Raw genomic sequence first — 72,089 nt, forward strand, 5'->3', positions numbered from 1 at the left:
TAATTGCCCCTCATGTCTCTTTTAAAATGTTTGATCCTCAAAATTTGAAACATCCCCACAGCCTTGAAATCCTCCATCCCCAAGAAAAGATAACCGACATTCACCTTATGTGGGCACCTCATGATTTATAAGCCTCAATCAGGTCACCCCTTCTCCTCCCTGTGCATAAGTCAGTAAAGTCCCAGCCTATCCAGCCTCTGAAAACACTCTGAAGGGGTGATGTATCCGGATTGAATCAGGCGACAGTGTTGGGCCCATGCAGTGTTTCGGTGTAAGGGAGTATGTCGACATGTCAGCATTCTGAAACTTGCGAACACATCCTTCCATGACACTGTCTGTCTGTCTCCCCCTCGCTGTCTACATATCCAACCCATCCCATTTGTTCATATTTAAACCAATTCCAGACCATCTCTCTCTGGCAGTGACACCCATGGCACCCCTTGTCCTGGCACAGGCAGCACAGTGGCTCAGTGGTTAGCACTGCAGCCTCACAGCACCAGGGACCTGGGTTCAATTCCAGCCTCGGGCAACTGTCTGTGCGGAGTTTGTACGTTCTCCCCGTGTCTGCGTGGGTTTCCTCCGGGTGCTTCGGTTTTCTCCCACTGTCCAACGATGTGCAGGCTTGGTGGATTGGCCATGCTAAATTGCCCGTAGTGTTCAGGAGTGTGTGGGTTATAGGGGGATGGGTCTGGGTGGGATGCTTCAAGGGGTGGTGTGGACTTGTTGTGCCAAAGGGCCTGTTTCCACACCAGAGGGAATCAAATCTAATCCTTATATCTCAAACCATCCACTCCCACCGACATCCCGGTAAATCTCTGCTGATCCCGCTCCAGATTAATATTATCCTTCCTATAACAGTGCGACCAGAACTGGACACAGTACTTCAGAAGATGCCTCACCTACATCCTGCACAACATGAAAATGACATCCCAACTCCCGAACTCAAAGGTCTGAGCAAAGAAGGTAACGAACTAAATACCTTCTTAACCAGCCTGTCTGTATGTGACACAGACTTCGAAGAATTATATCTGATGGCCTCGTCTCTGTTCTGCAACACGACCAAAGGTCCTAATTTAAATTGTATAAACCCTGCCCTTGTTTGTTTTACCAAAAGCAATGTCTCACATTTATGCAAATTAAACACAATCTGCCACACCACAGCCCAGTGAGAGATATTCCCACCCCCCGACACAACCCTGACATGTTTTGAAAGACCCTCCCATCTCCAGAAGGCCTACAAACTCCTGCCTTTATTTTCGCAAAGACCCTGAGCTTGGTTTGCCTTGTGCGGGCAGCAGGAGGCGTGGGGTGGTGGTGGTGGGAGTGTGGATTGCAGACCACCCTGTGATGGGGAGATTCATTTTCTTCAGGGTAGAGAGTTTGCCAATGGGCACCCAGATGGGCCCTAGTTATGCCTGTCTCTTCATTGGGTACGTGGAACATTCCTTTTCCCAGTCCTATTCTGCTACCCTCCTCCACCCACAGCTCTTTCTCCACTGTATCAATGATATCATCGGAGATAGTAGGAACTGCAGATACTGGAGAATCTGAGATATCATCAGGACTGCTTCTCTCTCTCGTCTGGAATTGGAAAGCTTCACATATTTTGCTTCCAACTTACACCCTGCCCTCACATTCACCTGGTCTATCTCTGACCCCTCCCTTCCCTTCTTCAACATTTCTGTTTCCATTTCTGGGATAGACTGGCCACTGATATTCATTACAAATCCACTGTCTCGCACAGCTACCTGGGCTATATGTCCTCACACCCTCCTTCCTGTAAAATCCTGTAAATGTCTTGCATTTATGCAAATTAAACATAATCTGCCACACCACAGCCCAGTGAGTGATATTCCCACTGCACCCCCACACAACCCTGACATGTTTTGAAAGACCCTCTCAGCTCCAGAAGGCCTACAAACTCCGGTCTTTATTTTCGCAAAGACTCCCTCCATCCCATTCTCTCAGTTCCTCTGTTTCCAGCACATATGTCCAGATGAGGCTAACTTCAACAAGAGAGCCTCCGACATGTCCACCTTCCTCCTCAACCAAGGATTCCCCAGCTCCTTTGTTGACAGGGCCCTCAACCAGGTCTGATCCAATCTCGCACACTTCTGCCCTCACTCCTTCTCCTTCCTCCTGCAACAGCAAGAGGGTTCCCCGTAGCCTCACTAACCATCCCAACAGCATCCACATCCAGAAGATCATCAGACGCCATTTCTGCCACGTTCAGTGAGATGCCACCACCAGACCACCTCTCCCTTGATAACAAAGTGTGAAGCTGGATGAACACAGCAGGCCAAGCAGCATCACAGGCCTGCCTTCCGCAGGGACCGTTCTCTCTGGGACCCCCTGGTACACACTTCCTTCACCCCCAACAATTCCCCACAGCCCTATGGCCCTTCCCCTGTAACCGGTGAAGGTGCAACACCTGCCCATTTACCCCCTCACTCCCCAGTATCGCCAAATATACCTTCCAGGTGAAGCAACACTTCACTTGCACTTCCCAGAATCTGGGCGACTGCATTCGCTGCTCACAATGTGGTCTCCTCTACATTGGGAAATGAAGTGAAGACTTGGTGACCGCGAGGTAGAACATCGATGCTCAGCTTGTAAAAAAAGTCTCTGAACTGCCTGTTGCCTGCCACTTTAATGCACCACCCTGCTCCCTGGCCAACATCTCTGTCTCTGGCTTGCTGCAGTGTTACAGTGGTGCCCAAAGCAAGCTGGAGGAACAACACCTCATTTTCCACTTGGGGACCCTGCAACCCTCCGGACTCAGTATTGAGTTCAATAATTTTAGGGCCTAAGCTCTCCCATGTCCCACACCCCACTGCACACACCAGACCTTGTTACCACACAACCTGCCATTACACACTCCCTGTTGTTAGTCACTAACAGTCCCTATTAACAAGTACTCACCCTCCCAGCCTGATCGTTATTAACTCCTTTGTCTGTCCAACTTCTTTCTCTCTCTTTGGGCCCGAGCGTCTCGTTTACTCTCTACCCCACCCACCTCCCTATTTTCAGCATATAAACTGACATTTTCTCAGCCACCAACAATTCTGAGGAAGGGTCACTGAACCCCAAACATTGACCCTGTTTTTTTTCCTGCAAAGATGCTGCCAGATCTGCTGAGCTTTTCCAGCAACTTTGTTTTTGATCCTAGAATATAATTTGTTGCTTTGTAACATTTAATGCTTTTAGGAGGAGGGCAGGCACACCTCAGAGGTGGGAAATAGTGATCTGCAATATGATCTGTTGGGGTTGGAAATTATGCTCTTTTGTCGTGTCTGGTGTTCAGTAATGGCTGATCGAAATTCTTCAGAGTGCAGAACACGTCTGCAGAATTTCTTTCCCTAACATTGCAGTCTCCAGATATAGTAGGAACTGCTGCTGCTGGAGAATCTGAGATAACAAAGTATCGAGCTGGATGAACACAGCAGGCCAAGCAGCATCAGAGGAGCAGGAAAGCTGACATTTCGGGTCTGGACCCTTCTTCAGAAATAGGGGAGTGGAAGGGGATTCTGGAATAAATAAAGAGAGAGAGAGGGGCAGGTGGATGGAAGATGGATAAATGAACAGATAGGTGGAGAGGAGACAGACAGGTCAAGGAGGCTGGGATGGAGCCAGTAAAGGTGAGTATAGGTGGGGAGTTAGGGTGGAGGTTGGTCAGTCAAGGGAAGAGGGACAGGCCATCGAGACAGGGATGACACTGGCTGGTAGGAGGTAGGGGTGGGGGTTGAGGTGGGAGGAGTGGATCACTGGGAGAAAGGATGGACAGGTCAGGGAGGCAGGGACGAGCTGGGCTGGTTTTGAGATGCAGTGGGGGGTTGGGAGATTTTGAAGCTTGTGAAGTCCTCATTGATACCATTAGGCTGCAGGGTTCCCAAGCGGAATATGAGGTCCTGTTCCTGCAGCCTTCGGGTGGTATCATTGTGGCATTGGATGAGGCCCAGGATGGACATGTCATCCAGGGTGTGGAGCGTAGATGTTCCACAAAGCGGTTTTGAAGGCTTCGCTTGTTTTCCCCAATGAAGAGGAGGCCACATCAGGAAGAGGGGATACAATATACATCAGCAGATGTGCAGGCGAACATCTGTTTGATGTGGAAGGTTTTCCTGTGGCCTGGGATGGATGGTTCAGGGTGGTGGGGTAGGGGCACGTTCCGCACTTCTCGCAGTTGCAGGGAAAAGAACCGGGTGACATGGAGCTGGAGGGGAGTGTGGAGCGGACAAGAGATTCGTGGAGAAAGTGGTCCCTCCGGAAAGCAGGGAAGAGTGGTGAGGGAAAAATGTCGTTGGTGGTGGGGTCAGATTGCAGATGGCTCAGGTGCTGGAGGATGATGTGTTGGATCTGGAGGTTGGTGGGGGTGGTCGGGGCGGGTGGGGTATCAAAGGACAAGAAGATTCTGTTTTGGTTTTATTGAGGGGAGGGGGTGTGAGGGATGAGTTGTGGAAAACATGAGAGATGCGTTCGAGGGTATTTTCAACCACTGTGGAGGGGGAGTTGCAGCCCTTGAAAAACGAAGACATTTGGGACGTCTGAGAGTAGAATGCCTCATCTCAGGAACAGATGAAGAGGAGGTGAAGGAATTGGGAATACAGGATGACATTTTTGCAGGAAGGTGGGTGGGAAGAAGTGTATTCTAGGTAGCTGTGGGAGTTGGTAGGCTTGAAATGGATATTGTTTTCCAGGTGTTTTCCAGAGATAGAAACACAGAGGCCCAGGAAGGAGAGAGATGTATCACAAATGGTCCAGCGAAACTCAAGGTTGGGGTGGAAGGTGTTGGTGATGTGGATGAACTGTTTGAGCTCCTTGTGGGATCACGAGGCGGCATCGATGCAGTTATCAATATAACGGAGGAAGAGGTGGGGTTTAGGGCCAGTGCGGCTTCGGAAAAGGGATTGTTCTATGTAACCTACAAAGAGGCAGGCATAGCTTGGGCCCATGTGGGTCCTACGGCCAACCCCTTTGTCTGTAGGAAGTGGAAGGACTTGAAGGAGAAGTTATTAATGGTGAGGACGAGTTCAGCTAAGCTGAAGGGTGTCAGTGAAGGGAGACTGGTCGGGCCTGGGGGACAGGAAGAAGCAGAGACCCGTTAGGTCATCTGTATGGGGATTACAAGTATACAGGGATTGGAGGTCCATGGTGAAGATGAGGTGTTGGGGACCAGGGAATTGGAAGTTCTGGAGGAGATGGAGGGCGTGGGTGGTATCATGGACATTGGTGGGGAGTTGCTGGACCAAGGGGGAGAAAATGGAGTCCTGATAGGTGGAGATAAGTTCCGTGGGACAGGAGCAGGCAGACACAATGGGTTGACTAGGGCAGGCAGGTTTGTGGATTTTGGGAAGGAGATAGAAGCGGGCGGTGCAGGATTATGGAACGATGAGGTTGGAGGCTGTGAGTGGGAGGCCACCTGAGGTGATGAGGTTGAGGATGGTCTGGGAGATGATGTATTGGTGGTCAGGGGTGGGGTCATGATCAAGGAGGCAGTAGAGGGAGGTGTCAGAGAGCTGGCATCTGGTCTCAGCAATGTCGAAGTCAGTGCGCCATTCTTCAACTGTGCTTCCCTTGTCCTCGGGTTTCATAGTGAGGTGAGGGTTGGAGACAAGGGAGCGGAGGGCTGTATGATCAGCGGGGCGAGGTTGGAGTGGGTGAGAGGGGTGGAGAGGTTGAGGCAATTGATGTCTCCATGGCAGTTGGAGATGAAGAAGTCGAGGGAGGGTAGGAGGCTTGGGGATGGTGTCCATGAGGAGGAGGTGTGTTGGCGGTGGGAGAAGGGGTCAGTAGAGGGAGGATTTCAGATAATAACCATTTGAGCTGGAAATCATAGCCAAGCAATTAAAGATGTTAATAGTTTATCTCAATGGCACAGCACATTCCCTCAACATCCTGTAGTTGAGGCAAGTACCTTGTATTTGTTCAACACTGAAAAATCTTCCCTGTGTACTTCAGTAAATTTAACCAGAATTTGATGAATTCAAATTCAGCTGAAAGTTGGCACGTAAAATGCGACTCAAAATCTGGGCATGACTTTGGTCTTGTGTAATGGGTAGCGCCAATGCCTCTGTGCCTGTGCTCTGATTCAATTCCAATCTCTGAATCTATGATAATGTCACTAGCTCTGGACCAGAAGTTCTGGATACAACTCCTGCCAGTTGCAGAGGTGTGTCACAGCCTGTCAGAACAGATTGATGAGCAAATATACGGGACAGTCATATTGTAGATTCAGGGGCCATCCCAGTGTGGTGGCCTTCACCTTTGGACCAGAGGTCTCGATTTAAATCCCACAGCAGTGTTTCATAAAATGTCTAAACAAGTTGGTGAAATATTTTCCAGAATTGTGACTTGATTGAGAAGGACCAGTGTTGAATTTCAGAATTCAGGCCCGGGATAACAGAAAGCACAGCCGTTCATGTTGATTGGAGTAAAATGTGCACCTTATATATGTTTATAAAATCATGAAGGGCATGGTTAGGGTGAATAGTCAGGGTCTTTTTCCCAGAGTATGGGGAGTCAAACATTAGAAGGCACAGGTTTATGGAACAACAGGAAAGATTTAAAAACCATACGAATGAACTGCCAGATAAAGTGCTGGAGGCTTGTGAAAACACCATTTCAAAGGATGGGTATATGAATTGGAAGGGTCCAGAGGAATGTAGGCCAAATGCTGGCAAATGGGATGAGATTAATTTCGGATACCTGGGCAGCATGGATATGTGGACCAAAGGATTTGTTCCCATACTGTGCATCTTTATGATTCATTCATTTGCTCAGGATCTCTTTGTAATCTTGGATAACCTTGTCTGTCCATGGTTCAAATAATCTCAGTGTCATCCGTAAACTTGCTAACCTTGCCTTCTATAATTTTCATCTAAATCATTCATTTAAATGACAACCAAAAGTAAATGTAGCACCGATCCCTGTGGATCACCGCTAACCACAGGCTTCCAGTCTGAAGGACAATCCTCCATGACCACCCTGTCTCCTTCCATAAAGCAGAAACACACACACACACACACACACACACACACACACACACACACACACACACACACACACACACATACACACACACATGCACGCACGCACATGCACACAGCCATGGAGATCGATACATTCTGATGAATAAGCAGTTCAAGGGTTATGGTGAGAAGGCGAGAGAATTGTTTTGAGAAATATGTCAAGCTTAATCGAACAGCAGAGCAGACTCGATGGGCCAGATGGCAAATTCTGCTCCAATTTCTTATCCTGTCTGGTCTGAAGGTATTGGGAATATTTAGAGAAGGTAATTTGCTGTGTGGCTGACGCACTTTAAGGAGTCTCCCAATTAAGACTGAGGTACGAATATATCTTTCTCTTTAACATTGTGCTGTCTGTGGTGTTCTCATCCCCAGGGAATAGTGAACACTGGGTTAGTGAAGATATTCAAGGCGGAGCTCAACTGACATTTAACGGACAAGAGAGTCCATTATTGGGAATAAACAGGAAAAGTGTGTTCAGCCACAAACAGATCAGCCACGATCTTTCTAAATTAAGCAGCAGGCTCGAGGGGCCAATTGGCCGACTGCAGCTCGTATCCTGTTTGTTGTTGTCTCACTCCTCCCTTCAAAGCTGTTGCAGAGGAAAAGGATGTCCCCATTCAAACAGTCATGGTTGCTATCATAGAGACACAGAGATATACAGCATGAAAACAGAGCTTTCACTCCAACTCATCCACGCCATCCAGATATCCTAAATAAATCTGGGCCCATTTGCCAGCATTTGGTCCATTCCTCTCTAAACCATTCAGAAACATATACCCATCCTGATGCCATTTAAATGTTGTAACTGTACCAGCCTCCACCACTTCCTCTGGCAGCTCATTCCATAAACACTTCACCCTCTGCATGAAAATGTTGCCCCTTAAGTCCCTTTTAAACCTTTCCCCTCTCTCCTTAAAGCTGTGCTCTCTCGTTTTGGACTCTCCCACCCCGGGGAAAAGACCTTGGCTGTTTACACTCCTGTGTCCCTTATGACTTTGCAAACGTCTGGAAGGTCACTCATCAAAGACTTTTTATTTTATTGTGTACCAATTGTGGCAATTTTTCCACACAGCACCCACAGCCAAAAATGAAATTAACCAGAAGCTTATCTATATTTGTGATGTTCTTAAAGGGACAGATGCTAACCAGACTGATAGGAAACCTCCCCTTCTCCTCGATACATGTCCGGGGAAAATTGAGCACCTGATTGAGAGGGCAGACTAGATTTATTGCTGCATCTAAAAGACAGCATTTTTGACCTTACAGCATTTTACTCAAGTGTCAGTCTATATTCTGTGCTTGTTTTTTAAACACTCAAGGATCAGAATCATCGACAGTACAACCTCTACCTGATGATCTGAAAACAAATGCCCCTAATGGTGTGTTGCTGAGCTCAGATACTTCTCGACAACCAGCTACACACCACAGGAGAGGCCCTGCAACCTTTTCCAGCTGCTACACAGCGAGTCCTGGTTAGCTAACAAGAAATGCAGAATATAGATAATTATTTAGTTTCAGGTTGGAAAGCTGAGACTAACGGAATTCCTCAAGGAATGTTGTGAGTTCATCAACAGTTTACAATCCAGACTAAAGATTTCGATGAAGGGCTGATCGGATTGGAGCTCAATGTGCGAGTACAGCATTATAGTCACCAAATAAGATGACAAGTGGAGGGAGGCGATCTACACTGGTGTGTAGACAGGGGTTGTTTGGGAGCAAACTTCGGCAACGCAAATAAAACAGTACAGTGTGGGTTGTGGGACATTTGTGTTTTGGGGAAAGGATAAAACAGCAGTAAATTATATGACTGGAGAAGTAACGCAGAGATCGGTGCTACTGAGTGATTTGTGTGTCCTGGTACAGAAATCATATAAAGTTAGTGTGAAGATGTCGCAAGTGACTTGGAAAGTAAATGGAATAGTGCTGTTTCTTGAAAAGGGTGCTGGGTATGATGTTAGGCATGTTTCCCTGCTTCTGTACAGGGCATTGCTGAGAATCCATCTCATCCTCTGTCTGTAGGTATGATGCCCAAAACTAAAAAAAATCACAATGGCCTTTGAAACTTTTCAAAGATGGTTCTCTATACACTGTCCTGTGATGAAGGCATTATGTTATGGAGGATTAACAGTTTAGTTCTGAGAATCAGAAATATTCTTGACTATATTAGAACTTAAGGAGAGTGTAAATGGTGAATACGTGACAGATAATTTGTCTTGATTGGAAGAATACAACTGGGGAAATAATTTGAAAAATAAAACAGATTCTGAGGAAGGTTCACTTGACCTGAAACATTAATTCTAATTTCTCTTCATAGATGCTGCCAGGCTGCTGACCTTTTCCACTAATTTCTGTATTTCTTTAGGAGTAAGACACATTCATTTTAATATAGATGTTGTGAAAACCACAAGACTTGTTATTTTTAAATTATGCAGGCACATATAAACATGTCTTTAAATCAAGTCGGCCCTTTTGTTGCTCAGGAAATGACTCTATGTATGACAGCAGCAATGATGCGCCAACATGGAGCAGGGAATGTGATGGAAACTAATAGCTCGGACAATGTTCAAGAGGACCTCACATGTTCATGTTTGGGGGTTGGATAGCATTATTGCGCGATTCAACTCAGAGAGGGGAAAAGAAACACAACCCACCTGAAAAGCAACAGCCTATCGCTCCCTCTCTATTTCCCTGTTCCTCATCGCATCAATGTATGAGAGCTGAAAACGCACCAATCATCTTTACCACTCATAGAGGATTCATGATGAGGATTAATTGGAATCTCCCACTGCCTGTAGCAAAGAGAATTCAGCCAAATCTATCAGTTCCAGGAAATAATCCCATTGTCAACAACTTGTCCAAGCAGAATAAATTTGGAAGCAGAATAACCTTTGGGACAATCTCTCACATTTTTCCTTTTATCATGAGTTCAACTGTTGCGTGGACAAAGTTCTTTCAAATTAATATTTCAGCTTGTCATCAAATATACGTGTGTGTGTGTGTGTGTGTGTGTGTGTGTGTGTGTGTGTGTGTGTGTCTGTGTGTCTGTGTGTGTGTGTGTGTGTGTGTGTGTGTGTTTCTTCTTTGCATCATAGTTTGAGTAAAATTGGTTTGGTCATAAATGTGTCATTTTAGCAGATTCAAGAAAACTGTCTGACTCTTTCCTTACACTGACCCTGACCCAGTCTGAGACCTATATTATCAGCCACATCACCAACCTGGCTGCATTTAAAATTTGTAGTGATCAGGGGAGAGGTGGGACTAGAAAAGGAAACAGTGACCCGGCAAGCCAGTGTGCCAGAGACCAGTGAGCCTGACATGAGAGCTGGATAAGTTGTGGGAGGGGATTCTGAGGGATAGGATTTACATACATTTGGAAAGGCAAGAAGTGAATAGGGATAGTAAACATTGCTTTGTGCAGTGTAAATCACGTCTCACTAACTTGATTATTTTGAAGAGGTGATAAAGAAGGTTGATGAAGGCAGTGTGGCAGACACTTTCCAAATCGGCTTCAGGAAGGTGTTACATAACATTCCGAATGGTAGACAGATTAGTCATGGGTAATCACATGGGATCCAGGGGGAGCAAGCCAATTGAATTCAAAATTGGCTTGAAGGCAGGGGATTGTTTTACAGACTGGAGACCAGTGACCAGCCGTGTGCTGCAAGTATCAGTGCTGAGTTCCCTGCTTTCCATCATTAATATAAAGGGTTTGGATGTGAATATCAGAGACATGGTTAGTAAGTTTACAGATGACATCAAAAAGTGGTGCCGTGGACAGTGGTGAAGTTTATCTCAGAGTGCAAAGGGACATTGATCAGATGGGCCAATGGGCCAAGGAGTGGCTGATGGAGTTTAATTTAGGTAAATGAGAGGTTTTGCGTTTGGTAGAGTAAAGCAGGGCAAGACTTTGTGCCCCACACCTCAGGAAGGACATACTAGCCCTGGAGCATGTCCAGCGGAGATTCACATGGATGATCCCTGGAATGGTAGGTTTAACGTATGATGGACGGCTAAGGATCCTGGGATTGTACTCATTAGAGTTTAGAAGGCTGATGGAAGACCCAATAGAAACTTACAAAATAATGGATGGCTTAGAAGGGGTGGACGCTCAGAAGTTGTTTCTGTTCTGGGGGAGACTAGGGGAGACTAAGTTGTTTCTGTTAGGCGGGAGGAGAGCGAGGGCCAGACAGAGAGAGCGCCAGGAGGCTGTCGGGAAGGTAATGTTTTTTGTTCCCACTTTAAAAAGCTTACCTCGAGCGGGGGCCGCCTTCATGTACTTGGGCAGGAAAAGGAGTGGAAGGGTGATAGTCATTGGGGATTCAATTGTAAGGGGAATAGATAGGCGGTTCTGCGGTCGAAAACGGGACTCCCGAATGGTATGTTGCCGCCCAGGTGCACGGGCCAGGGATGTCTCCGGTCGGCTGCAGAATATTCTGAAGGGGGAGGGTGAACAGCCAGTTGTCGTGGCGCATATAGGCACCAACGATATAGGCAGAAAACGGGATGAGGTCCTACAAGCAGAATTTAGCGAGTTAAGAGCCAAGTTAAAAAGTAGGACCTCAAAGGTAGTAATCTCAGGATTGCTACCAGTGCCACGTGCTAGTCAGTGCAGAAATGAAAGAATAGCTAGGATGGATGTGTGGCTTGAGAGATGCTGTAGGAGGGAGGGGTTCAGATTTTTGGGACATTGGAACCGATTCTGGGGAAGGTGGGACTATTACAAATTGGATGGTCTACACCTGAGCCGGACTGGAACCAATGACTTTGGGGGTACTTTTGCTAATGCTGTGGGGGAGGGTTCAAACTCATGTGGCAGGGGGATGGGAACCAAATATTGGACAGAAAAGAGACAGTAACGAAAGCCTGTAGGGAACTAGTTAATGGAGTCAGTGTAACTAAAGGGAATAGTAGTCGGGAAGCAGATGATGAACACAAAGGGACAGATGGTCTGAGGTGCATTTGTTTTAATGCGAGAAGTGCAGTTGATAAGGCAGATGAGCTTAGGGCTTGGATCAGTACCTGGAAGTATGATGTTATTGCTATTACCGAGGCTTGGTTGAGGGAAGAGTATGATTGGCAATTAGTTGTCCCAGGATATCGATGCTTCAGTGGGGTGAGAGAGGGAGGTAAAAGGGGTGGAGGAGTTGCAGTACTTGTCAAGGACGATAACACAGCCGTACTGAAGGAGGGCCCCATGGAGGACGTAAGCAATGAAGCAATATGGGTAGAACTCAGAAATAGGAAGGATGCAGTAACAATGTTGGGGCTGTACTACACATCTCCCAACAGCGAGCGTGAGATAGAGGTACAAATATGTAAACAGATAATGGAAAGGTGTAGGAGAAACAGGCTGGTGGTGATGGGAGATTTTAATTTTCCCAACATTGACTGGGATTCACTCAGTGTTTGGGGTCAAGACGGAGCATAATTTGTCAGGTGTGTCCAGGAGGGTTTTCGAGAGCAGTTCGTATGTAGTCCAACTCGGGAAGGTGCCATACTGGACCTGGTGCTATGGAATGATAATGGTGGTTGATATTACAGCAGGGGACTACCTTGGAAATAGCGACCACAATTCCATACGTTTTACAATACTCATGGACAAGGATGGGAGTGGTCCTAAAGGAAGAGTACTAAACTGGGGGAAGGCTGACTATACCAAGATTCGGCAGGATCTGAGGAATGTAGATTGGGAGAAGCTGTTTGAAGGTAAATCCCCATTTGCTATTTTGGAGGCTTTTAAGGAGAGGTTGATTAGTGTGCAGGAGAGACATGTTCCTGTGAAAATGAGGAATAGAAATGGCAAGATGAAGGAACCATGGATGACAGTTGAAATTGTGAGACTAGCCAAGAGCAAAAAGGAAGCATACATGAGGTCTAGGCGGCTGAAGACAGACGAAGCTTTGCAAGAATATTGGGAATGTAGATCGAATCTGAAACGAAGGATTAAGAGGGCTAAGAGAGGACATGAGATATTGCTGGCAAACATGGTTAAGGAAAATCCCAAAGCCTTTTATTCATATATAAAGAGCAAGAGTGTAACTAGAGAAAGGATTGGCCCACTTCAGGACAAAGAAGGAAAGTTATGTGCTGATTCAGAGAAAATGGGTGACATTCTTACCGAGTATTTTGCATCGGTATTCTCCAAGGAGAGGGACATGACAGATGTTGAGGTTAGGGATAGATTTTTGCTAACTCTAGGTCAAGTTGACATAAGGAAAGAAGAAGTGTTGGGTATCCTAAAAGTCATTAAGATGGACAAGTCCCCTGGTCTGGATGGTATCTATCCCAGGTTACTGAGGGAAGTGAGAGAGGGCATAGCCGGGGCCTTAACAGATATCTTTGCAGCATCCTTCGACATGGGTGAGGTCCCAGAGGTCTGGAGACTTGCTAATGTTTTACCCTTGTTTAAGAAGGGCAGCAAGGATAATCCAGGTAATTATCGACCGGTGAGCCTGACTTCAGTGCTAGGGAAGCTACTGGAGAAGATACTGAGGGATAGGATCTATTCCCATTTGGAAGAAAATGGGCATATCAGTGATAGGCAACATGGTTTTGTGCAGTGAAGGCCATGTCTTACCAACTGAATAGTATTCTTTGAGGACGTGACAAAGTTGATTGATGAGGGAAAGGCTGTAGATATCATATACGTGGACTTCTTTGAGACGTTTGATAAGCTTTCCCATGGCAGGCTGATGGAGAACGTGAAGTCACATGGGGTCCAGGGTGTGCTAGCAAGGTGGATAAAAAACTGGCTAGGCAACAGGAGACAGAGAGTTGTAGTGGAAGGGAGTTTCTCAAATTGGAGACCTGTGACCAGTGGTGTTCCACAGGGATCTGTGCTGGGACCATTGTTGTTTGTGACATATGTAAATGATTTGGAGGATGGTGTAGGTGGTCTGATCAGCAAGTTTTCAGATGACACTAAGATTGGTGGAGTAGCAGATAGTGAAGGGAACTGTCAGAGATTACAGCAGAATATAGATAGACTGGAGAGTTGGGCAGATAAATGGCAGATGGAGTTCAATCCGGGCAAATGCAAGGTGATGCATTTTCGAAGATCAAATTCATCGGCGAACTATACAGTAAATGGAAAAGTCCGAGGGAAAATTGATGAACAGAGAGATCTGGGTGTTTCGGTCCATTGCTCCCTGAAGGTGACAACACAGGTCAATAGGGTGGTCAGGAAGGCATATGGCATGCTTTCCTTCATTGGGCAGGGTATTGAGTACAAGAGTTGGCAGGTCATGTTGCAGTTGTATAGGACTTTGGTTCGGCCACATTTGGAGTACTGTGTATAGCTCTGTTCGCCAGATTACCAAAAGGATATAAATGCTTTGGAGAGGGTGCAGAGGAGGTTCACCAGGATGTTGCCTGGTATGGAAGGTGCTAGCTACGAAGAGAGGCTGAGTAGATTAGGATTATTTTCATTAGAAAGACAGAGATTGAGGGGGGGCCTGATTGAGGTCTACAAAATCATGAGGAGTATAGACAGGGTGGATAGCAAAAAGTTTTTTTCCCAGAGTGGGGGATTCAATTACGAGGGGTCATGAGTTCAAAGTGAGAGGAGGAATGTTTCAGGGAGATATGCGTGGAAAGTTCTTTACACAGAGGGTGGTGGGTGCTTGGAATGCGTTGCCAGTGGAGGTGGTAGACGCAGACACGTTAGCGTCTTTTAAGATATATTTGGACAGGTGTATGGATGGGCAGGGGGAAAATGGCCCCAGACCATTAGAAAATAGATGACAGGTTCGACAGAGGATCTTCTGGATGTGAGTTTGCTCGCTCAGCTGGAAGGTTAGTTTTCAGACGTTTCATCACCATTCTAGGTAACATCATCAGCGAGCCTCCGATGAAGCACTGGTGTTATGTCCCGCTTTCTATTTATCTGTTTTGGTTTCCTTGGGTTGGTGATGTCATTTCCTGTGTTGGTGATGTCATTTCCTGTTCTTTTTCTCAGAGGATGGTAGATTGGCTCCAAATCAATGTGTTTGTTGATGGGGTTCCAGTTGGAATGCCATGCTTCTAGGAATTCTCGAGCGTGTCTCTGTTTGGCTTGCCCTCGGATGGATGTGTTATCCCAATCAAACAGGACAAATGGGCAATCAAATGGACAAACAGGCAGAAAGCTAGCCACCAGGATATATGAACATCAACTTGCCACAAAACGACATGACCCACTATCACTAGTATCCTTCCATACAGATGAGGAAGGACACCACTTTGATTGGGACAACACATCCATCCTAGGACAAGTCAAACAGAGACACGTGTGAGAATTCCGAGAAGCATGGCATTCCAACCGGAATTCCATCAACAAACACATTGATTTGGAGCCCATCTACCATTCTCTGAGAAAAAAGAACAGGAAATGACATCATCAACCCAAGGAAACCTAAACAGGTAAACAGAAAGCGGGACATAACACCAGCGCTTCATCGGAGGCTCACTGATGATGTTACTTAGAATGGTGACAAAACGTCTGAAAACTAACCTTCCAGCTCAGTGAGCAAGCTCACATCCAGAAACTCAACTTGAGCTACAAATCTTCTCTAAACTGGCTAACAGAGGATCTTGATTGGCGTAGGCTTGGAGGGCCGAAGGGCCTGTTCCTGTGCTGTAATTTTCTTTGTTCTTTGTTCTTTGACACGTGGGCACAGCCTTAAAATGAGAGGCGATAAATTTAAAACTGAAATGAGACTACATTTCTTCAGCCAGAGAGTGGTGGGCTTGTGGAATTCAATGCCACGGAGTGCCGTGGAGGCCAGGACGTTGGATGCCTTCAAAGCAGAGATCGACAAGTTCTTGATTACACAAGGAATCAAGGGCTACAGGGAGAGTGCATGGAAGTGGAGTTGAAATGCCCATCAGCCATGATTTAAAAGGCAGAGTGGACTTGATGGGCCAAATGGCCTTACTTCCACTCCTATGTCTTATCATCTTATGGTCTTATACAGTCAATGCTGGGGCCCTGGGGACTGTTGCTGAATAAAGAGACCTTTAGTGCATTCACTTCGTTCCTTGAAGGTGGAGTAGTATGTGAGACAGGGTAGGGAAGGACACATTTGTCATGATTGCCCTAATCAGTCAGAGCATTGGGTACAGGGGTTGTGATGGCATGTTGCTCCTGTACAGGACATTGATGAGGGCACTTTAAGAATACTGCGCACATTTCAGTTGGCTCGGCTCAAGGAAGGAAGTTGTTATTTTTGAGAGGGTGCAGAAAAAATGATTTACAAGGATGTTCCTCGACTGGAGGGTTTGAACTGTATGGAGAGGCCGAATAGTTTGAAAGGTTTTCCCCTGGAGTGTCAGAGGCTGAGGGGTGACATGACAGAGGTTTATAAAACTTCAATTCCATGAATATTGTGAATAACCAAAGTTCATTTCTCTGCCCGGGGCGGGGGGGGGGGGGGGGGGGGTCGGGGGGGGAGGCCAAAAGTCAAGTGCTAAGTTCAAAGCTGAGAGGGGAACAACTAAGAAGGGAATTTACAAAGCTCAAAAAACAAAGAAAATTTGGCCCTCCAAGCCTGGTCAAGCCCAGGCAGGTGGGACTAGGATAGTTTGGGATTATGGTTGAAATGGACTGGTTGGGCTGAAGAGCTGTCTGACCCTGTAACTCTTTCACGAGCTCTATTACCACCTCCGTGTCTCCTCTGGGATGTACCAGAGCAACGTATCAAACTTCAGTTCAATTAGTTTTGAGCAATTCTTCTTTATTAATTCTAATCTCCCACAGTTCCTCATTTTCACATTCACTCTGCCCTGTGGAATTTCTGGAAGATTTTCTGTATAATCTTCTATGGAGACAGAGTAATGTATCCCATCCAGCAGTGGGTCAGTGGGGGTGGGGTGAAAAGAGATGCTACGTCACCAAGTGAATACATTGGAGCACTGCACTTAGGAGATGATGGACATGGCACCCACTCCTGCTCGGAGAGTTCTAGAATCTAAACAGTTCAATGAAACTGTCATTTTACGACCATTGACAGGTTATGCTGAAACCAGTGACACAAAGCCGTGACAACCTCATTTTAGAATCAAACTGTCTTCACACTTTGCAATTGGTATAGGTCCAGGTAGAGACAAGAATCAGTCTCCAGTCAAAATTTTAGTAACTGCAAATATGGCCAGAAGAGAACTGCAACTGGAAAGGAGCAGATTATGATTTATTCATAAACAGCACTGAGGCAGAAGTGAAGACTGGGGATATTATTGGTGATAAAGTGAATATTATGGTATAGATCAGCTCTGGGCAAAATGGGCCAATGGTGGTTATGAACACTTTTCTTCATCCTCAGATGTTTGTAAGTGAAGCCATGGCACAAGAATTGAGTTTGTTACTGAAAGTGAATATAATAGTTTCCATCTTTGTCAAATACAGAAAATAGAAATCGAGATGCTGTTCACAAAGACTTACGGAATTAATAAATGGAAAGACACAGAGAAACTTACCAGGAACACCAACAAAAGCGAGAATGGGATAGTAACCTGCTTGAATAATTATCAGGACACCTTCTATTCGCAAAGTTAATGGTATCCAATTGAAAGTAAGCCAGTCAAGGCCATCGGATAAACTCCTGTCCATTGTTGGAATATTCCAATCTATTCCTCTCAGATTCTGGTGCGTTGTCGTAACATTCCACTCCATTGTTCTCACATTCTGAGCCATTGTTGGAACATCCCAATCTGCTGGTCACAGACTCTGATCTCCCCCCTCTCTGGAGCTGCTGATCCCAATCGTATTGAGGATGACACAGCCACTGATACTATGGGATAACACATTGGAAGAAACCCCTTATTAATAGAAGCGGGAAACCCTCCAGTGACACAGTCAGTATCCATGGGGACAGACATTAATTTGATTTACTGAACAAACAGCTCCAGTTAACCCCTTTCACTACAACACTTTAAATGTAACATAAATACCTGTTCTGGGTGGGAAGCTGACATTGCCTGCTATTGGTCTTTGTGCTCATCTCCAATTACTCTCACACTGTTAGACATAAAGGAGAAAGGTGATGATTTCTTTTCACAGGCTCGATGACTCTATTGTGTTATCCACATGAGGCGTTCGGTGTAACCACATTCCAAAGAGCCATTCAAAAGGTTGTCCATGCTCTGAAGCCTCCTCCACTATAACTGCCAATGTAAGCCCTGTCTCTGGACACAACTGCCCTGAAGAAAGACAGGAAATGCTGAACTTTCCTCTCATTGCCCTAACAAGGCAACATTTTATCCTTAACAGAATACATCCAATAATTTGCCTCTAAATTTGCAATCATTTTTTCACAGTTTATACACATTTTCTTTCCCGTTTCCTTTGGCCTGAGCTGAAAAGTAAGCATTACATTTCCAATTGCCGTGTTTATTGTGAATGAAGAGTCAGAGACAGCATCTATGTGATTGGTTAGCAAACAGAAAGGAATAGGAGAATAGGAAATGCAGACTAGGCAGGAGTAAAGCAATATCCCCCAGACACCAATATCATCTTATAGTCAGAATAAAATAAAATACAGAGAAGGAAAAAGAATATCCTTGTCCGAAGGAATGGCAAGTGACAATGTAAACAAAACACAATAGTTTGGAATAGAGGAAAAATGATTTGATACGTACTCTGCCAGTGTGTGCTGATAGAAAAGACTGTTCATGTATGCACAAGACATACAGAGTTAACAACTGAGACATAGTTCACAAAATATGATGCAGACGATGTACAAAATTTATAAAACATTTAAACATTGTTTGATTCTCAGCTGATGTGTTCTGTTCCCATTCTCTCAAGAATTTCCCCTCTCTGGGTTTCCATGCTCTCCTCTCTCATTCTTATCAGTTTGTGTGTTGTAAATTTCTGCTTTGTGTGTCGCACCTTATTTCAATTAATTAACACACTGCAAGGAAATAAATATACTGACCTGCTGGGTTCTGTCAACGGCTGGCGTCTGTCATATTAGGGTAGATAAAAGTTCTGGCATCAGACAGACAATGCGAACATGTTACTCTGTTGTACCTTCATTGTACTGAGGAACACAGCACACAGAAATTGCCAAAATAGCGAAGTACATTTACTTCTGTCAAGAATCTATTTTTACACCTCTTAATCCATATTCTCTCTCTGTTTCAGACTCCCTCTCTATTTATATCTTGTTAATAAACCCTTCAAAAGTCCCCAGTAAATCTCTCAAACCTCCCTCTTTCAGTTAGATCTATTGCTCATTTGTGGATGTGATGTGATAATAATGGAGGAACATCACTATAAAGGAGGAAGGATGTTGCCAGAGTTGATGGGAAGGGAAGCCGAGCAGGGAAAACAGTGGAGCGGCAATGGCAGGACTTTCTTGGGATAATTCGATGGCACATTTTAAATTCCTCCCAAGGGAGAAGAAGCATACTCAGGGAGGACAAGGCAGCTGTCGGTAATACAGGAGGTCGGAGACAGCATAAGAGCAAAAGAGAAAGCGTTCAAAGTGGTGAAGGCTATTGGAAATCCAAAGGATTAGTAAGACTTGAAATTCCAACTTAGGGTAAATGATAAAAGCAATAGGGAGGAGAAGATGAAATATGATGGCAAGCTTGTTAATAATATAAAAGAAGATTGCAAGAAGTCTTTAGATATATAACAAGGAAGAGGGGGAAGCATGACCAAACACGGGACTGCTGGAAATGAGGCTGGAGTACTTATGGGAAACATAGAAATGGTAGAGTATCTGATTAGGGACTTTGCATCAGTCTTCACGGTGGAAGACACCAGCAGCCAGCCAGAACATAAAGCGAATCAGAGGCAGAGGTAAGTGAGGTGACCATCAGTAAGGAGAAGGTGCTGGGGAAGCTGAAAGATCTGAAGGTCGATAAATTAACCAGATCAGATGGACTGCGCGCCATAGTTCTAAGGAGATAGCGGACAAGTTTGTTTCGCTTTGCTGGTGATCTTTCAGGAATCGCTGGAGTCAGAGAGGGTCACAGAAGACTGGCAAATATCACCCCGCTGTTTAAGGAGAGAGAGACACAGAAATCAGGAAATTATAGGTGATGGGGCAATGAAAAATATTTTGAACAAGGCTCAGTGGATCCTTAGTTTTATGAGTAGAGGTCCAGAGTATAAAAGCTGGGAAGTGGTGGAGTATATTGAAACGATATTTGATTAAGCTGCAGCATAACAAGGGTTAAATTTACAAATTATATCACAAACAGAAGACTTGAAAGTGCAGTTGAAATGAAGGAAATCGGTTTAAAGCATACAGGAGCGCACATGACAAATTGTTGCCTAGACCCTGTAGTTAAGGATGTCGGGAACAGCCTGTGAGTAAATTGAGTTTTAAAAAGTCTAAAAAGCACAATGAAAGCTGTTGCTGCAGAGTTCCCAATGTACAACAATGTCGTCAATACTGAAGATGAAATAAAGTCGGATATTTGAAAAGATCGCAGACTCATTCCTCCGTTCTCTGCAACCCAAAACACACCTTCCAGGAGAAGCAGCATTTCACTTGTACTCTTTCAATCCAGTCGACTGTCATTGCTGCTCACAATGCTGCCTGCTTTACACTGGCGAGACCAAAGAGAGGCTGCTTTGCCAAACACTTCCACTCTGTCTGTAGGAATAACCCTAACCTCCTCATTGCTTCCAATTTCAATAATATACCTTGTTCTCATGCTAACATTTTGCTCCTGGGTTCCTGCAATGCTTCAATGAAGGGCATCCCAAGCTCAAGTTACACCTCATTTTATGCTTTGTGCTTTATAGCTTGTAGGCCTTAATATTCAATTCCATAACTTCACAGCCTGACACCATTGGGAATGTTCTCCATTTTTCGTACATTCTCCCTCCTGGTCTCCCTGTGACCATGTCATGTTTGTGTCTTGTTTATCTTGCACTGAATGGAAGGAACCCATCTCTCCCATTCACACCTGTATTTACTCCCATTCTACATCTGTTTTTCTTTCACCACAACTAAACGTCCATTTGTCTTTTGCACTGTACAACACGCCCTCTGTTTTCTGTCACTCCTCCTCCACCTCTGTCAAGGTATTTTCCAATCCTTTTCAGTTCTGAAGAAGGCTCACGCTGGACTTGAAACCTTAACTCTGTTTCTCTGTCTCCACAGATGCGTCCAGAACTGCTGAGTTTCTCCAGAAATGAATCGGCACAAAATAAATTTTCAACAAAACAAAGAACTGTGGACGCTGGAAATCTGAAACAAAGACAAAAGTTGCTGATGAAACTGAGAGCTTTGAAGAAGTGTCACCGGATCCGACAGATGAACTTTGCTGTGACTCCACAGATGCTGCTAGACCTGCTTAGTTTCTTCGGCAATTTCTATTTTCAAATAAATTCCAACAGTGTGTGTCAAAGCTGCACAAACGCCCTGTCCAACATGGAGCACCATACACTGGGAAGTGAATGGCACAGCGAGGTGCACTCATTCATTGGTTCAGGCTGGCATCACTGGCACTACAGAGCACTTAATCATGGTCAGGCAGAGAAACAGGGAGAAGCACATTCACTTTAAAAACAGAAGATTTCACTGGGGGAAGGGAAAAGATTCAGATGAAGATGTTAAATGTGTCTTGAGGAATGTGAAAAATTGGTAGCCTGAAATCATGGAGAGACTCTCAGAAGAAAAAGAACAATAAAGTAGAAGTGTTACCATATCAGAACCCAGAGTAGGTCACTGAGTACAGGAGCGATGGAGACTGGGCCTGAACTGGGGACAGGCAGTACAATGACATTGCACATATTGCAGCTCAAAACTGGGCATTCATGTGGTGATGTAAACCACAGCAGCAGCAGAAGCAGAATTGTGTTCAACCACAATCTGTAACTTTTTGTCCCAGAGAATCCCTCAGTCTATGATTACCATCAAGCTGAGCAATGGTTCAGTGACGAGTGTAGGCAAACACGCCGGGGTCAGAACCATCTGAACCAAAAACTGATGCCAGCCCATTATAAATGCCAGATTTGGCTGGTTGCATTACAAACAGCAGAGCCAACACATTACAGACAGGGCAAAGTGATTGCAACAGCAACAGACCAGAAGTCCGGCCATAACCAGTCATAAATGGTGATTGACAGTTAAACAACTCCCTGGAGGAGAGGGCTCCACAAATATCCCCATCCGAAACAATGGAACAGCCCTCCACATCAGGACAAAAGTCAAGGATGTAGTATCTGCGCCATCCTCAGCCAGAAGTATTGAGTGGATGACTTAGCTCACCCTCATCATGACCCCCTACAAAATCACAGATACCAGTCTTCAACCAATTCAATTCACTCCACATGATACCAAGAAAAAGATGATAAACTAAAGATACGAAGAAGATAACTGGCCCGGTCGCCATTCCTGCAATGGGACTGAAGGCTTGTGCTGCACAACAAGCCGTGCCCCTGGGGAAGCTGTTTCATTCCAGCCCCAACTCTGACACCTACCTGGCAATGTGGAAAATCACTCAGCTATGCCCAGTCCCCTAAGAGGAGAATAGTTACAATCTGACCAACTGCCACACCCTCAGTCTCATCAGGGTGGTCGAATTGTTGGAAGTTGTTTTTGACAGAGCTGTCAGGCAGCACAGAAATAACCTGCTCAGTGTGGTTTCTGATGGGTCCCCATGTGGAGATGGTGCTGTTGTGGATATATCAATAGATTACTAATCCAGACCAGGCTAATGCTTTGGCAGCCAAGGAATGTTAAGGACAATTAACAAAATACCAAAACGTCAAATCTGATGTCAGTAAAAGTGGGCCTTGAAACCAATATCAATTGTAAAAACCAATGTGCTTCAACAATGTACGTTCAGGATGCAAATCTACTGTGCTTTCCTGGTATGCCCTAAAAGTGACTCCAGACCCGTGTTGAACTCTTCAATGGTCTCTGAGACAGGACAGGCTGCATCATTACCTGCCAATTTTTATACTCAATGCCCAGGCCGATGAAGGTAGGCATGCCATATGCCTTGTTGACTACCTTTTCCAACTGCGTAGCCACTTTCAGTGATCTGTGTACCTGGACACCCAGATCCCACTGCCTATGAGTGTTCTTCAGGGTTCTGCCATTTACTGGATATTTTCCATCTGGATTAGACCTTCCAAAATGCATTACCTCACATGTTTCCAGATTGAACTCCATCTGCCATCTCTCTGCCCAAGTCACCAACCTATCGATATTCAGCTTTGTCCTTTGACGGTCGTCATTGCTGTCCGCAATTCCAACAACGTTTGTGTCATCAGCAAACTTACTAATCAGACCAGTTACATTCTCCTCCAAATTATTTATATATATGACAGATAGCAAAGGTCCTAACACTGATTCCTGAGGAACGCCACAGTTTTGATCTCAATATGACCCAAACTATCTGCACACCCTTCCCCAGACTCATCATCCACCACGTCCTTCTCCATGGTAAATACTGACACAAAGTGCTCATTTAATACCTCGCCATACTCCTCTGGCTCCACATGTAAATTCCCTTCCCTGTCCTTGAGTGGGCCATCCCTCTGCCTGGCTGCCCTCTTGCTCTTTGTATGTATATATGGGATTTTCCTTAATGTTGTTGGACAATGACCCCTTTATAGCCGCCCTGACTCCACGTTTAAATTTCTTTCATCTTTCCTTATATTCCACCCTCGCTTCGTATATTCCCAGCCTCCTGGCCTTAATAAATGCTTCCTTTTTCTGTTTAATTAGGCTCACAATATCTCCCATTATCCAAGGTTCCCTAAACTTGCCGTACATTCCCTCATCCTCATAGTAATGTACTTGTCCTGAGTTCCCAGCAACTTACACTTGAAAGACTCCCACATACCAGATGTGAATTTGCCCTCAAACATTTGTCCCAATCTACATTCTTCAGTTCCTGCCTAATATTGTTATAATTAGCCTTTCCCAATTTAACACCTTCACTCGATAACTACAACTATCAATGTCCATCAGGACCCTTAAACTTACTGAATTGTGATCACAGTCTTTGAGCTATTCCCTTATTGAGACATCGACCACCTGGGCAGGTTCCTTCCCCAATACTAGGTCCAGTACAGCCCCTTTCCAAGATGGACTGTCTACATCGTGTTTCAAAAAGCCCTCCTGGATGCTCTTTACAATCTCTGCCCCATCTGAGCCCCAAGCACTAAGTGAGTCCCAGTCAATGTATGGGAAGTTAAAATTACCCACAACAATAACCTTGTACTTTTACATCTTGCCAAAGTCTGGCTACAAACCTGTTCTTCTATCTCCTGCTGACTGTATGGAGGCCTATAGTACACCCAAACATTGTGATTGCACCCTTCCTGTTCCTGAGTTCTACCCATATTGCCTCGCTGTGTGAGCCATCCGAGGTGTCCTCCCATGGTACATCTGTGATATTCCCCTTAGCAAGTAGTGCAACTCCCCCACCCATTATCTACCTGCCTCAATCCTGCCTGAAACACCTGTATCCTGGAACGTTGAGCGATCAATCCTGTCCCTCCCTTAACCAAGTCTCTATAATACCAACAACATCATAGTTCTAAGTACTAATCCAAGCTCCAAGTTCTTCTGCCCTACCTGCCCTACACTTCTTGCATTGAAACAGGTGAACTTCAGTCTATGAGATCTGCTTTGCAACCACTCCCAGACTGTTCTTTCTCTGAGTCTTACTGGCCCTATTCTCTAGTTCCATTTCAGTCCATTCACTTTGCATTGATTCCCACACCGCTGCCAAGCTAATTTCAATCCTCCTGAGTGACACCAGCAAACTTTCCAGCCAGAATATACACCCAACATTTTCAAATCCCAAAACATCAACTTTCCTGAACCTCTGATACTGCCTGGCCTGTAGTGGTCATCCAACTCGACACCTTGTTATCTCAGATTGCAGCATCGGCAGTTCCTACTATCTCTGAGGAAGTTCTGGAATGAAACCAGTTCACTTGATGACCATTGTCAGTACTGCCCTCTCCCTGGTGCATACATGGCACACTCTCTCAGTGTTGAAAATGCCTTCCTCTCCTTAGTTTATTTTCCTGGCTGATAAATCATTATATCTCTGTGCGGTCACAATGAACTGAAATTTTAATGTGCCCACACTGAATAGAAACAGTTGACAATGTAATTGCACAATTTTCTGTACCACAGTGACAGTAACAGCAGCACCACTATTGCTGCTGGAGGTGACTGGGGATGTTGGGGATGAGGTGGCCTTGTGGTATTATTTCTAGACTATTAATCCAAGGATCCAGGTAATGGACCACACCCCAATTCAAGTCCTGCCATGGCAGATTGTGGAATTTGACTTCACTGAAATACCTGGAATGATGAAACTATTACGCCATCATTGATCATTGGGAATAAAAAACACCTGGCTCACTAATGGCCTTCAGGGAAGGAATCTGCCATCCTTATCTGGCCTGGCCTGCATGTGACTCCAAACCAACAGCAATGTGGTTGACTCTCAACTGCCATTTGAAATGACCAAACCATCCACTCAGTTATATCAATCACCACAAAGTCTCACAGAAATGACACAACACAGACCTATTTACCAGCAATACACAGCATGTGTATGGTAGAGATGCAAGAAAAAAGCTCATAAACACCTTCTCAAGGGCAACGAGGAAAGGGAAATAAATGCTGGCCCAGCCAGTCACACCCACAAACCATTAATCCATAAAGAAGATGACCACATTCAGGAAAGACAGACTGAGGTGACACAGCTTACTTTAAGCAGGGACTTAGAAGTATATCTACATGGGCATGATATTCAGGAATATGGGAAAAGGCAAAAAAATGTAATTAATTTCACATTTTATTTCCGTCTCACCTGATCATCAACAATCCCTTTGCTTATATTTTTCGCTCGCTGTCTCTTTGTCAATTTATTCAACTCATTCCTTCCCCCTTCAAAACAGACATCCCTGTCACCAGCATAAATCACAATATTTGCCAGCAGATTTCAGTTCTGATGTTTGTTCAGTCGACTTGAAATATTAACTCCGCTTTTATTTCATCAGAGCCTGCCAAGCTGTTTACTTTCCTCAGCAATTTGTTTTATTTTTGTTTCAGATCTCTGACATATTTCTTTGGTTTTACCGTTTCTTTAAACTAAATTTCACGGGATGATGAAATCATTGGCAAAAGAAGCATTTGATGACCTTCATTAATTGCCTTTAGCTGTGACCATTCTACAAGGCAGTTTGAAGCCAAACATATTTTGTGGGTCTGAATTCACACTTAATCCAGCCCGGGTAATAACTTCAGATTTCTTTACCAGAGGAGATCAGTGAAATGAGACAGGTTTTTTGCCAAATTGCTGCTGGTTTTATGGTTGCTATTGGTGAAATTGGCCTTGGTTACAATTTTTATCATTTGAATGAAAGTCCTACCACCAATTGTGGTAAGATTTGAAACAGTATCTATCATGTAATAACCAGTGTCTCTGTATTACCTGCTGAGCGACTTAACTACTCTAATATGGTGTCCCTATCGCTAGTTACTTTGAAAACAAGAACAAGGGTGTGATCAAATTATGTGTAACTTGGAAGAATGGTCAGAAGACAGCTGGAACCATAAAGTCTTAATTTTACCAAGGCATAGACAATGGTTTATCCAGCCACAGCACAGAGGCAGAGGGGGAGAGTGCAGATATTATGGAGCTGGTGTTGGACAAATTTGGTGATGGAGACAATCATAAGACATAAATCAAAAAAGGTCCTCAACGTTGTGAACAAGCCTTGTTTTCAGATGCTTGTGAAGGATGAGTCTGAAATGCATGGACAATAAAGCGAGGTTTTAATTGAAACTGAAGGTAATTGTTTCCATCTTTTCCAAATACAGGTCACAGAAACGGCAACAAAGTTGTATATGCCTTGCGGAAGTAGTGACTGGACAGAGATAGAAAGGCTTACCAGGAACACCAACAACAGCGAGAAAGGGATAGTAACCAGCCTGAATAATCATCAGTACAGCTTCTATTCGAAGTGGTAACGTTGGCCAAGATGCGGTAAGAAAATAAAGACCCGAGGATAAACTCCTGCCCATTGTTGTAACATTCCAGTCTATTGTTCTCAGATTCTGATCCATTGTTGTAACATTCCAGTCTATTGTTGTCAGATTCTGATCCGTTGTTGTCACATTCCAGTCTATTGTTCTCAGATTCTGATCCATTGTTGTCACATTCCAGTCTATTGTTCTCAGATTCTGATCTCTCCACCCCCTCTCTCTGCAGCTGCCGAATCCTGTCAGTGCTGTCGCTGATGCTCCCGCTTATACTATGGGATAAGAGATTGAACAGAGTGCCTTAGTTATAGGAGAGGCAAAGCTTCCTGTGACGCAGTTAGAATCCATAGAGACTGACATCAATCACAGTCACTGAACAAACAGTTCCATTTAACCCCTTTCAATACACCTACAGTGAACCTTCGGTTCACAATTGAAACTGGGCTGGATTGGATGTTAACATCGTTGGCTATTTGTCATATATTCCATCACCAATTACTCTAAAGTTGTATGTGGTGAGGGACAATGATGGATGTTTTCATTCTGCAGGTTAAGAGGCTCAGCCTTGTTGTCCACATGCAATGCTGTAACCACCTGCATCAATACACTACCCACCCCCCCCAAAAAAAGACAAGCTAAATGTCATTACTGTGTTGATTGCTCCTACACAAAAAAATATGCTGACCAAAATTGGGTTGGCCTTGCAGAGAAAGTGTGGATTTCTCACTGCTGTAATAAAACAACATTGTATGTTGAAGATACAAAGTTCTTCATTGCAGTTTATGAACTTTAAAGCAGTAACATTTACATTTCTTGATTCAACTGACCAAAACTAAAATCAAATGTGGTGTATACAAGGATGTTGTTCATTAAAGCCCATGGGACTAAAGAGCCTGGGACAGAATGAATGTGACATTGGTTCGGAGACAGAGAGGAATGGGGGCAATGTCTGTAGAGACTGGAGAGGAGCGCAGTGATATCCCAATGTCACCAGTATTTAGCAAGCACTTATTCTAACAGATGGAATGAAATGTAATGCAGAGCAAGGAAACAGGTTATATTTGGGAGATGGAATACCAAACAACAATATGAACACACCATGATAATTTAAAATGTAATAGGAAATTATATTTTATGTAAACACTGTTTAATCATGGGGTATGCAGAATGATAAAATTGTTCATATACGCACAGGGTATTCAGAAATAAAAGCAGACAAAGATTTCAAAATAACAAGGTTTAGAGCTGGATGAACACAACAGGCCAAGCAGCATCTTCGGAGCACGGGATTTCAAAATGTTAGGTGTATAGGGACTTTACAGGATAATAATAGTAGGGATATAGTTCACCCCCTGCTGCTGCAGAGATGATGGGCTGAGTGACCTCCATCTTTGCTGTAATTATTCTGAGATTTGTATGAAAATGTTTCAGAGAAGGGCACAGATTGTGCCGTCATGAGTAATCTATTTCTGTTGTCTCATGAAGTGCAGCTGCCTTGGAAATTTATCTTCAATCAAAATCGATTTCCTGAAATTCCTGCATTGAGGAAGATATTCGCAAAATGTTTTTAATAAAGAAGCAGACGCTGGTGTAATACACGTGTAACCAGCCCAATGGCTCTCACAGAATCAGGAATGGACGATATTGTCCAAATATAACCAAGTTCAACATCTGGACCTATCAAGAAAAGCAAAATTCTGGAGATTAACGAAACCTGAAATAGAAGTTAGTGGAGAAATGCAAAATATGAGGCAACATCCAGAGACAGATTTAAAGTTAACAGATCTGGTCTGTTATGAATCTGTTCTGAAAAAGTCATGTTGCAGATGCTGCTAGACATGATCATTTTTATTCCAGCATTTCTTTTCTTTCTTTTGGACTGTCACAATTTGTCTGATCTGAATCAGTACAGTGAAGCTGCCATTTGAGTTGACCTTCAAGTATTTGTGAATGGTCATTAAAGGAGACATTGCAAAGTTTCTTTAATAAAGATCCCAAGTATCGATGGCATGTTACATTGAGATAAACTGCCATGAAAAGTTTGAACTCAGTGGCACTGATATCGCACGATCAGTCCTCTTATTGAAAATGATGTGGGTCCTTACCTCAATGTCATACCATGCTCCTGATGTCGCTGGGGTTACACTCATCCAGCAAAGTCTTACCTTTCTGAGACTTTGGGCTCAACTTTGAAAACAGAAAATATCTTGATATTTTTAATAGGATGCACTCAACCATGGGTTTTAGCAGGCTTTCGCAATGGCTGAGTTTATTTGTCATCACCAATAGCTCTGGAGAAAGTAACAGCGAGCTACCTTCCTGAAACACTTCCAATCCAAATGCTGCAGACATGCACACAGAGCTGTTTGTTAGGGATTCCAGGATTTTTTTTCAATACATTATAGTCAAGGAACAGCAATTTAGTGCCTATCCAGGATGACAAGTGACTTGAATGACTACTTTCAGAGATTGATTTCCCCATTGTCCAGTCGAGGACATTACCAGTGCAGGAGTGTCTCCAATTTGCATTGATCACATTTTTGTTCAGGGTCCATAATGCCACAATGAGTGAAGTAACATGGGTGGCATGGGAAGTTACTCTGATCTCACTTCAAATGATGTTGGGACATGAGCTAAAACACTAAAGAGTGAAAGTACAGAACACCGTGCTCATTGTTCTCACAATATTCCAAAGCTTTTTTTCGGTACGGACTTCCGATTCTGTCAGCAGATGTTTGTCCTATTTGTGATGAGGCTAGTTGGTGTCTGGATTGCACTGCTTAGGAGGGTGGTTGAGGCAGGGAACATCCCAAACTTTAAAAGCATTTGGATCAGCACCTTTTGGTGTAGTCTCAATGGGCCTTTTCTCAATTGTATGGTTCTGTGTGGGAGCAGCCATGAAAGGTCTGATGTATTCTGAAGTACTGGCCAATGGCACTTGTTTGTCTGTTCCATCAACTCTGTTCAGAAAGTTTTTCAAAACAGCATCACTCAGACAGTATCAGCACTTACTCAGCCGAGGACAGCCCAGCTATCTCTGAAGACATGCAGGATTTTTCAAATGGTCAGTGCAAGGTTATTCCAGCTATTTATCACCATTATTTTAACGAAACCAATAAAATGGATACAGCTTTCCCTTCATTAGAATAAAATATTTTATCTGTTATGGCGTCATTCCTCAAAAGAAGAACAGACTCCTTCTTCCCATGCACACACTTTGAGAATGTATTTGTTTTCCTGCCGGTTCTTAATCCCCACTCCCCTCCAGTGCTGTTTCCATGATTTGGTTCCATGTTCATGCCACACAAATATGCATTTCCAAAGAGAATGTTTCTGTTTGAGCCAAGATCGTGAATGCTCACAAACTAACAGATCATATTCCTCAGCACCGTTTCACAGTCCTCAGTTCTTGCAGCAGTCTATGTCGTTATTCCAAATTATGTGGCATCATTCAGTTTTAACTGATGAATGGCTAACAAGAACAGTTCTTCAGTGTTGCCGGGCAGGAATTATCTCCAACAGGAGGCAATCCAAAAGCACCACCTTGATATTCAATGATATAATCAACTTCTAGTGACAAATATCCAGTGTGTAACTATTCATCAGAAATTCAGCAAATCATAGAGTCAGAAAGTTGTGAAGAATGGAAACAGAGGCTTCAGTTCACTTCATCCATACCAATTACATATACCCAGTAAATCTTGTCCCATTTGCTAGCTTTTGACCCATATCCTTCTAAACCTTTCCAAGTCACATACCCATCTTTTCAAATGTTGTAATTGTACCAAACTCCATTACTTCCCCTTGCAGCTCATTCCACACACTCACCTCCCTCTCTGTGTGAAAAAGTTACCCCTGAGGTTCCTTCTGAATCTTTTCCAGCTCACCTTAAACTCGCACCCTCCAATTTTGGACTCCCCCACCCCGCTGAAAACACCTTGTCTAGATACCCTATCTATTCCCCTCCTGACTTTATAAATCTCAGTAAGGTCACCCCTCAGCTTCCGAATCTCCAGGCAAAAGCTATTCGGTTTCTCCCTGCAGCTCAAACCTTCCAAACCGGGCAAATTCTTATGAATCTTTTCTGAACCTTTTCAATTTTTACAACATCCTTCCGATAGCAGGGAGACGAGAATTGCATGCAATATTCCAAAAGTGGCCTAACCACTTACAGTCGCAACACGACCTCCCAACAACTACACGCAATGCACTGACCAATAAAGGCAAGTTGTACCAAATGCAACAGGAGTAGACTCCCAACTTTAAGGGCATTTAAATGGTCATTGGATAAACATATGGATGATAATGGAATAGTGTAGTTTAGATGGACTTCAGATTGTTCACATTTCGGCACAAAATCGAGGGCCGAAGGGCCGGCACTGCACTGTAATATTCTGTTATATGTTAAATGCTTTCTTTACTATCCTATCTATCTCTGAATCCACTTTCAAGGAACCAAGCGCCTGCACACCAGGACTCATTGCTCAGCAATACTCCCCAGGGCCTTACCATTTAGAGTACAAGTTCTGACCTAAGTTGATTTCCAAAACGCAACATGTCAGATTTATTCAAATTAAATCTACCTACCATTCCTTGGTCCATTGTCCCATCTGATCAAGATCCCATTGTACGCTGAAGTAACCTTTTTCAGTGTCCACTACATTTCCAATTTGGTGAACTTCCAGCTGGAAGTTTTCAAGGTCAATTGATGCCGGTCTAGCTACACTAAAATCCCAAATGAATTAAAAAGAAAGTTTGATTTTCCAGAAAAAATATTGATCTATAGAGCTAATTGCTAAAATGTTGTGGGACATATTTGCAAAATGCAGTTCATGCATAATGTGAAGGAAAAAGATAAATCACAGCTCAGGTCACAGATAATTAAAGATAATGCAGCATTTTTGAAGCAGCTGGAGGAGCACTCAAAATGCCATGCCGAGTGGGTGTCGACTTCAAGATAAGTGTGATTAATGTAGTTTTGTTTTTTTGATTGGAATAGACATGTTGAGCTGAAGGTCCTGTTTTTATGCTGAATGGATCTCTGACCTTAATTTTTGAAAACAGAAAAAGCAGTCTCACAATTTCCATAATATGTCAGCTTTTGTGCTCCTGAGATGCTGTTTGGCCAGCTGTGTTCACCCAGCTTCACACTTTCTTATCGTGGATTCTCCAGCATCTGCAGTTCCCATTATCTCTGATCACAATTTCCATATGTTGCGAGCATCAAGTGATGAGGATTGCAATCTCCAAGACCACACAGCATCCTGGCTTGAGTCTATATCATTGTCCATTCATTGACACTTCTTCAAAATCCTGAACATCTGCATGAAACATATGTTAGTGTCCCGGGGTTTCACCATCATATTCTGAACGGAAATTAGACAGAGGCAATAAATGCTGGTCTTGCCAACAAAAGTGATCTCACCAGAACAAATAAAAGTAATCTGTACTATTAAAGACATATATTCAGCCCAATCTGTTTATTAAAGCGGTTTTATTGAGATTTTAACTTTGTTCTATGTCTCTGATCTTTCTGAAAATCCATGAGGCTTTCTTGAGTATTTTCAGAGTGTCGTTTCAAAATCGTATTTGGAAGTTATACCCATCATTCTGAAAGGGAGAGCCTTCGTGGCCAGCTGCCCCTAACCCTCGCCCCTCACCTCGATCCCAGGCCGCACATCTGCTAATGTGGTAGACTGCATCCGATGTTCCCATTGTGGCTCCGCTACATCGGAGAAACCAAGCGGAGGCTTGGGGACAACTTTGCAGATCACCCATGCTCGGTTCGCACTAAACACCTCCCCCTTCCATTCTGCAAATGACATGTCCATCCTGGGCCTCCTGCAGTGCCACAACGATGCCACCTGAAGGTTGCAGGAACAGCAACTCATATTCCGCTTGGGAACCCTGCAGCCCAATGGTATCAATGTGGATTTCACAAGCTTCAAAATCTCCCCTCCCCCACTGCACCCCAAAACCAGCCCAGCTCGTCCCCGCCTCCCTAACCTGTTCTTCCTCTCACCTGCCCCCTCCTTCTACCTCAAGCCACACCTCCATCTCATACCAACAAACCTCATCCCGACCCCTTGACCAGTTCGTCCTTCCCGGACTGACCGATCCCCTACCTACCTCCCCAACTACACTCACCTTTACTGGCTCCATCCCTGCCTCTTTGACCTGCCTGCCTCCTCTCCACCTATCTTCTCCTCCGCAGCAGTAGCTACGCACTGATGATGGCTTCTCGACTGGAGACGAAACGTTTGTAATTCATTTGCCAAACTCGGGGAACAAACCAACAGCCAACTATCTTCTCCTCTATCCATCTTCGGTCCGCCTCCCCCTCTCTCCCTATTTATTCCAGAACCCTTTCCCCATCCCCCTTTTCTGAAGGATGGTCTAGGCCCGAAACACCAGCTTTTGTGCCCCTGAGATGCTGCTTGTCCTGCTGTGTCCATCCAGCTCCACAGCTTGTTATCTCACACTCTCCAGCTTCCGCAGTTCCCATTGTCTCCCCCTGGTTGATGGAAGAATAACCCCGCCCACCCGCTGCGCGAATGACGTGAACAAAAACAAAGCCCCGCGGGTCCGGCAGCTTCTGTGACGGAGTAAACACAGTTGACGTTTCGGGTCTGGTGATCCTTGCTCAGAACAGAGTTTACGTTTCCGGTCTGGTAACCCCTACTTAGAACTGGGCCCTGCCCTTGTCCTCTGATTGGTTGGAGGAGAAGCATTTCCGCTGCCTTTTCTGTCCAGCCTCTTGCTTGCTATTGGTCGTTCGATATCAAACCGGCGTATTCAGCTATGGTGCATGCGCACAGCTCATTGTGACTGTGAGCATGCGTACTGAGAGGGATATCCGGAATGAAATGGTTCTCCATGAGAGCCACAAGCGGTGAGGACAGGTTAAAGGGGAGGGCAGCTTCGGTGCTGTATTCCAGCAAGAGGGCTGCGTGATTGCTCAGTTTAGGTCTCAGGTCCCAAACAGGGGTCTTCCGGTGCCGCTTTTAGTTTGCAGAGAGCCTCAGGCTTCCTCCCTGAAACAGGCCTAGACTGTCCTGTGAGAGGGAAGGTCCTGTCAGCTTTTACCCTGTCAAGCCACTTCAGAATGTGATTACAGCAATGAGAGGTGTTCTCAGTAAAGCAGAACTCCAATGTGCACTCACTGGTTAGAGGTCTTTCCACTGTGTCCTGTGTCAGCACCCTCACTGAGTTTTTAAATAATGTTTGGCTTGAATCTGAGAGTTGAACGGTGACGTCTGGACTGTGAGCAGCTGTTGTGCTCCAAAAAATACAAAATCAATTATTGGTTTCTGAGGCCAGGCCTGGAAGTTAATTGCAGGTTGTTTCTTATTTGAAAACTGTGTAGACGCTTTTGGCCATTAATAAGGTCCGCATCTGAGAACTGGTGCCAGCAAGTCTGGGAGACAATGTGGTCAAACAGAAGGACTTCAAAACTGGGCCAAATGCACATCTTTGATGCTGAGCTGGCTGCTGGTGTGATAGAGCCTCAGAGAAAGACCACATAGTGGAGGGAGAGAGCTGAACAGGGTCGGGCTGTGTGGTTTGGATATTGGGGTTATTCTTTGCCCATCACCCCACCACAAAATCCAGCCAGTTGTTTCTCTCATTGTCCCTCTTCCCCCACTTTACCCACTTCTGTACCTCCAGCCCCTATCCCACCCCTTGCTTCCCCCAGTATCAGCAAACTTCCAAAGATATTTCTGACATACTCTGTTACTTTTCTCAGAACATTCAACAACTTGAAAACTGGATTGAAAATGAGAGACAGAGCAGCCACTGCAGAAGCTTCCAAAATCACTCTGCACTTTCTTGAACTGCTGCAATCCACGTGGTGATGTAGCTCCCATGTTGCAAATTGGTAAGGAGTTGTAGGATTTTCATCCAGTGGTGATAAGGTTGTGCTGTTTTTTGTGTCTGTTGTTGTCATTTTGTTCTTATATTCCACCTTCAACAGAATAGAAACATAGAAAATAGGAACAGGCGCAGGCCATTGTAGCTTTCGATCCTTCTCCGCTAGTCACTTTGATCATGGCTGATCATTCTACTGAGCCTCTTCCCACTTTAGAGCCAGATCTTTTGATCCCTTCAGCCACGACAACTATACATGTTATCGTCTTCTTGGAAACATCCAGTGTTCGGCCTTAACTGCTTTCTGTGGCAGCAAATTTCACAGGGTCACCAGTCTCTGTATTTTTTTAAAATTTCCTCATTTTAATCCTTAACAGCGTAGCCCATGCCCCTAAGCTCCGACTCCCTGGTCATTGACAACATCCTTCCTGTATTTACCTAGAATTTTATTGGTTTCTGTGAAATCTTTCCTCGTTCTTCTAAACTCCAGTGAATTTCATCCTAACCAATCCATCCTATTCTTATATGTAAGTCTTGCCATCCCAGGAATCAGTCTGATCAACTGTTGTGAACAGCCTCTGTAGCCAGAAGTTCCTTCATCAGATAAAAATTCCAAATTTACACATACCATCCCAGGTGTGGTCTCACTAAGATCCTGTAGAATTTCAGTAAGACATCCCTGCTCCTGTACTCAAACGCTCTAACTCTGCAGGTCAAAATACCATTTGCCTTCTTCACCCCCTGCTACACCTGCATGCTTACTGTCAGTGACTTGTGTTTTCCTAGTTTTGTAATCCAACTGGATAATCTCGAACTGAGACGCATTTCTCATTTAAATAACTAATTGATTGTATGAATACCTGGGATCCACCACTGACCACCGTACAACACTGGTTACTGACTGGCACACAAGAAATGACTGTTTATTCTGACTGTTTCTGTGTGCGAAACAGTTCTGTATCCCTGTGAATACTCAATCTCCCATGCTTTAAATTTACGTGCTTATCTCTTCTGTGGGACCTTTTGAACACTTTCACAAAGCCCACGTAAGCTATGTCCACTGCCTTTTCAACTCTAAATGTTGCACTCTTGAAACATTCCAGCAGATTTGTCCAGCATGATTTCCCTTTCATAAATCCATACTGACTTTAATTCTGTCACTGTTTTCCAGTGTTAAGTTTAAGGTTTATAGTTCTCAGGCTTCTCCCACATCCCTTCTAAACCAAAGGATTAGTATCAGCCACTCTCCAGTCATCTGGCACCCACCAAATATTTACAGCTGATAAAAATTCCTGCAATTTCCTCCCTTACTTCCCACAATGTCCTGGAATACACTCGATCAGGTCCTGATGATTTATCCACCTTTGTATTTTCGAAGACATTTAGCACTTTGTCTCCTGTAATGTGAACTATTTTCAAAATATCAAAAATTATTTGAGTTCTCTAGCCTCCTTCGTTACAACTTGTCCATGCCGACCAGGCTTCCCAAACTGAACGAGTCCCACTTGCTTGAGTTGAGTCCATATCCCTCTCAATCTTTCCTGTTCATGCAGCTGTCCAAATGTCTTTTAAATATTGGAAGTGTACCTGCATCTGCCACTTCCTTTGGCAGTTCATTCCACATAGAAACAACCCTCTGTTTGAAACAGCTCCTCATGGCTGCCCTTCAAATCTTTCTCCTCTTCCGTTAAAAATTACGCTGTTGTTTAGATTCCCCGATCCAAGGGAGAAGACCCTTGCTGTTCACATTATACCCCTCACGATTTTATAAACCTCTCAAGTCAATGCTCAACCTCCTATTTCCCAGTGAAGCCCCAGTCTCTCCTCATAACTCATATCCTCCAGTACGGGTAACCTATAGACTGTAAGTGTAGCATTAAGCCACCAGGAGTAGAAAGTTAATCCAGCCACGAGAAGCATCACCTAACCTCCATATCTTTGGCCCTTCGTCAAATAGTCTGGCAATAAGCACTGTCCAGATTCAGGCATGAACAGGGAACATTTCAGCTTGCTTTCTGCAGCCCCCGAGTCTTGAAATTCCCCTCCCAAATGAAAAGGGATCTTCCATTCACCTTATCTGTACTCTTCATGATTTTATATACATATAAATCACCCCTCCATTCTTAGACTGCAGTGGAAAAATGCCTCAACCGATCAAGCCTCTCCTTGTGATTCTCAACCTCCATTCCTGGCAACTTCCTGCTAAGTCTTTGCTGAATCCTCCCCAGGTTGATGATATCCTTCGAAGAACAGGAGATCTGAAGTGGACACATTACTCCAGAAGAGGCCTCACTGATGTTCTGCACAATTTCAACATAACGTCCCACCTCCGATACTCTAAAGGCCTGAGCAGTGAAGGCAAGTAGGCTAAACTCCGACCTAACCACCCTTTCTACATGTGACGCCACCCTCACAGAATTAAGGGCCTGAACCTTGAGGTCTCTCTTTTCGACAACACTAACCCCAAGGCCCTACATTTAATTGTACAAATACTGATCTTGTTTGTTTTACCAAAATGAAATACCTCGCCTTTATCCAAATTAAACACCACCTGCCATTCCTCAGCCTCTTAACCCTATAAATCAAGATCTCTTTGTAATCTTGGACATCCTCACATCCTTCTTAAATCTGCCCCCTCTCACTTTAAATCTGTACACTCTTTTCCATTCCCCATCCCTGGGAAAAAGACGCCGTGCATTCTTCCTGTCTAAGCCCCTCATGATTTTATCCACCTCAGTAAGGTCACCGCTCGTTCTCTTACATTCCAAGGAATAAAGCCCAATTCTGGACAACCTCTCCTCAGAACTCAGGCCTACTATTCCTAGCAACATCCTTGTAACTCTTCTTTGCACGTTTTCCAGTTTAACTGTGCCTTTCCTGTAACAGGGTGACCAAAACTGTACACCACACTGCAGGTGTGGCCTCACCAATGACTTGTATATCTTTAACATAACGTCCCAACTCTTAAATGCAATGCATCAACCGAAGAAGGCCAGCATGCTAAATGCTTTCTTCACCACCCTGTCTACCTGTGATGCTGCTTTCCACCAACTATGCGCTTGTGCTTCTTGGTCTCTCTGCTCCGCAATATTCCTCAGAACCTTACCATTCACTGTATAACTCCTACCTTGGCTGAACTTTCCAAAGGCCAACACCTCACGCTTAGCTGTATTGAATTTAATTTGGCAATCCTCAGCCCACTTCCCCATCTGATCACAATCCCCCTGTAATTTTTGATACCTCAGCGATACCTCTTAAGTTTGCAGATGATACAAAATTACTAATCGTGCCATATACATTCACATCCAGATTATTTATGTAAGGGACAAATAACAAAGGTCCCAGTATCGGCCCCCGTGGCACACCATTAGCCACAGGCCTCCAGTCCGAGAACCAACATTCAGCCATCACGCTATGCTTCCTACCGTCGACCCAATTTCGAATCCCATAAGCTAGCTGTCCTGGATCCCACACAACCGAACCTTCATGACCAGGCTGCTGTATGGGACCTTGTTAAAGGCCTTACTAAAGTCCATATAGACAGCATTCGCTGCCCTAATCTCATCAATTCTCTTGCTTACCTCCTCAAAAAACTTGAATAGATTGTCAGACGTGATTCCTGTGCACAAAATCATGCTGACAATCCCTCATCGTATCTTGAATATCCCAGCTTTGGTTGATCGACTCCCTAAATATCATCTTCAATACCTTGTCTACCACTGGTTCACTGGCCTGTAGTTCCCTGGCTGGTCTTTGCTACCTTTCTTAACCAATGGGACAACATTAGCCAACCTCCAGTCTTCTGGAATTTCAGTAGTGAGAAAAGATGAAGGGAAAAATCTCTGCAAGGGCCTCTGCAGTTTCTTCCCCTGCCTCCCACAGTGTCCAAAGATGGACTTCATCAGGTCCAGTGGAATTAACAACCTTAATGTGCTTTAAGGTTGCAAACGCCACCTTGATGGTCCGAAACATCCCCACTTGCTTCCCTTGTTTCCTTAGCAGCCATGATTCTCTGCTTAGTGAACACTGAGGAGAAATACTCATTAAAAATCTCCCCCATCTCCGTGAGCTGTTTTCAAACCAAAATATTTCGACCCCTGACTTGTCCCCCCTCCATTTCTTTCTCAACAGTAAAACTTGATGCAATATATTCCTTTCAAATCTCTCTCCTCTCCAGATGCTCAACACAGAGTTGATCTCTTTCATCTTTATGGAGCCCTGCTTGCTCTCTCGGTGCTCTCTTGCTCTTAGTGCACTTGCAGAAACTCTTGGAATTATTCTTAAGCTTATCAACCAAGGCAGTTTCATGTTGCCTTTTTGCCATCCTGATCTCCTGTTTAAGAATGCCCCTAACACTGTTTACACTTTCAAGAGATTTATTTGAGCCGAGTTTTTATTTATATCTACTAATTTATTTTTTTTTATTCTTGACTAAAACCTGAGTATCTTTTTTCACCCATTGTTCTCTAATCGTACCAGCCTTACCTTTCACTCTTACGGGGACATAATGACTCTGAATTGTCACATTTTTGAAAGCCCCCCCACACTTATCAGACATCCTTATCCCTGCCGTCTACTCATGTCAACGTTTGAAAGTTATCAAAACAGAAGCTGCTGGAAAAGCTTAGCAGGTCTGGCAGCATCTGTGAAGGACAAATCAGAGTTAATGTTGTGGGTCTGTTAATCCTTCCTCAGAAGTGTTGAAAGTTCTTTTCTTACAGCATTAAAATTTGCCTTACTCCAGTTAAAGCTTTTTCTTTTTCTGGAAGGCATATCCTGTTCCATAATTGTTTTAAAACTGACAGTAATTCTGTCACAAGACTCAAAGTTTCCCTGTACTGTCACTTCAGTCACTTGCTACGCCTTATTTTTTTTTTCCATAGGAGCATCGATTTATTGATAAAGAAAAAATTCTTGAACACATTTCAGAAAATACTCCCCATCTAAACCTTTAACACTATGGCAGTCCCATTAAATGTTTGGAAACTGAAAATCACCGATTATGACCTTGTTATTCTTACACATATCTGAGATCCCTCTGCATATTTGTTCCTCAGTTTCCCTCTGACTATTAGGAAGCCTATGGTACAATCCCATCAAATGATTGTTCCTTTCTTATTTCTTATTTCTTATTTCTAATTTCAGCATATGTTTTCATGGGATGATTTTTCAGAAACATCTCTTCTCGTGATAGCAGCAATGTTTTCCTTATTTTAAAAAAATTCCTGCAATATTCGCTCCAAACCATTCAAATTCATGTACTTACCTGAATGTTTTTCAAACATCGTAACCACCCACATCCTTCACTTCCTCTGGCAGTTCATTCCACACACTGAGCACTCTATATAAAACAAAAAGATGCCCATCATGTCTTTTTTAAAATCTTTCTCCTCTCATTTTAAAAATATGCCCCTGGTTTTGAAATCCCCCACCTGAGGGATAAAACCTTCGCTATTCCTTATCTGTGTCTCTCATTATTTTATTAACCTACATAAGGTCATCCCTCAACCTCTTACCTTCCCGTGAAAGAAGTTCCCACCAATCCAGCGTATTTTTATAACTCAACGCCTCCATTCCCGGCAATATCCTGGTAAGTGTTTTTCCAAACCCACTCCAGTTTCACAATATTCTTCCCAGAACAGGACAACCAGAGCAGCACACAGTTCTCCAGAAGAGAACTCTCCATCATCACTTCCCAGCTCCTGTACTCAGGCCTGAGCAATGAAGATAAGTGTGCTAAATGCCTTCCACATACCGTGTCTACCTGTGATGCAAATTTCAAATAATTATGTGCCTGAAACCCTCGGTTTTTTCTGATCTGCAACACTACCCAGAGCCCAACCATTAATTGTGTCAGTCCTGCCTTTTGAAGTATTGCGTTGTGGTAAAACAAACATTTATTCAAACAAAATTCAATCTGCCATTCCTCAGCCCATTGCCCCAATTGATCAAGATCTCTCTGAAATCCAGAAAGCTACGAGGCCATCTCCCTTACTTTGACAACAAATAATAATCAGTGAAATGATGTTCTCCTTCATTTGTACAAGGAAGGGGTCAGACCAAATCTCGAATACCATATGCAGGTTTTGGTCTTCTGTTGTTTTATTCAAAGTGGCTCAGAGGAGGTTTACAAGATTGAAACCTGGAATCAGTGGGTTGTCTGAGGAAGATGGATTGGGCAGGAAAGAGGGAAAAGGGTTTGTCAGGAGCTGCTGATTAAAACAGGAAGCTGACGTGAGCCAGGATATAGGGTGTATTGTATTTTATAAGGTGAATTTATTCAAACTTGTGCCGCATGCATGCGGAAGAGGTCTATAAGCCTAGCTCGGAGACACTCTTCCATTTCCAGCTACTCGGAAACGGCATATTAAGGCATTTTCACGTCAGAATGGTTGCATGTAACATTGATATAAAATAAATTTCAATGTCAGTTACTTACTACAAAACAGGATGCTGTTCAGTTTCTGTCAACGTTCTGAGTCCTCGAATTTCAACAGGACTGCCACTTCCATACTATCTTCAGAGCTTCTCTACCCCACCGTCAGCTCACAGCTGGGTGAGTAATACTTACATGACTATCAGAAGCTATACAGATAGTTTCAGAGCCCTAAGTAACTGTTGATGTTTCGCTGTTATGGACCTGCAGTTAAACTGTCTGAGAGATGTTAATGTGAAATCATCTCATTCATTTACATACTTCTATAAATTAAAGTCTTTTGTCTTCATTTGATTCCTACGCAGAGGCTTTAATTTATAGAAGTAAACTCTTATCTACCGACACATCGGTATGCAGACACTGCCCTGAAACTTCCTGCCCAGCTAGGAATTCAGTGTAATGCTTTTGTAACTCCTTATCTTCTCACACATCGGTATGCAGACACTGTCTTAAACTTCCTGACTAAATTAAAACTAGAATCAAACTGTTTCAAATAGGGTTCGGTGGGGAAATTTTGTAAAGGTGTGAAACCTCTGAAGCATGTAACTTCTGTCACTGGCAAAGGGGCCAGGGCACTGATTTGGTTCTAGCCAGACAAACTGGCCACTTGAAATCTCAATCTGTCCCAGTCAACAACTCGAAATTGCCTCCTGCCATTAGCAGCCACTTTACTAGCAATCGATACTGTATCCTGGTCTTTTATGTTGTTGATGTAATAATTGTCTGGTATCCTGATTTTGTCTGTTGTAGTAATCGTTTTCTGTATCATGTCATTGTAAGTTGTGAAATCGTTTTATGTATCATGTCTTTTGTAAGTATAAAAAGCGGGGACTGTCCGCTGCTCGGGGAAAATTACTTGCGAGACTCCGCACTCTGAGTACAGTAATTCTCCACAGCTTGTGCTTGCTTGGTAATAAAGGGATTTGTGTTTTTTAAACAGGTCAGTGTCTTGTTGTTATTGCAGCAAGTCCGTGAGGGTCTCCAAAAACGAACTTGACATTTGGCGCAAGAGCAGGGTTCCAACATGTACAGCAGTCTCACCTGGAGGGCTGAATAAGTGATCGTTCGAGTGTCAGTGGAGTCAGACAGATGGGCCCGCAAGGTACGATTCACCTTGGTCTCTCTTACTAACCTGCCATCTGTGCGACCCCCTCATCCCTGCGTGTCTCTGTACTGACGGAACCCGGGATAACTCACGGCCTTGAACACTGCTAAATCCTGATGCCTGGAGGTTCGAGTCCCCTGGTGGCCGGGGTTGGAGTCCCCAGGTCAGATAACGGGTAATTTTATAAATCCAGGAGGATAGATTTCACCCGGTGACCGGGGGGGTGAAATCCTGTGTCGGGCAATAGGGAAAAGGTAGGGCGTTTCTTGTAAGACCTAGGTACAGTGTAGTTACCGTGTCTGTCTGTTTCAACCACCCTGCGTTCGACCGGTTGTTAAGAGGGGAAATCCCCCACGCGAAGGTCAGGACCCTGAAGTGGGTGTTGAGACTAAGTGCACTGCGGTAGTATACAGGGATAGTAAAAAGTGAAAGCGCTAATAAAAAAAAGCAAAGGAAAAAATGGGACAAACACTGGATAAATGAGGTGTTGGCACTCCTTTACATCGATTATGCTGGGATAATCCCGAAAATGAAGTACAGTACAGACGCCTGTCAGCATGCTTAAACAAAAGATTGGGAAATGAGAATTGGCCACTGGGGAGAACGCGGGATATCGATCTATGCACTAAAGCAGGAGAGGCACTGGAAAGGGTTAATGTCATTCTAGAGAAAGAGAGCTGAGGAGCTGACTGAAAAATCAAAACTGGCCAGTTGGGTGGATAATGCACGTAGCAGAGGGATCAGTGCCTGTGATAACGAGGGGAAACCAAAAACTTGGGAAGTTTTAAAACTGCAGTGTGAGGATCATGAGACGATGAAAGGGAAAGAGTTAACCAAGAAAGACAGGAGAGAGAACAACGAGACAAGGAATGGGGGCTAGAGCGGCAGGCCGCATTGACAGAAAACAAAAAAAAATCGAAGGTACCTCCTAACGTATCTGGCATGCCGATGTTCCAAATTAATGACATGGATGAGCAAGACCGAGGAGGACTGGGGAAGGCATCCCTGTGCCTCATCGGGACTGCTTCCCCCTCCAGAACCCTACCCGTCCTTGGCCAGTCTACATCTGCAGGCAGCCCAACACGGCCATCAGTCCCAGCAACCGCCACCGTACGCTGCCCAAACTAAACCTCCCATAGAATCTCCAAGCGCTTCAGTAGGCAGCCCACATGAATCCCCTGGCAAGCCCACGGCTTGTACAGACCCTACCTCCTGTCATACCAGATCTAAAACAAAACAGGGAAACAGGAAACAGGGCGCAGGCCAGACGGTCAGTGAGCAAAAGGAGGGACGACAGGATCCTTTTAAAACCCATGAGAAGCCCAGGAAGACATAAGTCCTGGGTGCAGCCTCCTTGACCCTCTAACGACTGTTTACTGTTTCCTGGGGATTCCACAAGTAGCGAAGAATATGATCGTCCCAACTCACATGCAGAGGATAGTGAATGTGAGGACAGAGTTTGGAAGAGATCCTCGAATAGCCCTCGCCTAAAGAAAGACCCCTGTCAGAAAATAAACCCGGCAATTCCCTAATCTCAGACTCTCACCCGAGCCCAGAACAAGGGGGTCAAAATGCAATGTAAATCGATGCGCCTTGGAAGCCACAAAAGATGTGTTTAATTATGTCAAGGGCTCCTGATCGAGCCTGTGCTGCATCTATGCTGCGCTCTCCAGCCCGAGGGGTCAGTCCCAGGAACTTGACCTCCCTCAACCCTATCTGTGCCGCCTTCGGGTTTACCTTCAACTCGCTGTTGCGCAGGAAATGTAGCAACTCCCTCAGTAGGGGGCCATGTTCCTCACTCTTGTCTGTGAACAACAGGATGTCATCCACGTACTGTACAAGCCTGTGTGGCTCACTGAAATCTTTTAAACAGTCTGCCATACACTGGTGGAGAATGCTGGGGCTATAATGGAAACCCTGTGGCAGACAGCTCCACGTCTACTGTTGTCCTGTAAAAGTAAATGCAAATTTGCACTGGTCCTGCCGAACCGGGATAGACCAGAAACCATTCGAGATATCCAGCACTGTGAAATTCCACCCCACCCCGTCGCTTTAAGGCAGGAGAGCGCCTTTCCATCAATGGCACACGCCACTGTTTTGAAATTCACGCCCATTTCTCCAGGTAATGGATACCTCTTGAAACTTGCAGTTTCTCCCATAGCTGTGGCTCCGCTGGGTCCGAGGGCCCACCTGCAACATTAATTCTTTTTTTCCCAAGAATTTCTGATTTTTGTGTCTGGTAAATTTTTGGGGTTTTTTTTAGCATGTATAAATCCAACTCTAGCTTGAAAATTTTTGAACGAACTTTAGTTTCCTTCCCCTCCTGCCACTCTCTAAGTTCAGGACACCATTGTAATGTTAGTGCCCACACTGCCTCCCTGGTTCAGTTTGGTAAATGGGATATGGTGACACTGTGCAAATGAGACATGACACGGGGCAGAGATTCCTCCTGTGTGCTCACCCTGTTTCCCTTCCTCCTGACTGATAGCAATCGTCATGCGGAGTGGGTATTGAAACTGCCCTACCCCGTGTGGTACTACATCACTTACACACGCACAGACATCATACCGAAACTGACAGGTTTACAATAGCCCTTTAAACTTGAATTATAACGACCAGTTGCCTCCTACTCCACTCATCTGGACACTGTATCTCAGGGATTACCCCCTTGTTCCCAGGTTCTCCCTGCGATTTGTTCCTTATCTCTTCCTGCTCCAGTATTAACCCAGCCACATTTCTGAGCGAACCCCCACATGACTGCCTGCTGAGGAACCAATTTCTAACCTCTCCCTGCCCGGCCCTTACTGATGCCCCACTCCCTTCTCCGGATCCGGTGTGGATTTTTAACGTCCTCAGGTACACCCACCCAGGATTCCCTGTCTGTTGAAAACCTCCAGGCATTCCTCCTCCCTAAACAATTTCACACTTAAATCTAAACAATTGGCTATTCTCAAATGCGCTGCCCATGTCTCTGTTGATTCAATAGTTACTTGGGGCAGCGCTTGCGCTGCTCTGGCTGCTAAACAGGCTGCTGTAGACCAAATTTTTATTATACCCTCTATGAACAAGCAGGCGGTAAATCGCACGCCTTCAGACAAGACGGGCATGCCAGATATGGTCACTGTTCGGCACTTACAGGGGGACGCCCCTGCTTCTGAAAAGAATATTTGGAAGACGCATGGATGTTTGCATTCTGCGTCCTCAGGCCTTTGGGTTACACCAATCAGCCAAGTGTGCGTACCTGATACTTTATTACCTATGCTTGTTGACTGTGTGCTTCTGACACCCACATTGACAAGGAGGGAATGAGTGGTATTATGCTACGTACCTGGTGGCAACCCTGAATGACTGAGGCAGCCCAGTCTCGTATAGCATCTTGTCCCACATGCCAGCAAAACAATGTGGGTCAGGGGGTGAGACGCTCACCAGGAAAAGCACCCTTGCCAGGTGGGCCGTTTGAATGCATTCAGCTAGATTTTATTGAACTGCCACGCGTAAACTGTTACGAATACTGTCTTGTCATCGTAGATGTATTCAGTAGGTGGATAGAGGCTTTCCCAAAGACAAACAACAAAGCCTCAACACTAGTAAAACTGTTATTAACTGAAATAGTACCAAGGTTTGGAGTACCGCGACAAATTAGTTCGGAAGACGGCTCTCACATTGTGGGGAAAATTAATAAGGAACTGTGTGGTACATTACACATCCAACAACGATTCCACTGTGCCTACCACCCTTGGGCAGCAGGGATAGTAGAGAGAGCTAATGCAACACTTAAAACCAAACTAACCAAGTTGACATCCGAAACCGGCCTTAATTGGTTAAAGGTTTTGCCACGAGCCTTGTATCACATGCGAATAACACCCCACTCTACTACTGGGCTCTCAGCAGCGGAAATAGTCTATGACTGACCCAGCAGAACAACATAGGATGCCAATACCAGCCCACCCAGCAAAACAGACCTAAATGTGATGGGAGAAGAAATGCGAAGACACTTCTGACAACTAACATCATCTTGAAGGTTTCTCCATTTGCCGGTGAAGTGCGCCTTCGGACCACCTCCGCGGACACCGGAACAAGGCCTCGAGATTCAGGATCGATCATCATGGCCGCAGATTGGAGATTTTGTACTTGTCCGGGACTGGGGTCGCCCCAAGGTGGAAAGGACCGTACCAAGTGTTTCTTCAGACTCCGACAGCTCTTAAAGTTAAAGGACAGAATCGCTGGATCCACTTAAGTGACTCTAAATGATGGATTTCCTCATCAGCATGCAGTTAACCATTGGACTCAGTATTAGTCTGACCATGCATGGCCAGCAGGACAATTTTGTTTTATAAAACACACATACAGCTGAACGGGAATCGGACAGCATGTTACCCGTTGGCATGATCTGTAGAAGCATTATTTGTGGCAACATCTGCCTGGAACCCTAGTCAGCTTTATGAAATAGAGTATTCCGGTAAGCCTTGCTGAAGGGAGAGGGGATCTTGGACACAGGTGTGCAGGGTACATGTGTGAAACTGGCAGTTAGTGGTCTCTCTGGTTGTGTGGACACTCGACCTGGGCATGGGAAGGAAGGGGCTAGCTGTACAAATCCCAACAGCTATCTGTTTTGCTTTAATGGAACTGGAACTTGTTGCGTGCCTGCTCTCGTTACTCATCACCCCCAAAATACTTCCTGGCCCCATCGGTGCATAGAGAAATTGCACCACTATAGGAGAATTGTTGAATTGCCCCTGCTTAGAATCTAAGCCCATATCTGTGACCCCGGGCATACAGTAGAGTTGTGGGGATTGCAATGGCACTGATGTAGAAACAGACTATGGGTCATTTCCATTTAACTCCGCAAGTTTCCATCCACGTAAGGATCAGTCCTCCTGGCACAGCTATCAAGAAATACGTGAGTCTGTTTGCCTTCTTAACGAGACCTTCACTGCTACCACTCCAACTCTGCCAGTGCTGTTTGCTGTTGGGACCATTGAGCCCCTCACTGTCCCTTGTCCCCAACAAGTACAAATTCAATGGTGAATTGTCACACGATTCCTGAGCTGGGAGTTTTGCGCTGCATGGCAGAATCCAGTTGTGTTGGGCTCTTCCTTAGGATATGGTTTCCTGGGAACTGTCCGCTTGGGATGCTCTCCTGGGGTGGTGGCCACAAAGGAAAATTCGAAATTACCTTGTATGTTGACTCACCGCCCTGGGAAACAGCACAATGACGGCATTGGAGGCAGTCAACCAAGAATTAGCCGAACTTTGGCTCTATGATCAGCAAACCCAATATGCAGTGGACTATCAGCTGGCTCAGCAAGGAGGTGTATGCACTATTATTGGGGACAAGTGCATTACCCACGTCACCAACGAGCCCTATAACATTACCCAGGCTATCCAAGCCATACAGGGGCAGTTGGAACAGTACAGTGAGGGAGCCCGGCCTGGACAGGGTTTGTTGGGATGGCTTCTGGGTGGTTCTTGGGGTTCATATTTGCTGCATGGGTCAGTTGTTCTAGTGGTTGACATAGCTGCCTTCTGTACATTTATGGCATGCATGAGCCCTTGCTGCAGATTTGTGTTTGACAGGTTAGCAGCTCTCCTCTCGGCCCTGTTATAAGTTATCATGAAATGATAGAAGGAGGGAATGAGCTGTTAATGTGATAACATCTCATTGATTTCTATACTTCTATAAATTAAAGTCTTTGTATAGGAATCAAATGCAGATAAGAGACTTTAATCTATAGAAGTAAACTCTTATCTACCGAAACATAGGTATGCATGCACTGCCCTGAAGCTTCCTGCCCAGCTAGGAATTCAGTGTAAAGCTTTTGTAACTCCTTTTCTTCTCACACATCGGTATGCAGACACTGTCTTAAGCTTCCTGACTGAATTAAAATTAGAACCAAACTGTTTCAAATAGGGTTAGGTGGGGAAAATTTGTAAAGGTATGAAACCTCTGAAGCATGTAACTCCTGTCGCTGGCAAAGGGGCCAGGGCACTGATTTGGTTCTAGCCAGACACACTGGCAACTTGAAATCAGAATCTGTCCCGGACAGCAACTCGAAATCGCCTCTTGCCATTAGCAGCTACTTCACAAGCAATCGCTACTGTATCCTGGTCTTTTATGTTGTTGATGTAATAATTGCTTGGTATCCTGTTTTTGTCTGTTTGTAGTAATTGTTTTATGTATCGTGTCATGGTAAATTGTGAAATCGTTTTCTGTATCATGTCTTTTGTAAAGTATAAAAAACGGGGACTGTCCGCTGCTCGGGGAGAATTGCTTGCGAGACTCTGCACTCTGTGCTGGGTAACTACAGTGATTCTCCACAGCTTGTACTTGCTTGGTAACAAAGGGATTTGTGTTTTTTTCTAAACAGGTCACTGTCTTGTTATTGCAGCAAGTCTGTGAGGGTCTCCGAAAACAAAATTGACATGTGACACAGAAATAAGAGGAGGCCATTCAGCCTTTCGAGACTCTTACAGAGCAACAAGAAGCCACTCAGCCTCTTGAGCCTGTTACACATGAACAGGAAGAGTTCGTTAGACCTCCCAAACCTGCCACAGTGTAATAGGCCATTGAGCATCTTGAGCCTTTTACAGGTGAACCTGAGGTGGCCATTCAGCCTCTCGAATCCAAGGATGATTGATGAACAAGATTTACTGTGTTACAGAGATAGCAGGAGCTGCCGATGGTGGAGATCTGAGATAAGGTGTCGAGCTGGATGAACACAGCAGGCCAAGCAGCATCAGAGGAGCCTGCTGTGTTCATCTCGCCTCACACCGTGTTATCTAAGATTTAGTCTGTGTTCGGATGATAGAAATTATTGAATGAGGTTTTCTTCTGTGGCGTTGTAACTGGGAGTGGAATCAGAGCATTTGACTCCTTTTGGCTAAATCTTACATTAATATGGTGGTGTCATTTTCATTGTGTTTGACGGAGGGTTTCTCTCTGCGAGGCCAGGCTGGTTTTCTGGTGCTATCTTATTGACCTCCCTTCATGATATACCTACCTCACACCATGACATCCATTTCAGTCAATGCCAGCCCCATTCTCCCACCCATCACGGCTGAAGCTACTTCCTATTGCCGGGTGCTGCTGGATATTCAATTATCCCTGGCACAGGTGCCATCTTTAAAATGCCAATGGGTACATGGTTGAGCTTTCTCATTTCAGTGCTGCCATACTCAGTTTGCTGCAGCCTGGCTGGGCAGGGGCAATGGAAAAAAAAATGCAATGGAAAGCTCGCTGCCGTGGAAAGGCTGCCAATATCATCAAAGACCAATTGCACCCCGGTGATGATCTTCAACAACCTCTTCCATCAGGCAGTAGATAATGAAGCCTGAACACGCGCACGCACGTGTAGGCTCAGGAGCAGCTTTATCCTGACCATCGTTGGACTGATGAATGTATTTTTTCATCTCAAATGATGCTGTTCTTGCAAATGTTGGTCTTGCCAAATACACACCGGTGCATTGCAACCTGTCTGCCTCTGTCTAAGTCTATTTGATCTGTCCATCCTTTGCTTTCTGTGATCTGCCTGTGAGATAAACCCAAGTTTCTCCAACCTCTCCTCGTAGATAATGCCCTCTATACCAGGAAACATCCTGGTAAATCTTTTTCTCTACTCTTTCCAAAGCCACCACACCCTTCTGGTAGTGTGGCAACCAGAACTGAACACAATATTCCAAATGCAGCCTAACTAAGGTTCTATGAAGCTGCGACATTCCCTGCCAATTTTTACCCTCAATGCCTAGGCTGAGATAGGCAAGCATGCCATCTACCTTGCTGACTACCTTTTCCATCTGTGTAGCCACTTGCAGTGACCTGTGTACCTGGACACACAGATCCCACTGCCTATCAGAAATCTTTAGGGTTCTGCCATTTACTGTGTATTTTCCATCCGGATTAGAACTTCCAAAATGCATTACCTCACATGTTTCTGGAATGAACTCCATCTGCCATCTCTCTGTCCAAGTCACCATCTAATCTATATTCAGCTGTATCCTTTGACGGCCCTCATCGCTGTCCGCAATTCCACCAACCCTTGTGTCATCGGCAAACTTACTGATCAGACCAGTCATATTCTCCTCCAAATCATTTACATACATTACAAATAGCAATGGTCCCAACACTGATTCTTGAGAAACACCACGAGTCACTGCCCTCCACTCAGAAACACAGCCTTCCACTGCTACCCTCTGTCTTCTATGACTGATCCAGTTTGTTTTCTTTTTCTATCCATTTTTCAAGCTCACATCTAACCTGGTGCAACTTTACCATCTCTATCAGTCTGCCATCAGGGACCGTGTTAATGGCTTTACTGAAGTCCATGTAAACAACATCCACTGCTCTACCCTCATCGATTATCTTAGTCGCTTCCTCAAAAAACTCAACGAAGTTAGTGAGACACAACCTCCCCTTCACAAAACCATGTTGCCTCTCGCTAATACGCCCATTGATTTCCAGGTGGAAGTAAATCCTGTCTCAAAGAATCCTCTCCAAGAATTTCCCTCCCACTGACATAAGGTTCATCAGCCTGTAAATAGCTGGATTATCCTTGCCACCCTGCTTAGACAAAGGAGCAACATTGGCTATTGTCCATTCCTCTGGGACCTCCCCTGTAGCCAGGGAGGATACGAAGATTTGTCTCAAGGCCAGAGAAATTTCCTCCCTTGCCTCTCTCAGTATTCTGGGGTCTATCCCATCAGGCCTTGGGGACTTGTCTACATTAATGTTTCTCAAGGTCCCCAATCCCTCCTCCTTTTTGATCTCAAAATGAGCCAAACGATCTGTACACCCTTCCCCAGACTCATCATCTGCCAAGTCCTTCTCTTTGGAGCATACTGATGCAAAGTACTCAGTTAATACCTCGCCATATTCCTCTGGCTCCACACATAAACTCCCTTCCCTGTCCTTGTTTGGGCCAACCCCCTCCCTTGCTACCCTCTTGCTCTTTATATGCATATATGGGATTTTCCTTCATCTTGTTGGTCAATGACTTTTCATGACCCCTTTTTAGCCTTCCTGACTCATCGCTTAAATTTCGTTAATCTTTCCTTGTATTCCACACTCGCTTCATAACTTCCCAACCTCCTGGCATTAATAAATGCTTCCTTTTTCTTTTTGATTAGGCTGACAATATCTCTCGTTATCCAAGGTTCCCTAAACTTGCCGTACTTTTCCTTCATCCTTTCAGTAATGTGCTTGCCTGGAATTCCCAGCAGCTTACAATTGAAAGCCTCTCAATACCAAATGTTAATTTTCCCTCAAACATCTGTCCCAATCTACATTCTTCAGTTCCTGCCTAATAATGTTATAATTAGCCTTTCCCCAATTTAACACTTTTACTTGATAAATACAACTGTCAGTATCCATCAGTACCCTTTAGCTTACTGAGTTGTTATTTCTGTTTCTGAGCTATTCCCCTCGCGAGACATCAACCACTTGGCCAAGTTCATTCCCCAATACTAGGTCCAGTACGGCCCCTTTCCTAGTTGGACTATCTACATTGTTTTTGAAGAAGCCATCCTGGATGCTCCTTACCATCTCCACCCCATCTGAGCCCCAAGCCCGAAGTGAATCCCAGTCAATATACAGGAAGTTAAAGTCATCCACAACAACAACCCTGTTACTTTCAGAGCTTGCCAAGTTCTGGCTACATGTCTGTTCTTCTATCTCCTGCTGGCTGTTGGGAGGGTTATAGTAAACCCCAAACATTGTGATTGCACCCTTCCTGTTCCTGAGCTTTACCCATATTCCATCACTGTATGAGCCATCTGAGGTGCTGTCCCGCAGTACAGCTGTGATATTCCCTTTTGCAATTAGTTCAACGTCCCCACGCCTTCTCAACTCCCTCAATCCCGCCTGAAACATTTGTTTCCTGGAACGTTAAGCTATCAATCCTGTCCCTCCATTAACCACATCTCTGTAATAGCAACAACATCATAGTTCTATGTACTAATCCAAGCTCCAAGTTTTTTTGCCCTACCTGTTACACTTCTTGCATTGAAATGGGTGAGCTTCAGTCTACTAGATCTGCTTGGAACAGCAACTACACCCAGTCTGTTCTTTCTCTGAGCCTTACTGGCCCTATTCTCCAGTTCCCTTTCAGTCCATTCACTTTGCATTGATTCCCACACCCCTGCTAAGCTAATTTAAATCCTCCCGAGTGACACCAGCAAACCTCCCAGCCAGAATATGTGTGCCCTTCCAGTTTAGATGTAACCCGTCCTTCTTGTACAGGTCCAGCTGCCCTGGAAGAGACCTAATGGTCCAGATATCTGAAACACTCCCTCCCACACCGTCTGATTAGCCACATGTTGAGCTGTACTATCTTCCTATTTCCAGCCTCACTGGCACGTGGCACAGGGAGTATTCCCGAGATTACAACCTTGGAGGTCCTGCTTTTTAAACTTTCTACCTAACTCCCTGAACTGCTGCTGCAGGACCTCGTCACTCAGCCTACCTGTGCTGTTAGTACCAATATGTACCACAATCTCTGCCTGATCACCCTCTCCCTTCAGAATACTTTCTGACCTTTCAAAGACATCCTGGACCCTGGCACCAGGTGGGCAACATACCATCCTGGAGTCTCTTTTACATCCACAGAAGCGCCTATCTGTACCCCTTAGTATAAATTCCCCTATAACTACTGCTCTAGTGCTCTTTGTCCTTCCCTTCTTGAGAACAGAGCCAGCCATGTGTGCCTGCTGCTGCTGTTACCCTCTGATAGGTCATTCCCCCCAACAGTATCCAAAACAGTGTGCTTGTTACAAAGGGGATTCCTGTACTGGCTGCCACCTCCTTCTGGCAGACACCCATCTCTCTGCCTGCACCTTGGGTCAACACATCTCTCAAACTATGGTCTATGGCACTTTCTGCCATCCTTGTGCTCCTAAGTGCATCCGATTAATGCTCCAACCTTTCAATACAGTCCGCATGGAGCTGCAATTGGGTGCACTTCCTGCAGATGTAAGCATCACCAATCTCCCACATCTCAAAAGTGCAGTACTTAACCCCACTGAATGATACTTCTATTCCCAAACCAGAAAGTTTATTTAACACTTAACCTTACTCATTGCTGCAAACATCCAAGGTAGGTCTTCCCTCACTCACCTTCCCAGGCTGCAAACCCCATCCCTCTCTTTGCCTTTGCTATCACTTTACGACAGCCCCTCCACAAACCATCTTCTGGAAGAAGTGAATGCGCTGATGCAGATCTTCCCACATCGGCCAATCAGCGTCATCACTCTGCTGCCCTCTTCAAGGTGACTTGTTTTCAACTTTTCAACAACCTGCGCTCATATACATCGAGGACCCTCTGCCCCTGAACCCACTTTGTAACAGTACAGCCTATTTTATATTGTCTTTCCACCAACTGCATCACATCACTCTGTTCTATATTGGTCCTCATCTACCACACACTTGAACACGATAGCAACTTGTCTCTGTCCTGTTGGTTTTCCGCACTGTCCTTCACACACTTTACAATCCTTCTAGGTTTGGTGTCTTCAGGCATTGAATTTGTAACACAGTCCCCTCAGAGCAACAGACATATTGACACACACCGGACAGATTGAGTGAAATATTGAGAAAATCATCACAGAACAAAATAAATGGTAGCAGACACCCCTTATCCGTATAAATGTCAGTGCATTAGTTTGTATATCTGTGTTTCTCTTTTAGTGCATGTGTGTCTTTGGCTGTGCGTGTATTTCCGTGTGTGTGTGTGTGTGTGTGTGTGTGTGTGTGTGTGTGTGTGTGTGAGTGAGTGTGTCTGTGGGGGCGGTGGGGCTGGCAGACTCTGCGGTGTGTAATGTGACGCAATGTTTCCCTATGCTGGCCTCGACACCAAAATGCGGCAAGGGCAACTGAAGGTGAAAAGGGATTCTTTCAGTCTGTGAGGGAGAGTGGGAGGGCAGCAGCTCAGAGCACAATCTAAACTGACAGCCAGGGACAGAATGAATGTGACATTGGTTCGGAGACAGAGAGGAATGGGGGCAGTGGCAGTAGAGACTGAAGAGGACAGTGAGATCCCAATGTCGCCAGTATATGACTCACACTTATGCTAACAGACAGAATGAAATGTCATGCAGAGTAAGAAAACAGGTTATATTTGGGAGATGGAATGCCAATGAATGATGTGAACACACCATGATAATTTTAAATGTGATGCAGGAGATGAAATATCAGGTAAACACTGTTTAATCGTGCGGTGTGCAGAATGATAAAATTGTTCATATATGCACAGTATATTCAGAATTAGAAGCAGGCAAAGATTTCAAAATGTGAGGTGTATAGGGAGATTACAGGATCATAATAGTCAGGATATCATTCACCCCCAGCTGGTGCAGAGATGATGGGCTGAGTGACCACTGTAATTATTGCTGTAATTATTCTGAGATATGTATGAAAAGTTTTCAGAGCCTGAGGGGAAACACTTTCAGGAAAGGCACAAGTTGTGCCACCATGAGTAACCCATTTCTGTTGTCTCATGGAGTGCAGCTGCCTCTAAAATTTATTTTTAATCAAAATCGATTTCCTGAAATTCATGCATTTAGGAGGGTATTCGCAATTTGGTTTTGGAACTTAAATAAGAGACAGACCCTGATGTAATACAAGTGTAATCAGCACAATAGCTCTAACGGAAACAGGAATGGATGATATGTCCAAATATAACCATGTCAAGCATCTGGGCGCATCAAGAAATGCAAAATACTGGAGATTACGGAAATCTGAAATGGGAACAGAAATTGGTGGAGAAATGCAATAGATGAGGCAACATCTGGAGACAGGTTTTGAGTTAACATTTCTAGTCTGTTATGAACCTGTTCTGAAAAAATCACATTGCAGATGCTGCTAGACTTGATTTTTTTTTATTCCAGCATTTCTTTTCTTTCTTTTGCACTGCCACAATTGGACTGTCTGATCTGAACCAGAACAGTGAAACTGCCATTTGAGTTGACCCTCAAGTATTTGTGAATGGCCATTAATTGAGGCATTTTTTTCATAAACACCCGTAAAATCGATGGCGTGTTGCATTGAGATAAATAGCCATGAAAAGTTTGAACTCAGTGGCACTGATATTGCACGACCAGTCCTCTCATTGAAAACGATGCAGCCCCTTACCTCAATGTCATGATGCACTTATGATGTTGTTGGGGTTACACTCATCTAGCAAAGTGTTACCTTTCTGAGACTTTAGACTAAACTGTGAAAATATAAAATATCTTGATCTTTCTAATAGGACACACTTCTCCATGGGTTTTAGTGGGCATGAGCAAAGGCTAAGTTTATTTGACATCACCAATATCTCTGGAGAAAGTAACATAGAGCTGCCTTCGTGAAACACTTCTAACCCAAGTGCTGCAGAAGTAGACACAAAGTTGTTTATAAGGGGTTCAGTGATTTTTTTTTCAATACCTCATAGTCAAGGCGCAGCAATTTAATGCCTATCCAGGATGACATGTGTCTTGAATGACAACTTTCAGAGATTGATTTTCCCTTTGTTCAATCGAGGACATTACTCGTGCAGGATTCTCCCCAATTCGCATCGGGCACATTTTTGTTCAGAGTCCTTGATGCCGCAATGACAGAAGTAACACGGGTGGCATGGGAAATTACTCTGATCTCACTTCAAATGATGTTGGAACATTGGCTGAAACAATAAAGAGTGAAAGTACAGAACACATAATATCCCAAAGAAATTTTCGGTATGGGCTTCGGATTCTGTCAGGAGACGTTTGTCCTATTTATGATGAGACTATTTGGTGTCTGGAATGCACTGCTTAAGAGGGTGACTGAGGCAGGCAACATCCCAAACTTTAGAAAGCACTTGTATCAGCACCTGGTGGTGCAGCCTCAATGGGCCTTTTCTCAGTTGTATGATTCCATGTGGTAGCAACCATGAAAGGTCTGATATATTCCGAAGTAGTAGCCAATGGCTCTTGTTTATCTGTTTGATCAACTGTGCTCAGAAAGTTCTTTTTCAAAACCACGTCTCTCAAAGTATCAGCACTTTCTCAGCCGAGGAAAGTCCAGCCATCTCTGAAAACATCCAGGATTTTTCAATGGTCAGTGCCAGATTATTCCAGCAGTTTGTCGCCATTATTTTAATGAAACCAATAACCTGAATACAGTTTTTCCTTCATTAGAATAAAGTATTTTCGCTGTGACGGTGTCATTCCTCAAAAGAAGAATCAACTCCTTCCCATGTACACATTTTGAGAATGCATTTGTTTCCTGCCAGTTCTTAATCCCCACTCCCCTCCACTGCTGTTTCCATGATCTGGTTCCATGTTCGTGCCACTCGAATGTGCATTTCCGAAAAGAATGTTTCTGTTTGACCCAAGATTGCAATGCTCAAAAACAGGCCATATTGACAGGGAATGAAAACATCAGTGACCCAACTGTACTGAAACTGATTCCTCAGCAGAGTTTCACAGTCCTCAGTTACTGCAGTCATCTATGTTTTTATTTCGAAATATGTGGGCACCACTCAGGTTTAACCGATGAATGGCAAACAATAACAGTCCTTCAATATTGCGGGGGCAGGAATTATCTCCAACAGGAGGCAATCCAAAAGGCCCACCTTGATATTCAATGGGATAATCAACTTCCAGTGACAAATATCCTGTATGTAACTATTCATCAGAAATTCACCAAATCATTGAGTCATAAAGTTGTGAAGAATGGAAACAGACCCTTCATTTCACCTCGCCCATGCCAACTACATATCTCAAATAAATCTAGCACCATTTGCCAATATCTGACCCATATCCCTCTAAACTCTTCCTAATCACAGACCCATCCTTTCATATATTGTAATTGTACCAAACTCTATCACTTACCCATGCAGCTCATTCCACACACACACACCACCATCTGGGTGAAAAGGTTACCCCTGACGTCCCTTCTAAATCTTTTCTAGCTCACCTTAAACCCACACCATCTAATTTTGGGCTCCCCCACCCTGATGAAAACACCTTTTCTAGTTACCCCATCTATTTCCCTCCTGGCTTTATAAACCTCAGTAAGGTCATCCCTCAGCCTTCAAATCTCCAGGCAAAAGCCTAATCAGTTTCTCCCTAAAGCTCAAACCTTCCAACCCTGGCAGCATTCTTATAAATCTTTACTGAACCCTCTCAATAACAGGAAGATGAGAATTGCCTACAATATTCCTAAAGTGGCTTAACCAGTGTACAGCCGCAACATGACCTCCCAACTACTACATACAGTGCACTGACCAATAAAAGCAAGTTTACCAAACGCTTTCTTTACTGTCCTGTCTATCTCTGACTCCACTTTCAAGGAACAATGCAACTCCATGCTAGGACCAATTGTTCAGCAATAATCCCCAGGGCCTTAACATTTAGAGTATAAGCCCTGCCCTAATTTGATTTCCAAAATGCAGCACCCCACATTTATTCAAATTAAACTCTGCCACTCCTTGGCCCACTGGCCCATCTGATCAAGATCCCATTGTACTCTGAAGTAGTGTCCCCTACATTTCCAATTTGGTGAACTTCTAGCTGGAAGTTTTCAAGGTCAATTAATGCCGGTCTAGCAACGTTAAAATCCCATATGAATTAAAATGTACGTCTGATTTTCTATTGATCGATTAAACTAATCACTGTCTTTGATATTGTGGGATATATTTGCGAACCTGTTCATGCATAAATTGAAAGAAAAAGCCAAATCACAGCATAGGTCACAGATAATAAAAGATAACGCAGCATTTAAGAAGCAACTGGAAGAGCACTCAAAATGCCAGGGCCTAGTGGCTGTGGACTTCAAGGTAAGTGTGATTAATGTAGTTTTGTTTTTTGACTGGAATACACATGTTGAGCTGAAGGTCCCGTTTTCATGCTGAATGACTCTCTGACCTTAATTTTTGAAAACAGAAAATGCAGTCGCACAATTTTCACAGAATGTGAGCATCAAGTGTTGAGCATTACAATCTCCAAGACCACACAGCATCCTGACTTGGATATATATCATTTTCCTTTCGCTATCACTTGCTCAAAATCCTGAACCACTCCACAAAACATATCTGTTAGTGTTCCTGGGTTTCATCATCATATTCTGAATGGAAATTAGACAGAAGCAATAAATGCTGGTTTTGCCAATGAAACTCATCTCACCAGAACAAATAAAAGTAATGTGTGCTATTAAAGACATATATTCAGCCCAATCTGATTAATAAAGTAGTTTTAATGAGATTTTAACTTTGTTCTATATCTCTGACCTTTCTGCAAAACCATGAAACTTTCCTGAGTATTTTCATAGTGCCATTTAAAAATTGTATTTGGAAGTTGTACCCATCATTCTGAAAGAGAGAGCCTTCGTGGCCATGTGAATTTTCTCACTATTTTCCGGTATCTAAAGACAAGAGAAATGTAGAAACTTCGAACAGGAGTAAGTGATTAAAAAAGTCAAACCAAATCCTCCGTGTGATGTGCTCTTGAATGATCTGGTTATGGCCTCAAATAAACATTCCTCTCCACCCCTTATAACATTAGTGTGCCATTCTTAGTCAAGAATCTGTCTGCCTCTCCCTTAAGAATATTCAACGTTTTCCATCTCCCTCTGGAAAGACTTCTCTAAACACACAATCCTTTGAAACAGTCAAGAAAATAAATCACCAATGTCTGAGATATTCTCCAGTTTTACAGTCCATACACTGGAAGTAATCTCTTGCACAAATTGAAATATTGTTTCAGCATTCAACTTGAAAAGACTGCTCGGAATATTTTGGGATTAAACAAGACCTTGTGTCATTTGTCTAAAGTCCAATAAATCCAGAGCCAGTCTGGTCATGATTTCCTCCGAAGACAAATACTTCTCACAGGAATCAATTCAATCAATCATCTCTGTGTGGCTTCCGATTTCATCATACCCACAGCTCTCTCAATGCAGTTTCACCATTACTCCGGAAAACTGTCCAAAAACTGCCCTATTTCTGAAAGCATTCTGTTTTGGAATGTTTCAGCATTTGCATTGCCTCCCTAAAAACCCGATGTACATGCAAAGTTTTATTTTCTCACACAGGTTTCTGGTTCCTCTCTACCTCATGTTTGCAATCTCTCATTTGAAATAATACACAGATTTTCCATTCAAACCTTCAACATGTTCGAACACAGACACATTTTTCCTACTGTGCTTCATACACCAATTTTTTAATGTTCACTTGACACAGCAACATCTCTTTCTCAACTCATGTGTTCTTCGTATTTCCCCCTTCTAAGATTTTCAATGTTTACCTTCTTCCATAATACAATCAGAATATATAAATTGCCTGCTTTCGGGGGTGACAATGGCCTCTTGGTATTATCACTGGATTGTTAGTGCAGGGATCCAGGTAATGTTCTAGAGACCTGTGTAAGAATCCCCCGATTGCTGGGAAAGCCCATTTTTTTTACTAATCCCCTTTTGGGTAAGAAACTGCCATTCTTACTTGTTCTGCCTACGTGTGACTCCAGACCAACTCTCAACTGCCCTCTGGGCAATTAGGAATGTGCAATAAATCACGGTCTAACAAGTAACACTGTCATCCTTTGAATGAACAAAAATAAAACAAAGCTCCTTTGGAATTGACAATATAATACTATTACTCCATATCCACACTGCCAATTTGTGACAATGTTGACGTGTTGTGCAGTCCCATCACCCAATTCCCCCTCTACAGTGCAGAAAATAATTTTTAAAACTCAAAACAATGGTCCCCTCTCTTTACTTCTGATGTAAATGGTTATTTGCCTTTTTATTATGAAATTGGCATGTTAATTAAGGACTTTTCTGTCTGACTGTGGCATTTCGATTTTGTTTACTCAAGGCAATTAGACATCAGGAATGAGGAACGAGAATAGGCCGCCTGGTTCACAGACCTGCTCTGGCAATCAGCAAGACCTGATTCCGTTTTTGTATTCACATTACTGTCTTGCTCCACACACACCAACAAGCCTGCATTAACTGAACCCCTCGACTCCCGCCACCCCAATCTTCACTGAAGTCTGAATGCCAAAGAACTTCAGATGGAACAACATTGGAACACAGGAGTTAAGAGCAGAAGAAGCAATTCAACCCTTGGAATCCACTGTGATTCTTAATATGATCATAGCTAATCTTATCCTGCCTCAATTTAACTTTCCTGCCTGTTCCCCACAGCCCTTTGTCCCACTTTTCGTTAGAAACCCATTTCTTTATTTGTTGAAACTGTTGATTGACTTTGCCTCCACTGCACTCTGGGGCAGTAAGTTCCACATTCACAACACTCTGAGAGAAGTAGTTTCATCTTATGTCAATTTTGAACCTGCCTCTTCTAATTCTGTATCTCTGACAAATTGTTCAAGGCGAGTTGGTCCCATAAGAGGACATGTTGCCAATCTCCACATTATCAACATCCTTCAGCATTTCATACACCTTAATCAGATCCTCCCTTATTCTTTTGTACTCCAGCGATGTAGAAGCCCAAGCTATTCAACCTCTCATCATATGACAATCCTTTCATCCATGGAATCAAAGTGCTAAACCTCTTCTGAACAGGCCCCAGTGCCAACCACATCCTTCATAAGTAAGGAGACCAAAACAGGACACAATACTCCAGGCGTGGCCTCGACAAAGCCTGATTGTAACAACCTTTTTTTTGTTTTATAATGCAGTTCTTTTGCAATAAATGCAAGGGATTCATTTGCCTTTCTTACTGTATCCTGCACCTGCACACCTCCTTTGATTTTCATACACAGAGACACCTAAATTCTTCATCATTCACACACTTTGAATCTGCTTCCAAATAAAGAGGAATTTATCCTTTAATTTTCTGTCCAAAATGGAACACCTTGCACTTATCCACATTAAACTCCATCTGCCAAATTCTGGCCCATTCTCCTAAACTCTCAATATCCATCTGTAACAAAAACAAAGCTGCTGGAAAAGCTCAGCAGGTCTGGCAGCATCAATGGAGGGGAAAACGCAGTTAACATTTTGTGTCTGCTGACCCTTCCTCGGAGCCATTCTGAGGAAGAGTCACCGGAACCGAAAGGTGAACTCTGTTTTCTCCTCCATAGGTGCTGCCAGGCCCCCTGAGTTTTTCCAGCAACTTTGTTTTGTCTCCTGATTTACAGCATCCACAGTTCTTTTGCTTCTTTTTACTTAATATTCATCTGGACACTCTGTAGCTCCCCATCACAGCCTGCATTACCAACTGTTTAAATGTCATTTGGGAATTTTGCTGTATTACGTTCTGTTTCTGGTTCCCAAGAACTGAAAATTGCAGCATCTTGCTCGCTTCAGAGCACCATGCAGAGAAGATCCCATTTATCCTGGTGCTCTAGAACATAGATCATACAACACTATAGTGCAGCACAGGTCCTTTGGCCCTCGATGTTGTGCCAACCTGCAAAACCAAACTGAAGCCCATCTAACCTGTACTATTGCATTATTATCCATATGTTTATCCAATTACCATTTCAATGTCCTTAAACTTGGCGAGTCTACTGCTGTTGCAGGCCGGAAATTCCACAGCCTTATTACTCTCTGAGTAAAGAACCTACCTCTGACATCTGTCGTCTATCTATCACCCCTCAGTTTAAAACTATGTCCCCTCATGCTAACCATCTCCATGCGAGGAAAAAGGCTCTCACTGTCCACCCTATCTAATCCCCTGATTATCTTGTATGTCTCTATTAGGTCACCTCTTAACCTTCTTTTCTCTCATGCAAACAGCCGCAAGTCCCTCAGCCTTTTGTCGTAAGGCCTTCCCTCCATACCAGGCAACACCCCGGTAAATCTCCTCTGCACACTTTCCAATGCTTCCACATCCTTCCTATAATGTGGCAACCAGAATTGTGTGCAATACTCCAAGAGCGGCCACACCAGAGTTTTGTACAGCTGCAGCATGACCTCATGGCTCCAAAACTCAAACTACTACCAATAAAACCTAACACCCGGTACTTCACAATCCTATCAAGCTGGGTGGCAACTTCCTGCGATCTATGTACATGGACACCGAGATCTCTCTGCTCATTCACACTACCAAGAATCTTACCATTAGCCCAGTACTCTGTATTCCTGTTACTCCTTCCAAAGTGAATCATGTCACACTTCTCTGCATTGAACTAGATTTGCCACCTCTCAGCCCATCTTTGCAGCTTGTCTATGTCCCTCTGTAACCTGCAACATCCTTCTGCACTATCCACAACTCCACTGACTTTAGTGTTAACCGCAAATTTACCCCATCTGTCTATGCCCTCATCCAGCTCATTTATAAAAATGACAAACAACATTGGCCCTAAAACAGATGCTCGCAGCACTCCACTAGTAGCTGAACTCCAGGATGTACATTTCCCATCAACCACCACCCTCTGTCTTCTTAAAGCTATCCAATTTCTGATCTAAACCAATAAATCACCCTCAATCCCGTGCCTCAGTATTTTCTGCAACAGCCTACCATGGGTAACCTGATCAAACGCTTCACCGAAACCCATATACGCCGTATCAACTGCTTTATCCTCATCCACCTGTTTGGTCACCTTCTCAAGGAACTCAATAAGGTTTTGAGGCACGACCGACCCTTCACACAACGATTTTGACTACCCCAAATCAAATTATTCCTTTCTGGATGATTATAAACCCTATCTCTGACAATCCTTTCCAACACTTTACCCACAACCAAAGTAAGGCTCACTGGCCTATAATTACCAGGGTTGTCTCTACTTCCCTTCTTGAACAACATTTGCTATCCTCCAGTCTTCTGGCACTATTTCTGAAGATAATTACGACATGAAAATCAAAGCCAAAGGTTCTGCAATCTCCTCCCTAGCTTCCCAGAGAATCCTAGGATACATCCCATCTGTCCCAGGGGACTTATCTATTTTCACACCTTCCAGGGTTGCTAACATCTCCTTGTGAACCTCAATGCTGTCTCGTCTATTAGCCTGTATCTCAGTATTCTCCCGACAACATTGTCCTTTTCCTGTGTGAATACTGATGAAAAATATTTACTTAGCCCCTCTCCTTTCTCTTCGCACTCCACGCACAACATCCCACTGCTGTCCTTGACTGGCCCTAATCTTACTCCAGTCATTCTTTTATTCCTGAAACACCGATAGAAAGCTTTAGGGTTTTCCTTGATCCTACCTGCCAAAGACTTCACATGTCCCCTCCTGGCTCTTCTTAGCTCTCTCTTCAGGATCTTCCTGGCTAACTTGTAATTCTCAAGTGCCCGAACTGAGCCTTCATGCCTCACCTTTACGTAAACCTCCCTCTTCCACTTGACAAGAGATTCAACTTCTCTGCCTGAAAGGTACATGCTGATCAAGGACACGCAGTAGCTGTTCTTTGAAAAAGCTCCACATTTCAATTGTGCCCAACCTCTTCAGTTGCCTTCTCCATCCTATGCATCCGAAATCTTGCCCCATCACCTCATAATTCCCTTTCCCCAGCGATAACTCTTGCCCTGCGGTATATACCTATTTCTTTCCACTGCTGAAGTAAACGTAACCAAACTGGTCACTATCACCAAAGTGCTCATCTACCTCCAAATCTACCACCTGGCCTGGTTCATTAACCAGAACCAAATCCGAAGTGGCCTCACCTCTTGTTGGTGTATCCATCCTGCACAGGTTGGACAAAAACTGACCCATCTAAAGTATTTTACCTGTTGTGTTTCCAGTAAATATTTGGAAAGTTAAAGTCCCCCTATCAACTGACCTGTTACCATTGCTCCTATCCAGAATTACCTTGGCAATCCTTTCCTCTACACCTCTGCAACTTCTGAAGCCTATAGAAAACTCCCAACAGGGTGACCGCTCCTTCCCTGTTTCTAACCTCAGCCCATACTACCTCAGTAGATGAGTCCTCACCAAACATCCTTCCTGCCACCCTAATACTGCCCTTGACTAACAATGCCACACCTCCCCCTCATTTCCCACCTTCCCTGATCTTACTGAAACATCTAAACCACAGACTTGCGACAACCATTCCCGTCCTTGCTCGATCCAAGTCTCTGAATTGGCCACAATATCAAAGTCCCAGGTACCAAGCCATGTTGCAAGTTCACCCACCTTATTCCGGGCGCTCCTGGCGTCGAAGTAGACACACTTCAAGCCAGCTTCCTGCCTGCCAGCACACTCCAGTGACCTTGAAACCTTACTTATGACTTCGCTGCTCCCAACCTCCTGTACACTGGGTCTATAATTCAGGTTCCCACCCCGCTGTTGGATTAGTTTAAACCATCCCGAAGAGCAACAGTAAATTTCCTCCCCAGGGCATTGGTACCCCTCTGGTTCAGGTGTAGACCATCCTGTTTGTAGCGGTCCTGCCTCCTCCAGAATGAGTCCCAATTATCCAGGTATCTTAATCCCTCCCTCCTGCACCATTCCTGCAGCCACGGGTAGGCTGCAGCGGGACATTGACAGGATGCAGAGATGGGCTGAGAGGTGGCAGATGGAGTTCAACCTGGATAAATGCGAGGTGATGCATTTTGGAAGGTCGAATTTGAAAGCTGAGTACAGGATTAAGGGTAGGATTCTTGGCAGCGTGGAGGAACAGAGGGATCTTGGTGTGCAGATACATAGATCCCTTAAAATGGCCACCCAAGTGGACAGGGTTGTTAAGAAAGCATATGGTGTTTTGGCTTTCATTAACAGGGGGATTGAGTTTAAGAGTCGTGAGATCTTCTGCAGCTCTATAAAACTTTGGTTAGACCGCCCTTGGAATACTGCGTCCAGTTCTGGGCGCCCTATTATAGGAAAGATGTGGATGCTTTGGAGAGGGTTCAGAGGAGGTTTACCAGGATGCTGCCTGGACTGGAGGGCTTATCTTATGAAGAGAGGTTGACTGAGCTCGGTCTCTTTTCATTGGAGAAAAGGAGGAGGAGAGGGGACCTAATTGAGGTATACAAGATAATGAGAGGCATAGATAGAGTTGATAGCCAGAGACTGTTTCCCAGGGCAGAAATGGCTAGCACGAGGGGTCATAGTTTTAAGCTGGTTGGTGGAAAGTATAGAGGGGATGTCAGAGGCAGGTTCTTTACGCAGAGAGTTGTGAGAGCATGGAATGCGTTGCCAGCAGCAGTTGTGGAAGCAAGGTCATTGGGGTCATTTAAGAGACTGCTGGACATGTATATGGTCACAGAAATTTGAGGGTGCATACATGAGGATCAATGGTCGGCACAACATTGTGGGCTGAAGGGCCTGTTCTGTGCTGTACTGTTCTATGTTCTATGTTCTAACTGCTCTTGCTCCCTATTCCTCACCTCGCTACCACGTGGCATGGATATCAAATCAGAGATAAGTGCTCTGTTTGTTTTAGCTCTAAGTTTCCACTCTAACTCCCTGAATTTCTGCCTCACATCCCCATCCCCTTTCCTACCCATGACATAGGTACCTCTGTGGACCACGACTTGGGGATTCTCCCCCCCACCACCCATTAAGGATCCCGAAAATAGAATCCGAGTCATCATGGACCCTGGCACCTGGGAGGCAACACACCAAACGCGAGTACCTCTCGTCCCCACAGCATCTCCTGTCTTCTCCCCTAACTACGGAGTCCCCAATGACTATTGCTCTCCTCTTCTCCCTTCTTCCATTCTGAGCACCAGGGGCAGACTCTGCACCAGAGACCTGTACCCTATGGCTTACTCCTGGTCAGTCATCCCCCCCAACAGTATCCAAAACAGTATACTTGTTATTGAGGGGGATGGCCAAGGGGGATCCCTGCACTGTCTGCCTGTTCCCTTTCTGTCCCCTGACTGTAACCCATCTACCTTTGTCCTGTACCTGCGGTGTAACTACCTCCCTGTAACTCTCAATTACCCCTACACCCTCCCAAACGCTTCGAAGTTCATCCAGCTCCAGCTCCAGTTCCCTAATGCAGTTCCTGAGGACGGGAGTTGGATGCACTGCCTGCAGATGAAGTCAGTGGGGTCTCTAGTAGTGACTCTTAACTCTCCCATCTTACTGGAGGAGCATGCAACTGCCCTGTCACCCGTTCCTCGGTTCCAAATTCACACACAGATGATTGAAAAAGTTAAAAAAAGAAGCAATCCTACCAAATCAGTGCTCAGGTCCTTTTTTTGATGTGAGGCGGAGGATGGGTGGGAGACACTACTGAAGTAGTGTTTTGGGTAAAGCAACCACCCAAATATATTATCTCACTTAGCTTCCTGTTGGCGCTCTGGTTCGTGCTGCTGCTGCTGAAAACAAGAGGGTGGCTGCTGCATGAGGTGCGTTTTTATAGCACGGCCACCAAAAAAATGGCCTTACCTTCCCGTCGGTGCTCTGGCTCACGTTGCTGCCGCTGAAACCAAGTTTTGCTTCCTGAATAGCTTATCCCGCCAGCTGACAATATTTTCCCAAAATCTCTTGCACCATGTTCAGAGATGAGGAAGTCCCGTTCGGGGGACAGAATCCCAAGGCCGAGAATGTTCCCTTTGGAGCAAAACAGGAGATTTCCTGGGGCTGTATGTAATGAGGTGTTTGGGTGGGTGTGGGGATGAGCCGGTTGATCATCGGGAGAAACTGTGTCAATGACAAGATTTATTTGCCAGATGACTGGGATTGAAGATATTTCATGAAAATAGCAGTTATTCAGAATAATCGCACAGAATACTGCAGAAACTCAACAAGCCCAGCTGTATCGGTGGGAAGAGAAACAGAGCTAAGGTTTTGAGTACAGTTAGATTCTTGTTCAGAATACGTCTTTCCTGAATGTCAACACACTGGCAGACCTGAGAAAACGTGAGATTGTTGGCATCAAGAAGTCATTTAAAATGAGTTGCAGAAATGCACTTGGCAGGATTCAAAACTACACGGGGAAACCCCAGTGAATTTCAAATCTATTGCTTTAACAAATCAACCACAACTGCAGGCAACACCCCAACCTTTAACATGCCTTATGGAATGTTCTGACAGGAAAGGCGAGTACTCGATTTGAGATGTCTGTGCTACTACCCGAATATTTAACATCACCCTGCACTTGATCAGAACAGAACGGGCTGTTGGGGGATTGAATTAAACTAAACGCATTGTAAGATAGTGTGAATGGAAATGATTAACTTCCATGAGCAGAAAGATTAATTATCAGAGCAGCGGGTCGAGAAAGAATTATGTCCTTGAATTTTTCTCGCGCCTTTCACCACCTAAATCATAGCCAATGCCCTATATTTGGATAAGATTCCTCTTTGGCAAATCTAACGTGCAAATCCGGACAGTTGGTTTAACTAGAGGTCTCAAAACAAGTTTTCAGCACTTACAGCTGACACTGGAGACATCGGTGAGCTCGCACCAAACTTTGGAAGCTTGTTTTGCTCTGATTTATACCGGGTGTGTTATCTCAGGGAAACGAGTTGCCCATTTAAATCAGAGATAAAGTGGATGTTCTCATGTTCAGGGAGAAGCAAATCTGTGGATTTCATGAAAACAGAGGCTGTCAATGCCAGGTATATTCAAGGCTGAGACAGACAGGCCATTAGTCATTTCAGGAGTCAAGTCGACTGTGGGGAAAAACCTACCTGGTTCACGAATATTTTTGAGAGAAGGAAACAGCCATCCATGGCTTAGATGTGACTCCGGACCCACAGCAATGTGGTTGACTCTTTACTGCCCTCTCTGGCAATTTGCAATGGGTGAAAATTGCTGGTCTCGCCAAACATTGCCCTCATCCTGTGTACGAATAAAGGATCTGCAGTTCATGCTATCTCCTGTCAACAGCAACTTTTCTGCAATACATCTCCTGAACAACATCAGATTATCATAGCCCTGCGTTCTCCACTTTGAAACCCAGGGTGATAATATGAATCATTTCGAAACTTGGAGAGAGACACTTCGCTGGTGAAGGTGCTACTGGTGTAAGAACAGACGCCGGAGTGTGTACAAGTCAGGTCGCACGGATTAGTGTCAGCAAACTGGTTGTCATTCAGGGTTTGCATCACTCAGGCGTGGGTGCAATTCCCAGTCAGGAAATGAAGATTTATATCTCTTCCTGTTAACTCTAGGAATAAAAATGAATCCCTGGCTATGCAGAGAACACACACCCTGAATCTACCAGAGTCAGTGACATGAGAGTTTGCCCTCACGTTGAAGGATAATGGCAGCAGTTGCACGGGAATACGACCACCACAAACTCCCCTCCAAGTTTCTCACCGTTCTGAGTTTGAAATATCCCGCTGTTCCCTTACTGTCACTGCTTCTATACCCTGGAACTCCCTTCCTCATGGAATCAAAGCTATGCCTACATGCCAAGGAGTTTGAGTGTTCAAGAAAGTAACTCGTCACCTCCATCTGTGGGGTAATTAGGGATGGGCAATAAATCCAATCCCATTGAATGAAGTCCTATCCCAGGCATCCGTGTTCCAATTGCAGTTTCTAACTGAGCACCTGTATTCGGTCAGGAACACGTTCAGAAGCAAAGTGTGGGAGTAAAGCAAAAGTGAAAGGCAGTGATGGCTGGGGGTGCGGGGGCATGAGGTAGGAAGTGAGTGTGGAGCTATTGGTGCAAGGCTCAATGTTGCTTCCAATGGGTCAGGCTTGCCAACTGGTCAATTAACCAAAATGAACTTATTCCTCTTGTTAGGTTCCCTCAGCATGTGTTACCGTTGTTAATGGGCCCCGAGAGGATGAGCCCATGCTCTTTACCCAGTCAGCTTAAACAGGTGAAAATGTCAGTTTTAAACCAAAGCAGGAGGAGATTGCCTCTTTCCGTGTATTTGCACAGGAGAATATTCAGCTGTGAATGGTCCATGTTTGAAAAGTGAGCTAGATTGAAATTCTCACTGAGTAACACTGATACAGGAAAGTTCACCAAGTTACTGTGATTGTGTGGTTAAGGAAATGCCTGAATGGATGGGTAAAAAACAGTGTGTCGTAAACAGGCGAACTTGAGTTAAAATCCCAGCGGTGCCTGAGCTTTACACTGAAGATTCCTCATTTCAACTTCTCTGAAATGCCATACTGTTCATCTAAACCGTAAAGTTATTTTTGCCCCTTTATTCGTTCATGGAATAAGGGTGACACTGGCTCAGGCAATTAGCCAATCAGCCATTGCTAATTACCCACCATGACTTCTGTGGGTCTGGAGTCAGATGTAGGCACGATCAGGTCAGGGTAAAAGATGCCAAAAGGACATAAGGGAGCCAAATGGGTTTTGGTTCCCCCGGTGATGGATTTATGGTCATCATTACATTCTTAATTCCAGATATTTGTTGAATTCAAATGCCATCCTCTTCTGAGGGTGATATTTGTACCTAGGTCTCCAGACACTACCTGGCTTTCTGAATAAACAGTCCAGCGATAATACCACTGGGCCGTTAGTTCCCATGTTGGAGGAGAGAACTGAGCATGGTTCCTCTGCTTGAATGCAGACAGTTGACATTCGGTGCTGGTAATCCTGTCGCCTATTTTCTCCCCACCAGGGAATGGTTTCCTGCTAACAAATAATTCATCCTGATGTTTGGTAGGAATAACAAGGTAAGGCAGAATAATCTACAGACTTACTGCGAAATATTGTGGTAGTGAGACGGACACCAGGAACTGATCACCCTCATTCTCTGCTGTCACCATTCATTCATTTTACACCAACAGTAAAAACATCACTGTCATCGTATAATTGTGGCATTTTGTTTCTTTATGGTGGATTAGGAATTCTATTTCAAAGTCGAAACACTCATCATGTTTTGGGGGAATAAATGTCTCCTTGCCTCAGTCCCTAAGTGACAGAAACACTATTTGGAGAATGAGAGCCCAGTTCCAGGCTTTACCGTCGGGGTGGGAGTGGTGCTTGTGGTGAGGAAGCCTCTCAGCAGCTCCACTGTCAAACACTCCCCGATTTTCAGACTTTTCAAACAGCAGCAATGGGAAATGATGGATACGGACGGACAGAGAGTAGGAGAAAATATAAGGGGGTGAGGTGAATACCCAGGCACAAAGAGAGGCAAATAGAGACACATATTGAGGTAGAGCCTAAAAGGGCCAATTCTCCATTCGACACCGCTGCTAACGAACTGAAAGGAAAAGGCAAATAAAACCATTTAAGCAGAGCCTTTCACCACCTGAGGGTGAAGGAAGCAGCATAACAACCGGTTAAAGTCTGTTAAAGTAGTAAAGTTGACGACAGGAAACTAATGCAATATTCTGATCAATATACTGATTCGACAAATAAAAGTGGTAACTTCCCTGCATTATAATATAGAAGGGCATAACTGACTTGGTTCTGACGTACATTCAATGGATCTGAAATGTTAACCCTGCGTCTCTCCACAGATGCTGCCAGGCCTGCTGGGTTTCTCTGTCAATTCCTGTTTCTGTCAATTCCCAGCATCTGCAGTTCTTTGTTTCATGTTAGCTTGAATATCGTTTGGGACACAGTTAGTTACCTCACAGCCCCTTTCCTTCTCCTCATAGGGGAGGCGATACAATCCATGCAATCAATTGTTGGAAGAACTCATCTGGTTCATTAATGTCCTTTTGGGAAGGAAACTCCCACCCTTACCTGATCTGGCTTACATGTGACTTCAGGCCCACAGCAATGTGGTTGATTGAATAAATGCTGCCGAGGCAGTGGTGCCAGTTAATGAATAAAATTACAATTAGTCAGCAAAGCTGTCATCAATAAAAGCTAGGAGGGAGGATCTTCCACTCAGCAGTTCAAACCAGGGCCGTGGTTCCAAAAGCACCAAATCCGAACCACTAGACAACCAGAGAATACATTGGAGGTGCTTGCATCATTTCTCCACGACAGTTTTTGCCTTTCCATTTTTGATCCTTTTCATGACAGGTCAGTTTCTCCCTGCCTTCGAGTTTTTATCACGTGGAAAGAGACTGTCTGGGCCATTGTATCGGTGCGTGTCATCAGGCATCTATCTAATCTAATCTCGGTTTCTAGCACTTGACCCAAGTATCTCTGACGCATCAGGGGCAAATATCAATGAGATTAATGCTGTAATCTACAAACGGGACTGAGGCTTTGTGACAGTAAAACTGTGTTACAGCCGACTTATGGAACTCATCCTCGTGTTTAGCCACAGAGGGAGATACACAGACACATCCCTCAGGATGACACTGACTCCAGGTGCTTCACGTTCATTCTCTGTCCCCACACATGTTTCGCTGACAACAGGCAGATTTATATGGAATACAAGCAAGTTCTCCAGGCAATGAAACCTGTTGTTGTGAGCTCGGAACTGAAACTAACAGTGAGCTGAAAAAGGTTGCCAACAGTGCTCATGCGCAACTTCCAATTTCATACTTTAGCTTCTGGGAATCTGACTGCAAAATCACCTGCTGTACGTTCCAACTTCAGGTGAAGGTGTCACCTTGCTCGTATTGAAAATGGACCAACTGTGCTCGAGCCAGGCAGGAGTGAAACCTACAGCGTCCTGATCCGAAGTCAGATGCGTTATCCATTACGCTACTGGCCCACAGTGGGCACCTGGCTTCTTGTTGAGTTGAGATGTTTACAGGGATCAAGGTGGAAATGTGATACATGAGCTGAGCACCAGCAAAGGGAATCTCTGTCACTGCTTCACTTCAATGGGCCCCAATTTGTGAAATGGTAAATTTCACTTGCAAAAGAAACAAATTTATCCTCAGATGCCTGCTTCACTGTCACCTCTTTCTCCACTGAGACTTGCCATTGTTTTATTCAGTTGCTGTGCTAGTTTACAAATCAATCCAATGAAATGTAATTTACGACCATTATTAAT

The 72,089-nt window shown here is 44.4% G+C and overlaps 2 long non-coding RNA genes across 2 annotated transcripts; one reads left to right on the top strand and one right to left on the bottom strand.

Moving 5' to 3' along the window:
- Positions 1-26,835: 26,835 nt before the first annotated feature.
- LOC132209888 (uncharacterized) lies at positions 26,836-41,628 on the bottom strand. Its single transcript, XR_009446029.1, has 3 exons — positions 41,298-41,628; positions 40,125-40,199; positions 26,836-27,261 (listed from the first exon to the last, which is right to left on the bottom strand). It is a non-coding gene; the product is annotated as an uncharacterized LOC132209888 (long non-coding RNA).
- LOC132209887 (uncharacterized) lies at positions 33,822-47,086 on the top strand. Its single transcript, XR_009446028.1, has 5 exons — positions 33,822-33,881; positions 34,737-34,868; positions 41,308-41,414; positions 42,235-42,396; positions 45,928-47,086. It is a non-coding gene; the product is annotated as an uncharacterized LOC132209887 (long non-coding RNA).
- The last annotated feature ends 25,003 nt before the right edge of the window (positions 47,087-72,089 follow it).

Source organism: Stegostoma tigrinum, chromosome 8 (assembly GCF_030684315.1).
Source record: "Stegostoma tigrinum isolate sSteTig4 chromosome 8, sSteTig4.hap1, whole genome shotgun sequence".
Classification (NCBI taxonomy): domain Eukaryota; kingdom Metazoa; phylum Chordata; class Chondrichthyes; order Orectolobiformes; family Stegostomatidae; genus Stegostoma; species Stegostoma tigrinum.